Here is a 72089-nt window from a genome sequence, read left to right as displayed (position 1 = left end):
GGATATCCAACGATCAAGACCTATGATCAGTTCAAATATCACCACGATCAATTTTGTACTAAAAAGTGGTACCAAAGTCTAAAAACCCCATAAATAATCTAACACAAACAAATTAATAAAAGCATAACACGAATGCAGCTAAATCAAACTTCAAAGGGGTCCCACAAACATGCCACTTGTATAATATCAATCACAAAATTGTGTGATTATTCTGTCAAACAAAACTATACAAAAACCCAAAAAAATCGTCCTTCCTTGAAACAAAAATCAAGAATTTGAGTCAGTTAAATAAAAAAAATGAGTAGTACATAGTTGAAAAGCTTTAATAGGTTGTGTGGAAAGTGGAGCCCAATTTTGTTGCAATTTTGGTAATGCTAAGTTTGTTTCTAGCACAATATAGGTATGACACGTGTCCAGCAATCAAAACAAAAAATAGTTAAAAGTTGGAACTATCGTGAATTATTTATATTCCTATTATGCCCCTCACCTTCTACCTCAAGTCCTCAACCCACCAATCCAGCCACCACTTTTTTTTTTTCTCTATATTTTTGTTGCTTAGTCAATGGAACTATCGAGCATAACAAAATGACCCCAATTATAAGCCCATTTACCCAAGATAAAATAAGATCATTACTAGCAAATTGGTGGTAAAAGAAGACCAACTCCACCACTCCAATCCCACTTCTTTGGCGTAGAGTAGAGTATGGTAGCCCTGATAACTTTGTAAAAACTCAACTAGATTTCTCTAACCTTATCCTTACATTATCAATTATTTATTTCCTACTCTCACATATATATATATTCATGCAATATTTAGAGCACCTAAAATTGTTCTACTCCTAAATTACCAAGACTAAATAGAATCCAATTAATCAAACACAAAGAAACAATGGTGAGAGTAATATTATGTTGAGAATTTATACTACTAGATAATACTATTAATTGATCTTATACTAATATTAATTAAAGTAATTAAATATAAATGAATCAAATGTAGAGAAAGCTAGAGAGAGATTGAAATCCACTTTTAATTTAAGAACATGCTAGCATAGAATTGTATAGAAAACCCTAGTCTAGATATTCTCACACAAGGTTAAAATATAAAGACTAGACCTTTAATGATCCCTAATTACTTTATATCATCTCTAGTCATAAACTAATTAGTATTAGAGAAAGTTTGTTCTCATTATCATGGCAAACTCACTATTGTCTAGTTTAGGTTAAACTCTTCTTATCTCTAAGTCAAGAAAAACTTAAACTTAAAATCCTAAACAACAAATCAAGTCCTCTCAAAGTTTCATTCAAACTCCTCTAATGGGAGTTTAGCTTTGATTCATGGGACTATCATGAATAAAAAAAGAATGAAAAGAATACATAATAAAAAAAGAAACAATTGAATTAAATAACAATAATAAATTGAAGTTATTTTAATAGAGATTTTATGGAGGCTACAATTATAAACCCTAATTACTTAAACTACACTAAACTAAAAATAGAGAGAGAGAGAGAGAGAGAGAGAGAGCTAAATTATTCTAACTAATGGAAACGAGAGAGAGAGAGAGTTTAAGGTTTTTATTCTCTTATATAATGATACAAAATCGTGCATGGGTTTTTAGGTTAGATTATGGGCCCATAAATCAAGTTCATAATCCAATTGGTTGAATCCAAGACTTCCAATTCTGGTCTTGTTACTATAGCACAGGTTTTCACTACTTATACTGCTTTGATCGAGTCAAGGTCTGGACCATTGGAAAGAGCTTTCTGAGCCGGTCATTTTGATATAAAATAGACCCAAATCTGAGACCTGAGTCCAAAGTTATGGCATTTTGAAGTTCTGTTGACTTTAGCTTTTTAAGGGCTTTTTCTCCATTAAACTTGAGATTTCTTTATGGAACTTCTCTAGCAATCACTTTAGCTCCTTTTAACACTTAATTAGTAATGAATTGATATTTATTCAACTCCGAAGCCTGAAATACTCAAAAGCACGTAATTAGTGATAAATCTATATTATTAATAACATAATTGGCTAAATAGAAATACTATTAAAGGGTTTAAACTACAGTTTTGGGCTCTTATCAAACCACCCCCAAACAACATTTTGCTTGTCCTCAAGCGAATATGTCAAATAAAATAAGTGGCCAAAAATGTATTTTTAACTAGTCTCATTTCGCTGAGTGCGACTGCATTGACCATATGCAATAAGGCCTTAAACCACTAAGAATTCCCTAGTGGACGAATTATAGCATCGTGAGAGTTTTCTAAAGAAGGTACTCACAAACTTTATTTATACTACAACGACTAAGAAATAAAAGTAATTGTTCCTTAATTTTATCTCAGAATCTATATATCTCACTAGTATTTAAACAAGGATGATCATTCTAAAATTTAAACTAATACATGCATAATAATCAAATTATCTTAAGATAAACAACTATATAATGAACTATGATATGAAATGCAATGGCAGGTCCGTTTCTGAAATTTTTGAGTAGCGTGCCTAAGTAGGTTCTCACAAGGAATGTGTCAAAACACATAACACTCTTATTTTTCTACTCAAGTTTTGCTAACTCCAAAGGTGGGCACATGTTTTCTCACAATCTCAATGACAATCCAAGGAAGCCGAGGGGTCGATCAAACACATCTACCACTTACTATCACACCAACCTATTCCTAATTGAGCTAAAGGTCTTTATTAGGTGATACGGGGTGTAGGTGTTGGTTAAAAAAGGAAGAAAATGGATATTCAAAAAGACAAGTCTGAGAAAATAGGGTCTTCATATTATGTAACTAGAGAAAACCTTATTCTTTTGTTTCTACACTTTGTTTCCATCCTTAGCCTTTTTATTTTGGCTTTTTGACTCCTTTTATTCTATTTTTGGATTTTTAATTTTATTTCTATTTTTATTTTTCTTTTCTTTGGATGGAAACTTTCTTTTCTTTTTCTTTTCTGAAGCAACTAACTAATTTTTGTTTACACAATTAAGTTTTTCTCTTCTTTTTTCTTCACTCATCCTATTTCTCAGACTTATCCAGATAGGTAGGCTGATTTTATTTTTTTTATTTTGTTTGATTGGGTAAAGGATTTTTGGTTTGTGAAAAGGCTAATGAAAGGCTCAGTGGGGCGACTAGCAGATAATAAATTTTTTATAAGTGTGAATTTCTGGCTATATCGATCCAAATAGGGCCTAAATTCTCACTTAGGATATAGTGTGGTGATCAAGCAAGTGGATGTGTAATTTCTCTACTCAAAATTTACTTCTCATTTATGTCATCACTCAGATATTTCACTCTTATGAGGCTTTTAGGCTAGATGCTCACGGGATATGTATTAAGTACTCTAACCTAGGTCTCTGAACAATACTACTAAGTACAATCAAAGATGCTCATGCAAGATGTTCATAAAAAGATGCAATGACTATTATCTATATATTAATCTAAGTTTCAAAAATGAAATCTTAATTCAAGTACTACGTGAGATTTCTAAACTAATATCATCATGGAGAAGGGAACAATACCATTATCACTAAGTGCCTAGTATAAACAATATTTTTTTATTTTTAATATTTTATAAAGAAAAGTGTGTAATTTACATCCTAAAAGTGCCTAATTTTTTTCAAATGTTTCTATCCCACCCCCAAACAATCGAACACTTTGTCTTTAAAGTGTAAAGAGATAAGGAAAGAATTTACCATAGAAACGTGGCAAAATTGGCGACTGTGAATGTGAAATATTGTAAAGATGATATGATAACATGAAGCACAATTAAACTGTTACATACTAACTAAATTGGAGTAAACATGACAGACAATGGATGGCAAAACGTTTTGAAATGAAATACCAAAATACGCCACCCCCAAACAAAATTGGAAAACTCTTTGTAAGTTTGAAAATTTTTATTTGGCCTATACTCCATAAAGGTCGTATTGTACAAAAACTTGGGTCTTTTAAAGTCAGATTCCCTAGACTTACTAATATATGTTTATGTTTTTATTTTATTTAGTTTTTATATGTTTAATTTTTAGAAAAACAAAATTACGAAGAAGAAATAAAAAGGAAACTCACTCCATAGAGAAATACTACTCAAATAACAAGAAAAAGTGCAAGAGATGAATGTGTGAGTCACATGAAATGTGGACTAAGGATCCGACAGTTATAACCACTCACTCCAAAAGGAGGGTCCGGTTACCTTAATAGTGCATTCCCATAACATAAGATTGGAATGGAGTACACCGAAGAATAAAATGAGTCTTTTATAGTCGATACTTCGAGATTTTTATCTAATATATATGTATTAAAATGCAGTTTACCATATATCAATAACCGAAAAAGTTGTGGGTCTTTCCATAAATAATTAACATGGAATGCACACCCAAACAGAATCAAACACCAAGACTTTCTACTATGCAACTTAGTTGAATGAGAGGGTGTCCAAGTGAATGATCGTGAGAAAATGAATGGTTGTGGAAAATACTTAGAATGTGAATAAGTGTTAGAAGAAAAGGGTCAGAAGAATGATTGGATTTTATGAGGGATTAACTTCAAAGTGGATGGTGGTGGTGGTGCTCTAGGTAGTTTTTTAGAGGGTGGATCATCACAGACTCTTAGAAACTCATAGAATTTCTCATCTAGCTTGGTCACATCCACATAATTATAGTATTCATCTGCATCTTTGAAAAAGTCATCAATCTCGTCCAAGGAGTCGAAATTGTGATCTTTGTCTTCTTCCATAAGAGGGGTATATATCTACTAGTGTGGGGACGAAAGCGTCGGCCACACTAATGTGAGATACAAAACTGTCAATGGACTTCACTTCTCCTTCTACAGGAAAACCTAGTTGTCTCTGCTTTTGTCTAAACATGTTAACTTCCACAGAAAGATTTCCAAAAGAAAGAGTCATTGAACCATCCCGACAATTGATTTGGGCATTGGTGGTTGCCAAGAAAGAACACCCTAAGATGATGGGAATAGAATCATGAACAGCTTCTGTGTCGAGAATAACGAAGTCAACGGGGTAGTAAAAATCCTGAACTTTAATGAGAATGTTTTCAACTACGCCTTTGGGATACTTAATAGAACGATCGGCTAACTGCAAAGTCATTTTGGTTGGTTGAAGTTTTGTTAGACCTAGTTGTTTATATAAATAAAAAGGGGTAAGTTAACACTTCGCCCTAGGTCTACTAAAGTAGTTGTTATAAAGGTATCACCTAAGGTGCATTGTATAGTAGGGCGACCGTGGTCCTTGTACTTAACAATTCCATTATGTTCGGATAAAGAGGATATTGTTCAGTTAAAGAGGCTTAAAGAAGGTATGTTGATTTTCCTCTTCTTGGTGCACAACTCTTTTAGAAACTTAAGCGTGTCTAGGTAGACTTTTTATAACATCTAGAAAAGGGAGGTTTATAGTTAGATTTTTAAACACTTCCCTAATCTTATCAAAATTCTCATCCTTTTTAGACCTGACTAGTCTCCGGGGATACGGGTGGTTTATCTCTATATGTAGCATAAGGTTCAAAAGTATTATTAGTCTTTTCTTTATCTTTAGTGTTTTCCATCTAGGTGTCCATATTGGAATCTTTTACAGTGTAGGGTCATCAATTTCTATGGTGGTATTTAGTAAGGTTGTACCTCTTGGTTGTGGTTGGACTGAACTTTTACAGTTGTAGGTCTTTAGTTTCTATGACAATTATTCAAGATGGTTTCATTTTCAGCTTCCGTTCTTGGGCGATCTGTGGAGCATAGTCACTTTGTTATCAACTACTCTACCGAACGAAGGGTAGTAACCGCATGTAGGTCCTCTTGGTTTATATCATCATTACAATGAATCTTTGTTTATTTTGAAGGCGATGTTTGTCGACTTAGGATTAGGCAATCACGTAACCTAGAAACACTTTTGTTTGGTTATTATTTTGGTTAGGAGACATGTCAATAACCTTTTGGCACAAAGACTGCATCATTTTCATCATATTAGAGTTTTGATCATCCGATCTTTCATCAAGTTAGAGTTTTGTTGCATAATTTGATTTTGTTTTTCCAACAAGGTCACTACTACTTTGTCCGTAGATGTTTAGACCGGAATTAAAGGCTTATTGAGCGTTCATGTCTTGATGTTGATAGTTATGGGTCATGGGGCACTAAACTTCTATTACGTCACCTAAGTTTCCTTGTCCTTGATATGGAGTTAAGCGGTTAAAGTTTGATAGTTGTGGTGGTGGTTGTGCATAGACAAGAGGGCAATAGAAGTCGGAATGCTCAAGACTAAAAACAGACATTACAACGAGTAAAGTTAATGTTCATGGAGTGGGTTGTTGTTGAACATAGAGGGCATCTACCTTTTTAGTGAGGGCATCGATAAAAAGTTTTAAGCTCGGGATAAAGGTTAACCTCAAAAAGAAGAAGGAGTGGGCCCGGGAAGAGTCGTTACCTCCCCAATTGTTGTTCCTCTTAGATTGATCTTTTAAGAATTTATAAGCCTCCAAGGCTCCTTTACTAAGAAAAACTACCCCCGATCATGATATCTAGAACCTCCTTATGACGATGTAAAACCCTTGAAAAGGCACCGAACAAAGCGTGTCTTTCGCAAGATTATGATCGCGGGCATTCAATTAGAATATCAATGAAGCGATTTGAGACCTCTCAAGAGGATTCATAAGTATTCAGCGAAAGAAATGAATCTTTTAAAGCATTTCATCCGCTCCGATGATGGGTAAAATTGTTCCATGAACAATTGAACAAGATTAGCTATGAGTCCACGAGTTTGGCGTTTAGGCGATTAACCAAGATATCGTCTTGTCGACTAGGTGAATGGAAACACCCTAAGTTTAACTTGATCCGGACTTACGCTAGGATGATGGAATGTAGTGAGAACTTTTTCTATCCTAATGCGTGTGTTGATAAGGCTTCTAAGTGGTCTAAACCATGGAAAACCGGTAACAAGTTAAATATATTAGGAGAATTGAAAATCCCCACTAGGCTGCAAGAACAATGCATGACTTAGGGCCATCGTTTAGTGCTTTATAAAAATCGAGAGAGGAGTCTCGGTTCTTTAGCCATTGATCTTGGTGTAGTGTGTTAAATTCTAGATAGGCGTGTGGTATTGCATTTACCAAAAAACAAGCCTCGATTATACTAGAATTAAAACTTCTCAGTGAAAAAAAATGAGGAGTGGAAGAAGGATTACCTGAATGCCTCCTTGTTACACTCAGAATAGCGTCTTGTATACCTGATCTCGGTGTATTTAAGAAGTTGGAAAACACTAAATAACTTAAGCGAAGAAAGTTGGAAACTAACTTTGTAAAAAATCGGGCTACCTCGAGAGAGCTGTCGCTTTTTGAATCGGAGCTAATAAAGGCGTCGCGGCGCTCTTTTTGACTTCGATGTCCAATGTTTAGAGCACGGGCCGAAATAAATAGAAGTAGAAGGCGGGCGTGCTCTTGCCTAACTTCGATATCGATACTTTGAGGCGGGTGTGCTCGATGATAGGGTTAATAGGACGCAGTTAAGCCCTCTAAAAATTTGAAAGTTTTTCAGTAGTTTGCTAAGGCGATGAAAATCGCTGATAACTATAAAATGAGTAGTTTACTTAAAATGAGCGATGAATCTAACGTAAGTAAACTAAACTTATCCTTTTCGTTGGTTGATTATCAAAACTACACTCTCAATGCGAATTGCACTAAAATGGATGAAGTTCGTTTCACTCCTAGTTCCACTAGCATGGATTGTTTTCTAAGTCTAACTAGTCGCTCTTAAGTCAATAAAGAGAGCTTTACTAAATATTATACTACGATACTTTAATTAAGATGATTACTAGAATTTAACATGAATATTCATGAAAAAGATGTATAAACTATCACAGACGTATTATCTAAAGTTTCTTAAAACAAATCCTAATTCGGATACTAATGTGAGATTTCTAGACAATTTTCATCATTGAAAGGAAACAAGACTTTGTCACTAAGTACAATTATTAATATGAAAATAAAAACTATATATAGGCTACAAGATGCCTAATTTTTGCTATAGGTTTAAAGCACCCCAAACGTAATGATGCTTTTTAGTCCTCGGAAGGATCAATAATTAAATAGAGAAAGTATTCGAGAACCGTGGAGCAAAATTAGGGCTAGATTGCCGGAACGTAGAGGTTGGAGATCATAATATATTATTCGAAAAGAACAAGAAAATGTTCAATAGCACACTAAACATAGCACACCATATAATAAACCACAAAGATACCTTAAACATGAAAAACAATAGCACACCAAACAAAAGGTTTAGCTATAGATATATTTACAATGGCAAACTCAAGTTTACCATCCAAATAGACGGAAGGTCCTGGCGCCTCTTTAAGGAAATGCATTTCCTTAGCATCACGCCAATAGATAATAGTCTCCGCCAAATTTCTGCCCATTCTTTGTCTCCGGATTCCTCAAATTGGTCTTCATCTTTTCATCCTTTGGGTAACATCGAACATGCCCGTATCGGCGGACGCCTTCCATCGATTTTAAACCTTAATGAGCTTAATGATTACGTTTCTTTGGGCACATGGAATCCACCTTGACCCAGTCATGAAAAGTAGCTGCAAACCGTGGGAAAATGTGTCTTCATGATTCGCAAGCGGTGATCGTAAAAGTATATACTTATCCCGAAGCGCGAAGCTCGCTTCAGCCGGAGACAACACAACCTAAAATGTTAAATAAAGCATGACCCTGAAGCTAGTGCATCTGAATACGACGCAGCCTCATTGGCGTAGAGAAATGCCAATCTCCCATAATGTTCAGAGTACAAATAACATTGCAAATTCCTATGTTCATGGTCATGCTTGCTAATGGAATGGTGATGTTGCCATGGTACATGGCCATCTCCTTCTCGCTTGATCTCAAGACCATCACCATAAGAGTCGCTTTTAAATGCTTGCCACTGAAAAGAATCGGTAAGAATTATGATAGATGTAATGCCAAGACGCAAAGAGGTTCGTGGATATGGAAGGTCCAAAGTTAGAGCAAGTTGTTGTTCAAAAGATATGAGGTGTGTCACCAACCTCGGATTGTGGAACTGGCTTAAGTAGAAACCATGCGCATGGTTGAATGCTGGTGTGTCATCCATATTAGCATAAAAGTATGCAACCAAACTAGGAGAATAAGTTTGGTCAGGGTTGAAGAATTAGGGAAGACCACCCAATGTTTGTGATGTAATCATGGAAGAGATGGCCATAGGCATTGGAATCCATCATAGATTGAAAAAGGATTGCTCAGAATTAGTTTGGGAGGTACCATGGATGATGAAGATGCAATGTTTGATGAAGATGCCATGGTGGATGAAGTAAAGAAATGGGTAACGATATCGCTGAATGGAAAAATGAGTATGTAAGAAAATAGACCTCCTCAGAAGCACATGTTAAAATTATATTAGTCACAACGGAAATGATGACAATCCTACTAAGCATTTCATACAAAATAAAACAAAAGATAAGATAAAATATATAGTACGACGGAAAACGTAATAACATATATGATTATATACTTATTGACTTAGTAATATCATGGATTCCGATATTGATCTAGGAGATGCATATTTTGCACCGCATCAATTTTAGGTCATCTATTTGTCAGTCGAAGAAGATCCTCAATGTCCCCTTGGCCGCAGAGAGTACAGTTTGATTTTCCATTAGAGAGAGCATGATTTTGCAAGAATTGAGAATGATTTTCCAAGATCTCTTCCCTGTTCAACATCATGCTGTTTGACGATCTTGGAAATCCTCAAGAGTTGTGGGATGATGATATTCTCGACGAGCATGTAGTTCCCTCAAACCCCGATGAAGAAGTTTAATGCCTTCCATGGGATTAATAATATTCAAAGATGGCATTTTCATCAAATAAATTCGTCGAATTTGAGCTTGAGGTGTTCTCATCATCTATCGAGTATCGGGGTCCAAAACCAACGGAGTAATCTGTTTGAAGTACCTTTATATATGCTCTTTGAAGGGGTGTCTCTCGAGATATTATCGATAACCCCAACGATCATAATCGGGGCGTGAACCAAAGTGGGTAGAACTGCCGACCTTCTTGTTTTCTTTAGTGATTACGTTCCCAGGTGTTGGATCGACAAAAATCATCTCTTTGAGTTTGCAAAATCCAAAGTAGGTGAAGTTGAGGCTTTGTGACTTCAGGTTTGGTGTGATGTACCTACCACATTATGTCCCAACCATTGGAGCACAACACGTTGATTCTCGTTTCAAAGAGAGTTGAAGAACCATGTGATGTGTATGTTCGACGTCGCCATGAGATACGGTAGCTCGCAATAAAGTTTTTATGAATCGAATGATGACTCTTGAACAAGGGACTCCCTGGTTTTTGGGATTTGAAGTATGTCGGAGATCATTTCCTTATTCAATTCCAATCGTTGTCCATAGGCATTGAAGTAGAATTTTCCATCTTCATAACCGCTAAATTGGTAGAACATCAAAACCAATTCCTGAATAACTAGTCTGCTGAATGATATAGAAGAGGCGCCCATCCCTCGACGATGATTTCAAGTGTCAAAATAAGGAGAAAACCGCCTTCTTCGAAAAGTTTTAGGTAGTCTTTCTCTCTCAAGTATTTTTTCTTGGTTGAGCCATTCTTTGAGGGAAGGATAGTGAAAATTGTATGAATAAGAATGGCTTAAAAAGAGATTTATAGGCAATCTATGAGGCTATACCAACTGAGTCCAAGTGTATTTAATGACCCATGTGGATTATGAAAGATCATAGGGGATCCACAAGAAGTCTTTGTCATGTCGATATCCAAATACAATTAATGAGATGGTTTAATGTTTAGAAAATACGAGGAAAGTTTCAGGGGTAGTTAAACTTACACGTAATTTCAGAAATGATGATCATAACTCAAGAATAGAATATGGATAGAATAATCGAAATGCATGTGTGACAAGTGTTATGTGTACCTTGTAGCGTCGCGATTTTCTCTCAACACTATGTGTATCCATTAATTATTTCCGATTGAGTCCGATGGCCTTTCTTTGTTATGGTTTGTTTATTTATTTACTTATTATTATTTTTTATTATTTTTTATTTTTTATTTATATATATATTTTTTTTTTATTTTTTTTTTTTTATTTTTTTTTGTTATATATATATATATATATTTTTATTAGAGAGGAAAAGACAACTAATATACACAACTAATTAATATTTAAACTTTCCATTTAATAATGAACCCGCACAAATGTGTGAGAATTATTTAACACACCATACTAATATACAAAATGAAAAACAGAAAAAGGGAGGGTTACATAGATCTAGATGTTCTTGATCAAGTTATGCATGAGTGACAAGAGAATAATGATAAACAACCGTTATCACGCATTAATGTGATAGCCCATTATTCGTTGCTCCTTTTCCCATCGCTTCTAGTTTATTCATTATTGTCAAGAAATTGAAAATTTGTGAAGAAGAAGTTTGTTAAGATTGAGAGAAGGGAATGAGTGAAAGAGGAAAGGAGAGTTGTATTTATAACTTGGTTTCAACCGTTGGGCATGTGACCGTTTGGATCATCCGTTGGGTTCGACCATTGGTTGGGCTTGTGAGAGTAGGCCCAATGAATCAAGGAGCAAACTCATATTTTTGAAAGTACTATATTCGCGATAACATAAATAATTTCTCATTTAAACCGTTCGGAGATACAAAATTATGAGAAATCAACCGATATATAATAATTTAGCACTAAAAATAAAAATGCAATGCATTAGGGAAAAAATGACATAGTCATTTTAAACCAAAGAAAATAAACAAATTTATGGGAATCCTCGGGTTAGCGTAAGATGAACCCGGTTTTACGCCTTCGCCAAAATTAACTTCAGCTTGAGTTGAGTTGGCGGGGAATGTGGCCTATAGATCAGAAAGTAAATCGATCTTGAATTGCCGCCGATTAGCCATCATCATTCTCGAATTGGCCTTGGCGATTTCTCATTTTTCCGGAATTCATTCCGGGAAGTAATCATCTCTTCCCCGGCGAAGAAACATCCTCGCAAGATACTAGAATTCATGTTCCTCAAGGCATCCATAGGAGTATTGATTCGCGATGGTATCTTCATTAAAAAAACGGTGGTGAAGGCGGAGGAGGAGGTACGTTATCATGCTCAATGTCATCTCTAGCTACTGGGTCCCAATGGTCTAAAACACAAGTCTCAAAAATTCCAAAATTCTCGAAAAGACCTTTGTTTCAATGAAAGGAGTAGCAGACCGAACCTTAAGTTAAGCATAAGTCGAAAGTAACAAGTACAAGAAGAGGAGTGACCTATTTGACGACGGGTAGAAGAATATGGCCCGTGAAGTGGACCATACAGAAAGTGTGCTTCCTCTCCGTAGGATCCACAGCGAGTGCAAGAAAGTCTTGTTCACGCCGACGCCTTTGAAGTTCCAATGACGTTGCGCCAACCATTGAGTGACGGCTAATTGGTTACGCCCCGAGCGAATGCTAATACACGCAGCTCGAGCGTTGTTGTACTCCCCCGAGAAGCGTGTCAAACATCAAATCCCTCGTGGTCGGATACACCGACAATAACAAGTGGTCGGGCTATCGAGTTAATCGGAATCTGCGGTATTCAAATCAACTCCAGCTGTGTGAGTTCACGCTCCATCCCATCCCCGTAATCCAAAAATTCACACCGAAACCTCCATTATTATAAAATTTCAACACCAATTCTTCGGAATATTGAGCTGGGATTCGATGCAATAGATATTCCCACTCTCTACTTTCAATTTCCTCATCAAAAAATGGGTGAAACATCCCGGAATTATAGAGATTTGTGAAATTTCTCGATCGTAATTCGTCTTTTGTCTTTGTCATATAGCAAAGATAATTTAAATTTTGATGGTGCAAATAGCAAGAGGAGGTGGAGGAGGTGGTCTTTGGAGGAAGGGGTTGAGGTTGGTGGAGTTTGGCCCGCGTGCGCGGGTCGAATTCACTGCTGGTATGCCGCGCGCGCGAGTGGATGGTGAGGGGACCAAGATCCGTTTTTTGTGGAAGAAGAAGTGAGGGGGGTGGACGCGTGGGTGCCCCGCGCGTGGGCTTTGTACCCGGATCTTGGGTTTTTGGGTCGGGTCAAAATTTTGGCCCAAGTACAAATGAATTACAGAAATTCCTCTTATGTCCGAAAAGTTCGAATTTCAAACGTGGAAATTCGATTCGTTTAAACTCCGAATTTAACGGATGAGATATCGAAACGATCAATATTAAAAATGCCATCCACTAGAATATGAAAAATCACATTCAAACATCAATTTTTTTTTTTTTTTTTTTTTTTTTTTTCAACCAAACTTTGGTTTTTATTTATTTATCCTTTATATACAAATGTACAAGTCGAGAAGAACGCGGTCAACAACACCGAAATCCAAATAAAACAACACATCACAAACAAATTTTAACTCGGGCAACTTTCATGTCGGCTCGGTGAACCCAATCCAGCCGACATCGTGGCTTATCCTTTATGTTTTGGGGGCCTAGGGTTTAGGACGGTACCATCCTTGACCAATGTGCAATGGTCTAATAATAATATTACCCTTAGTACATATGGTATAGCCTCAAACCGCCCCGAAACAGTCACATAGAAAACTGAACGGGGTTGGCCTGGGGGAATCCATTGCCCGTACGAACTATGAAATGTCCGATGGTGCATATCACGATTCTCTTTGGGCACCATGCTGGGTGCTAATAAAACAAAACGTGTATATACATGTTGAGTCTTTTAACGTCAGATTCTCAAGACGAATGTGAGTCTTTTAACGTCAGATCCTCAAGACGAATGTGAGTCTTTTAACGTCAGATTCTCAAGACGAATCCCAACCTGTGGGAGCAACGGGACGACGACGAAGTTTATCCTGTTGAGCTGGTGTCAGACAATAATATACCTTATACCGGCTCATCTCGGATAAAAGATCAAGACCTGGACAGAAAGGAGTTTGACAGTTCATACACCACCCCATCCTTTTCGCTCGTCGCTTTCGAGCAAAAGTACTACGACCATTACCAATTCGAGATGGGTGAGATTTGGACCAAATGATGAGTTGGAGTTCGCGAGGAAGAGAATAGAAAAGGGAGGAGAAAGAAGGAGTTGAAAATTTTGGTACCCATTGTTTTCCTGGAGGCACGTTTGCTCGATTATCAGAAGACATTTATACTCAGTTCTGAAGTAGAGTTTTCATGGACTAAGGTTCCGGCACTTGCAACCACACACTCTAAGGAATTTTAGAAAAGAAAATAGAAGAGGGCCCGGCTACCCTAATGGCATACTTTTCTGTTTAAATTTATGGAAAGAAGTACACCAAATAATCTATTAGTCTCAGGTAGATTTGGATCATGGAGAAGAGTCTCTTCGACATCCGGAGAGCTTAACTCATGATAATGTTTAAGGCTGCTGGCCATTTACTTGGAATTCGCTACCATCATTTTACGTTTTTACAGAGATAGCCCCATAAGGGGGTGACAGAGACGATGAAAGGACCCGGACCATCGAAGTTTTTAATTTTCTTGGAAAATGTGTAATCTTGAGTTGTACATCAAAACTTTTTGACCGACTTTGAACTCTTTTTTTAATATGTGCTTGTCATGCACTCTTTTCATGTTGGCTTTATAGGATTTCGAGAGATCATAGGCATCACTCGAATTTCCTCAAGCTCATTTAACTCGCAATTTTCTTTTCACCGCCACGTTAGTGTTATAATTGAGGCTTTTGATGGCCCATAGAGCACGGTGCTCAAGTTCAACCGGCAGATGACAAGGTTTTCCAAAAACGAGGTGATACGGAGACATCCCTATAGGTGTCTTAAAAGTCGCTCAGATGCCCACAAGGCATCGATAATCGTAGAGACCGATCCTTTTTCTAGATGGATTGACAGCTTTTTTCCAAAATGGATTTTATTTCTCGATTAGAGACTTTACTTGACCAATTGGTTTGAGGATGATAATGGAGTTGCCACTTTGTGGCGTGACTCCATATTTCTTTACTAATGATTCAAAAATTTTATTGCGAAATGTTTTCCCCGTCACTAATTATAGCTTTTGGAACACCAAATCGAGAAAATATTTTCTTTTACAAACAAAACGACCGCTTTTATGATCGTTAGCACGACATTATGCCAATGCCTCAATCCATTTTGACACATAGTCAACTGCTACAAGTATGTATAGGAAGCCATGAGAATTTGGAAATTGACCCATGAAGTCGATGCCCCATACATCAAAGATTTCCACAATTAGAATGGGATTTAAGGGCATCATATTACGTTGAGTAATGCGACCTAACTGCTGGCAAGGGATTGCATGCTTTGCAATGCTCATGTGCATCTCTAAACAGTGTTGGCCAATAAAACCACATTGTAGAACCTTGGCCGCAGTTTTCTTACCACTAAAATGACCACCACAAGATTGTTCATGGCAGAAGGATAACACATCGTTGTGTTCCCAGTCGGGAATGCAACGGCGGATTAGTTGGTCTGAACAATACTTGAAGAGGTAGGGATCATCCCAGAAATAGAATTTCACAGTGGATAAAAACTTTTTCCGGTCATTACGAGACCAAGATAAAGGAACTTCCTCGGTAACTAAGTAATTTACTATGTCAAAGATACCGCGGGGACGAAAAATAGAGTACAAGTGTTCATCCGAAAGGAATCACAGATAGGTTCAGTATCAGTATCAACATCACTGACAAGTCTTGATAAATGGTCTGCAACCACATTTTCGCTACCTTTTTTATCTCTAATTTCGAGAGTAAACTCTTGCAAAAGGAGAATCCATCGGATCAACCTTTGTTTTGCATCTTTTTTCGCTAATAGATAACGGCGCGCGATGGTCGGTGTAGACAATAGTTGGAGAACCCACTAGGTAAGGACTAAACTTATCTAACGATATACAACGGCGAGAAACTCTTTTCGGTGGTAGTATAGTTACATTGAGCTTCATTAAGGGTTTTACTCGCGATAGTAAATGACAACGGCTTATCTTCTCGGCCTTACTTGTTCTAGTACAGCTCCTATAGCATAAGTCGCCGCCGCGTCACACATTAATTCAAAAGGTTTAGACCAATCGGGTGGTTGAATTATGGGAGGTAGTTAATGCGGTTTTAATACCTCAAAGGCTTGTTTGCAATCGAAATGAAATCAAAAACCGCATCTTTAAGCGGGGAGATTGGTTAAAGGTCTAGCAACCTTTGAGAAATCTTGAATAAATCTCCTATAGAAACCCCGCGTGTCCTAAGAATGCGAATGTCTCGAATCGTTTTTGGTATAGGAAGTGAAGCAATTTTTTCTATCTTAGCTTTGTGGACTTCGATTCCGGCCCTTTGAAACGATATGTCCTAAAACTATTCCTTTAGTAACCATGAAATGGCATTTTTCCCAATTAAGAACAAGGTTTTTCTCTTCACAACGTGTAAAGACCTTTTCAAGATTTGATAGACAAACTATCGAAAAGAATCTCCATAAATTGAGAAGTCGTCCATGAATACTTCCATAAACCGCTCAACCATATCATCGAAAATATGAAGCATGCAGGCGTTGAAAAGTACCAGTGCATTGCAAAGGCCAAAAGGCATTCGCCTATATGCAAATGTACCAAATGGACAGTGAACGTTGTCTTTTCTTGATCGCCAGGTCTATGACTATCCGAAAATAACCGAATAACCATCAAGAAAGCAAGTAATAGGCATGACCGGCTAAACGTTCGAGCATCTGATCGATGAATGGAAGTGGAAAATGATCCTTACGAGTGACGGCATTAAGTTTGCGATAGTCAATGCATATTCGCCATTTTACTGGGATACGAGCGGAAATGCATTCATCTTTATCATTTCGCACAACTGTAATGCCAGATTTCTTTGGAACTACGTGTACAGGACTCACCCAAACACTATCAGAGATAGGGTAAATAATACCCGCATCTAGTAATTTTAACACCTCCTCTCGGACCACATCTTTCATGGTAGGGTTTAGGCGACGCTGTGGTTCACGCGACGTCCTAGCATTTTCTTCCAGGTGTATGCGATGGGTGCACACATTAGGTTCAATGCCTTTAATGTCATCGAGGGACCATCCAATAGCAGAACGATGTTGTTGAATGACATTAATTAAACGAGCTTCCTGATCGTCAGTCAATTGTGAAGAAATAATAACTGGGTGACGACCATCAAAGATCAAGTCATGCGACGATTTTAATTCGGGAAGGAAGAGGTTTTAATTTAGGGGGGGAGTGGGTATTAAAGATTCTTGAGGAAGGTCATCATCCATGTAGTAAACAGATTGATGATCATCCAAGTTACTTGACATCACCGCTGTAGGGTCAAATAATGGTAATCGACTCTAATAACTCATTTACTTCTTGTGTATAATCATCATCCTCAAACTCGAGTCGCTAAAGGAAAGAAATTGGTACACTTCATCTTCGTGAAAAGAGTTTGTAAAATACTCTTTGCGGAATCTTCATCAACCCCGTTAACCTCACCATCAATGTCGCTCGAAGTTGTTTCATCAACTTGAACACATTCACCTCGACCGAAAGATTTTCGAAGGACATGGTCATGGAACCATCTCGACAGTTAATAAGAGCATTAGCAAGATGGCGAGGAACGGACGCCCTAAGATGATAGGAATGGAATCACATGCAACTTCAGATCCAAAATAACAAAGTCTACGGGATAGAAGAAATCTTGGACTTTACAAGGACGTTTTCCACAATTCCTTTTGGATACTTTATGGAACGATCGGCTAACCGTGTAGAGTCATGGTGGTAGGTTTGAGCTCATGAAGTCCTAGTTGTTTAAATAAATAATATGGAAGTAAGTTCACACTAGCTCCTAGGTCTAATAAGAGCCAAAGAGCCGCGGTATTTGTCACCTAAGGTGCATGGAACCGCTGGTCTACCGTGGTCCTTGTATTTTACTATACCATTTGGTTCGGTAATGGAGGAAACCGCTCGCTGAGGAACGCTTTGTTGAGGAACGTTAGTTCTTCTTTTTGTGGTGCACATATCTTTTAGAAATTTTGCATGTTTTGGTAATAATTTTAAGGCATCGAGAAAAGGTAAGTTTATTGTTAAATTTTGAAAAGTCTCTCAAATTTCAAAGCAAAATTGTCATCGTTTATTCTTTGCTGCCGCGGGAAACGGTGCCTTAGGGCTGAATTTGGCAAAGGGGTCTACTTGCTTGTTTCCTACATTCGGAGGTGTTGACTTTGTTGAATCTGGGGAATCTTCCGTAGGTTCATTCTTAGAAATAGATTCCTTGGAACCCTCCCCTTCTTTTGGTTGATCATCCGCATAACGATCGATTGTCGACAGTTTTTCCAGATCGTAGAGTCGCGGATTGCATGGACCTCACCTTGGGTGGGGGTGTTTGTACCAGGGCATTGGTCAGTTCAAAGGTCGTGGTTTGCCGGTTTAGGGTTTGGAACTGCTTGTGCAGGAAACACGCCTTTCTGACTCTTTTCTTGCGCCAATTGCTGAAGTGATTGTTGGATAGACGTTAAAATTTGAGACTGTTGGTTCATGTAAGCCAGGAAAGTCTCATTTGTCCTATCTCGTAATGGTTGGCAGCAGTTAGGCAACGCGTAGTAGTTCTCGATTATTGCTTAGAAGTTGTTGATTATAGTTGGGATTTGGATTAATTTGGAAAGGCAACGGTTGGTCCGATAATTAGCATTAGAATTATTTTGAAATTGACCTTGTTGGTATTGTTGATTATTTCCTTGGCGGTATGGAATAAAATTATTGGTAGGTCTAACGGGTTGATTAGCTTAAACCGGGGAGGAGCCCCCATTTGTTGGTTATTTTGACGCCAGTTTTAAATTCGGATGTTGTCTCCACGGTGCATTGGGAATGTTGAATGCACATGCCTCCTCCGCTTGTTGAGTAGGGAAACATATAACAAGGGACAATATGCATCGGGATGATTAGGACTAAGACAAAGGACACAAGGAGCGGTGTCAACGCTCATGACCGGTTTTGGTAGTTGATCGCTTACTTGAACCGCAAGGGCATCTACTTTTTAGTTAGGGATTCTATCAAATTTTTATTTCGTGATCGGGTTTTACCTCAAAAAATAGATGTGGCTTTTGTAACAAAGATCCTTTGATGATCTAGATGGCTCGCTGTTACCCCAAGTGTGTACCTTTTTTTCGCTTGTGTTTTTCAAGAAAAGTATAAGCTTTCAAGAGCTCCTTTGTCCATGAAGCAACCTCCGCTCATTATATCAAGAGTTTCTTTTTTTGATGATCGACGCACCATTAAAGAATGAACGAACAAGGATGACTTTTTCTAGTTGGTGGTGAGGACATTCTAACAGTAAGATCGGTAAAAACGACTCCATGCTTCCGTAAAGGATTCATGAGGATTTTGACGAAGAATTGAATTTTCTCAAGCATTTCAGCTTGTTTTCTTCGAGTGTAAAACTGAAGCATAAAAGCTTGAACTAGTTTATTCCATGTGTCTATGGATTGTGATTGTTGTCCCGCTAGCCGATTGACGCTTTTTTCCGCTAAAGTGAATGGAAACAAATCGAAGCAAAGAGTTGTTTCTTAGAGATCACTGGATGATGAAATGTTGTTGCCACTTGTTGAAGTCTACGAAGATGATTGTATGGTTTTTCGTGCTCCAAACCATGATATATTGGTAACAAACTGAAAACGTTTGGTGGGATAACGAAAATCACCGACAATGTCCTCAAGTTTGATGCAGAAGAAGGTCCTTCTGAATGCAAAGATAGAAGTCCGAGAGGGGCTTCTCTCGGCTGTGGTGGAGGATCGTCGGCCATAATGAATGAAGTTGAAGGCTAACGAAGGATTGTGATGAAGGTAATTAGAAGAAGAACAATTTTTATTTGAGAACTTACGCAATTGTTTATCGATTTTTTTGACGATAGGTATGTTCAATTTCTTTAGTGGAACCGGACCTTTAATCTCATGCAAGCATAAAATTAGATCTAACTTACAGAAGGAATTATGAGGACTCGAATTTTATTATTATCTTAAGCATTAGGGTTGAACAACATATGCCTAAGCTGCTGCTAACGTAGCAGTGAAGCTAGGAATACGTGTGCATAAACCAACAGCCAGGTCACAAGATAGATATGAGGGAGGATTTCCGTGCAAGCACGGTTCTAATTAAGTAACCTCAATCTTTCAAGTTTCCTAGACACCATTGGAATATGATTAAGATTTATGGAATTAAAATTTATGCAAAGGTGGTATTAAATTAATTTTAATTTAATTTAATTTAATTTAATTTAATTTTTAATTTTTAATTTTTAATTTTTTTTTTTTTTTTTAAGATTTATGCAAGGGTTAAAATACAAACATACAAATACGATCTACTCATACAATACTAGGTGCAAAGAGCATGTGAAGGTAATTCTACTCATACGATAGCTATACCTAATAGGCAAGCTTGTGTCATCGATAAATATTTCCATAATGATAGGCAAATATACATCAAGAATAATGATATGTAACGCTAATTTGTAAATCGATATTACGTAAATGTATATCAACAAGAAACAGCTTAATTTGAATCACTCATACGTATCTAAATACATTAGCATACCTAATACAAGAGATACATAATGCAGAATAGATGACAAAACTAAACATGCAAAGTTTTATACCTAAACTAAAAAATTTACTTTTGTATTGCATAATAAATCGATTTCGACAATACTCATTGAGATTTCTGAATGTCCTATAGAGAGCAGCTTTACCCGTAGTAGGGTTTAGAAACAACTTACCCAACTAAGATTTTAACTCTCGTTGGAATGTTCTCCTCTTTCTTGACAAAATCGACATATTAGACAATACCGTGTACGTATACGTAGAGAAATATCAAACATTTAACAAGCAACATTTATACGTAGAAAGACATATACCCATGCAATATAGTACCATTAATATGTAAATATACATTCATATGCAATTCATGTCCGTGTAATCGTATATAAATATTTACCGGTATACGAACTTGATTCATGCATAATTCTAGGCTAAAACTTAAATAATAATCCATAAATTTTTCCTAATACTATATACATGGCATACATGCAGAAAAACATAATAATAATAAAAAAAAATAAATTACAATAATATGAAAATGGAACTCAGAAGCTTCCCGCGTTTTTTTGAAATTCAAAACAAAAGTTTCAATTGCCGACGCTGATTAATCTCAAAGGATTATCGAATATTTCGTGTACATGAGGATCAGATATTTAGGCCCGAAATGGATCAAGGTAGATCTGGAGATCTTTGGTGGTTGAACAGAGCAAAAACTGAAGAAATTCACCGCTGGGACGCTGGTCCCACTACAAGACGCGGACTCCACACCAAGACGCTTGTCCAAGAATTCAGAATACTTTCAAATTTTCTCTAAGTCTTATAATCTTCTGTAGTTTTGTTTCCCAGTCCTAACTTTTGGGTACTGTAGAAGTGGAACGAAAAATTTTTTGGCTTACGTGTCAATCGTGAAAAAAAAATACCAAAAAAAAATAAAAAAAAACATAAACGAACGAAAAAATGAAAGGAATGAAGAGAATGGGGTTCCCCTTGATGCAACTTCCGATCTTTAGCACACGTTCTATGGCTTTAGAACAGCAGCGGCGCCATTTGATATATGCTTGGAGAACACTACTTAGAGTTTTGAACTCTCTAAATTGGTGCAAAAGCAATCAAGGTTCCTTACTCACGATCTTCGTTTCGTAGAGTTGGAATAAAGATTCGAACTAAACTAAAGCTTAGAACAACTAAAATTTGGAATTTACAATAAGGGAACTAAAGAGTAAGGAGTAATTATTAATGCTAGATTTTTCCTTCCTATTAATAAAAACATTAAAATGAAAACATGCACTTAATACCGAAATGGAAATTTGAAAGAGAAATTGGAGAGTTAATCCTCCTCATGTGAACTACCATTAGTGTTGATTTGAAATAGGTTTTGATTCTTCCTAAACTCATAGACAAGTCCCTAACGGAAAAATAGATTTGATCCCTAGCATGCATGGCTCACTAAAAAGAGCTCATACATGCTAGCAAGTGAAACCAAACAATGACTTATCTCTAAGCTCATTGCTTGATTTCTAACTAAACTCTACACCAACTACCATTTTGGGGTAGGATGTAGAGTTAGTTGTTCTTCCTAAACCTACCAAACCAACAATTGGTTGACCTCACACGAAGTTAGACTAACTCCCCAAAGGGAAGTTAGCTCATGATCCTTGGGACAAGGATTTATGAACTAAGAAAACACAAAAGAGAAAGAGAAAGAGAAAGAAGAAAATCCACAACCAAACTCACTTATATTATTTCTTAGAAGAACAAGTGTTCCTCCATTAAAACTATTATGTTTTTTTTTAATAAAAACAAAAACTTACTTCTCCTTTTCACTAAGGAACTAAAATAATGTCATGTGAGGAAAATAAGTCAAGGGAGTAATTGGAGTGTCCCCACATTTGTCTAATTTCTTCTCCATTTGAGAGAAATCTCATTTCCTCCCACGTGAATTATCAAACCACATTGATTCATTTTATCTACCACATTAAAACAAAGTGACACCTTGCATTTTTTTCACTATTAACACCTAATCTAATTTATTACATGCAAGGTGTTAACTTTGCACCAATAATTTGTTATCTTTGTCTTGACATGCTCCATGATTGATGACTCATCCAATCTTGTGGCCCCAAGATAGTGGGTCCATGTGCAGATCCAATGGCGTCCGGTATTTTGGGCAGCTTTTACAACTTCCCGCCTATCGCGTAGAGTTCATCGCCCTGATTGTCTGAGCAACTCTCTTGTCGCATTCGGAGTCCTGGTTCGAGAGGTAGGAGCTTTGGAAGTTTGATACTTCTACGTGGATTTGGGAGAATTCATATATACGCCGTTCCTCGTGGCTTTATTGTAGGTTTAACCAATATTTCCATGTTTACTGCAAATACCTGCAAAAGTATGAAAACATATTTATTTCATGATTATTAAACACATAATGAACCAAATTTATATGTCTCAATGGGGTTTCATAATACACGTTTGGGTGCTTATCAATACCCTAAAAACTTCCTTGATGAGACAGCGAAAGCATATTTCGCAGGGTTGAGTTTCATACAATACTCTCGGAAAACGTCAAATGCACGTTTCAAGTGGGAGAGATAATCTCCCCGTTTCAGGCTCTTGATAAAGAAATCGTCTACATACACCTCCACAATGTCACCTATCAATCTTTCAAACATTTTGTTCACCAAACGCTGGTACGTGGCCCCCGCATTTTTCAATCCGGACGACATGACCTGATAATAGTACAGGCCATCCTCAGTTGTGAAACTTGCATGCTTGTTATCTTCATCATTCAATAGGATATGGTTGTATCCAGATGATCCATCTGTGAAAGATAACAGTTCATGTCCATCCATCGCATCTACCAACTTGTCAATCCGCGGTAGAGGGTAACTGTCTTTTGGACATGCGTGGTTTAGGTCGGTGAAGTCAATACATATTCTCCATGACCCATTCTTCTTATGTACTGGGATATTATTAGAAATCTAGGTGGGGAAATTGATCTCCCTGACAAAATTAGTTGCCTTTAATTTTTCAACTTCGGCTTTTATTGCTTTGGATCTGTCGGCACCTATCCTTCTCGGTTTCTGATTGATCATTAATGCATCACTACGGACATTGAGTCGGTGGCATGCCACATGTGGGTTAATTCCTGACATTTCTTCAAAGGAAGTGAATTAGAGCCTGACGCTCTTCAGAACTGAACAAGATACCGATGAAAGTGGTTTTTAGCAAGCTGCCTCCCACAATTTCCACTTCCTCTCATGGCTCCAGTGAGGGGGGACCCTCCTTCTCTCTTGGGACTAGGTTCGGGAGAGGTGGATCCAACTGTATTTGCTATTTGGCGGGTTGCCCCACCTATATTGGTTTAAAAGGGAGTGGGGACTACTTTGTCACCAGTGCATAGCTTGCTTTGGCAGCCACCTGATCCCCTCTGATTGTCATAGTTGTCCCATTATATGGAAACTTCAGACATTGGTGATATGTGCTGGGAACAGCTCAGAGTTTGTGCAGCCAAGTCCTACCCAAGATCATGTGATAGGGTGTGTTAGCTTATACCATAACAAAATTTATGATGAGAGTTACCGAACCAGTAGCAACGGGTAGCTGGATCTCCCCAACTGTTAGAGCTTTATCCCCGCTAAATCCATATAGGTTGGAGTTGGTGGCGACCATCTCAGAATCAGGAATTTGCAGCTTTTTGAATGAGTCGTAGTATAACACATCTCCTGAGCTGCCTGGATCAACCAATATGTAATGCAAATCATAATCTCCAAAAGGAAGTGTCAGAACAAGTGCATCCTCATGTAGGCTCTGGATGTTACGACAGTTAGCCTCAGTGAAGAAGATAAGCGGATCTTTGTGGGGTACCGTGTTGACCTGTGCACCCATAGTCAGTTCGTTGTTCATGATCATCATTTGCTTGGCGATGCGCATCTGATATCGCGCACCTTTTTCAGTGATTTGCCCACTTCGGTTGCTTGCCTTTCCAGAAATCATATTTATCTAGAGGCGGCCATTGAGCGGTCCAGTTCCTGGGGGATCCTAAACTGACATGCTGATCTCCTCAAGCTGTACTGCGTTCGCCTGTTCATGTGCTACAAACTGCTTCAAATACCCCCTTCCATTCAGATCTTGTAGTTCATTTTTCAGAGTCCTGCAGGCTCTGGTGCTGTGACTCTTACTCTTATGGAACTTGTAGTAGGTCCTTTGGTCTCTAGTACCCAGGGAGCCTGGCTTAAACAGAGCTGGCCATTTGAGGTAACTCTGATTCTTGATCGAGTCCAGAACCTCATCAGGCATTTTGTTCAAAGGGGCAAAATTTATGTCCATCAAGGGAAGAGCCTCTTTAGCTCCTTCCACACGTGGCTTATTCTGTGGTTTTCCATTTGCACTACTGGTTACATTCTAGTACTGTCCTCTAGGCATCCGTCCCTTTGATAGGGATTCAGCCTTTTGGCGGCCACGATGACGGTCTCTCTTCAGTTTTTGAGGGGAAGAGTTCCCTTCTCGAGGGGGCCACAGGAGTTGTCTGACTAGCCTTTTTTGCTTCCTGACATCTGTTCAGGACATCCTCCTCCCACTCTACATGAGTCTCAACCCTGTCTAGGAGTTCCTCTAAATCACGAGGTGGTTTCCTGGGGAAGGGATCCGAATAAGGCGTTGTTTTCATCCAACCCTTGTTTAAAAGCTATTATGGCAGTCTATTCGTCGCAAGACTCTATCTGGATTGAAATTTCCATGAATCGTTGCATGTAAGACCTCAAAGCTTCTCCTTCCTTTTTCTTAATGTTGAACAATGCGTCAATCCGCTTTGGTTGGTGCTTGTTGCATGAGTACCAGTCTATGAAGGTCCTAAACATTTCTTCTGAGGACCTGATCTGCCACTCAGGTAACCTGTGGTACCACTAGAGCGTAGATCCAGACAGGGAAGCTTTGAACTCTTAACACATGACGTGGTCATACCTTTCATATTGTCCCATAGTTGCTCGATATCTGAACACGTGATCCACCGGATCAAACTTGCCATTGAAGACACTAAACTTCGGTTGCCGGTAACCGCGGGGGTAAGGCTTTCTCATTATTTTAGATGTGAAAGGAAATCTGCCTACCCCCATTATGGCGGATTGAACAAGGGAGTCTTGCATTTTTCTCCCTTGCCTGTCATCTAATGCATCTGACGGATCAGGTCATTCTTCTCAGTTTCCCATGCAGTTTCCTTGGTGGAATGCTTCTTGGTCTAAAGCTCTTTTCCTGTGCCAAGGGTCAACGTCACGATCCTGATCAGTTGACTCTGGTTAGGATGTTGTATCTGAGTCCTCATCTGAGTTGTTATATTCCGACTCAGATGTCTCTGGCTATCATTGATTATACAAATCTAAGTATCATTGATACTCTCTCTTTGTTGGAATGTATTGAGAAATTTCATTTTCTGATGATACAAGTCTAAGTATCATTGATACTCTCTCTTTCTTGGAGTGTATCGAAAATTTCATTTTCTGATGATACAAGTCTAAGTATCACTGATACTCTCTCTTTGTTGGAGTGTATCAAAAAAATTCATTTTCTGATGATACATATCTAAGTATCATTGATACTCTCTCTGCCATAGTCAGCATAATCCCCACCCCATAAGTCTCTTGGAAATACTCATAGTTATATAGGTATATATTATCAAACATATAACCCCATGAGTTTCGGAGGGCAGGCATATGCATCCCAACAACAAAGACTACCAAAAACTTACTGAAATCCATTGTTATATCATCAATGGTGACAGAGAACACTTGTTCCCCATCCGATTGATAAAAGAACTTACAATGATCATAGAAATAAGCAGTAAGTTTAGGAGAATAAGAGTCATTGGCACTTACCATTAGATTCTGCCATCCTGACTACACAATCCTATCGCAGAACCAGTATCCATACGTGTTACTATCGAGCAATTCATCAAAGGATTGCTCCAATATGATTGGAAGTGATTTCATAGCAAACAAACACACTCTTGAACTCCTGGAAGTAACCTTGGAAGACCTTAGAAAAATTAAAAACTGGAGGTCTTGTTAAGGTAAGGGCGCGGGCGCACTAGGAATAGCCTATGGAAAGGCGCGGGAGTGCTCAACTCTGACTCTGCATTCCAATAACTTGGGCGCGTGTGTGTTTTATGTATAGGCAAAAAGGGAGTGCAGGCATGCTCCTAGTGTTGTTGCTGGTGTGAAGTAAAAGTGAAAGGTGCGAGTGAAAGGTGTGAGTGAGAGGTTTAAAGCATCCCATGTATTTATAGAGCTCTAGTTTCTTAAACCAAGGTCCTCAAGGTTCCCTAATGGATACGGAAAGCGATGGAATAAAAAAAAGCTTCTAAAACCAAAATAGAAATAGGCTCCAAAATCAAACCTATAGCTTTTAGGCTGAAATTAAAAATAGCAATCATCAAAATTTCTAATCCTTGAGGTTGCCAAACCAAGAGTAGCCAATTCTAGCTACACCCTATTAGCAACATGCTCACACAACCCATATTCTCAAACCCTTGCAATATTAAATTCCAAATATAGGTGGATAGGGTAAAATACAATGCTAAACAAATAATGACACCCCCAAACAAGTCGGGAAGGTGGGATTCATGAAAAATAGATAGCATGCTTGGACAAAATTTATACTAACTTGAAATTTACATAATAACCAAATACAAAATCCAATATTAACTACTTAACTAAACAACTTGGAATCAAATTCTACTAAAAACAGGAAAATTTCCTAAAACAACAATAATCCAATCAATAACTAGCCACGAGATGCGGAAGGGCTAGAGTCATCTGTCCTGCGTCTACGACGCTCATGCCTGCCATAGTCAGCAGAAGAAGAACCCTCATGAGGTGGCAGGCGCCGTAGAACTTCTACTTGAAATGTGCATTGTTGCTCCATAAAAACATCCATGGCTTCCTAACGCGCATTATTACTCTAGACGAGAGTCTCCATGTTAGCCTGGAAGTTTGCTTGGCTACGGACAATAGTACCTTGCCTAGTCTGGATAGCCTCAAAGAGGTCATTCAGAGAACGTTGGCCTGTAAAAATCATCTCATACTCGTTATGGAGAGTTCCCAAGCCATGATGAAGTAATGAGACGAGGGCTATATCCGTAGTAGCCCTTTCCGAAGCGTCTGCATCAAAACATGATGTGTCTTCCTCATCTTCCTCCTCCGATACCATCTCAGCACCCAAAACCTCAGGCAAATGCCACTCCCTATGATTACACTCCCGATAAATACGTGCATTTTCATGCAACTTCAACATCATTTTACTAGTCTTCGGAACACATCCCCAATACATCATAATCTTCGTAATCAAAGTAGGGAAGGCAGCGGTATTTTTACCAACCGATCTAATCTCACTTATCAAAAAGTAAAGGATACAAAACTCATACCTCTTGTCACTTATTTCCAGAGAATGTGCAGACAATTCGAATTGATGTCACTTATTTTCGTGGTGGCAATAATATTCCTACCAACCCACTGAGCCACAGCCAGCTGGTTCCGTCTCAGAGACGTCTGACGAACACAATGCGAGTTCGGATTGGAAACTCCTTCCAAGACAGTCTCCGTTATCAAATAAACGATTGCACCAAACTAAGATTCCTACATCGTGAGTATGATTGGTCTTTGCCCAATGCCCGTAATCTCAGACAACACTGCTGTAGTCAATTCCCTCCGACTACCATTCACCCTTACAAAAATCCAACGACCCTCAATCTCCCTCTTCTTATAAAAATCATACACCAAATCAGTGTGATAAAAGTCCTATGTAGTATACCACAACTTTTCCCACCTCCTAATCTGCATTTCGGTATCAAAAAAGGGTGAAAATTGTGTTGGGTTAAAAGCTTGTTCCGGAAGAATCTTTGGGGTTTGAGGAGCCATTGAGTTTTGGATTTGGAAATTGGGGTGAATTCAAGGTGGGGGATAGTGAATGAATCACTCAATCGAGATATGAATAGGGTTTGTGTGGAGGTTAAGGCGCGGGCACGCTAAAGTTGGTCTAGAAATGAGGGTGTGCACGCTCAAGGTTTTCTGGGTTCAGGCTTGTTCTTGAGTATGGAGGCGAGAAAGAGAAAAACAAATCGTGGGGGTTTTAAAAGGGGGTCACGTGCGGGGCACGTGACCACATAGGGTTTAAGCCGTTTGGGCCCAAGCCCAAAACAAATCCTGTAATGCCCATCCTGTCCTATGCCTCGTAAAACTTAAAACTAAAATTTCCGATTCGTTAACAGTCCGATTTTTGTGAATGAGTTATGAAAACGATCAGCAAAGAATGTACAATCCAATGATCTATAAAAAAACACTCAAATCTAACCGTGGTTAACATATAAGAAGATGGAAAATGCCTCGAAATGCATGAATGACATAAGTTATATGATCAAAAGAAATCTAAATTCAGAGATAGTGTCAACTCGAATCAAAATACGACTAAACGGCATAAACAACAAGAATAGAAAGTTGAGCACTCAAGAATGGAAAGACCAAACACCCCACCCCCAAACAAATTTTTGAAAACAATGTTTAGAAAAATTTGTTTTAAACATGGGTCTTTTAAAGTCAGATTCCCGAGACTTGTTAGATTACTATTTATAGGGTTTTAATATTTTTTTATTTTTTATTTTTTATTTTTTGTTATTATGAATAAGGTTTAATATAAAGGAAAACGATAAAGCAATAAAAACATAAATCACTCCATAGAGAGACATGACTCAAAACCTGAGAAAACATGCAAGAGTGGAAAGCATGAATTATGTTAAACGTGGACTTAGGATCCGATACTTACAGCCACAAACTCCAAGGGGAGGGCCCAATTACCTTAATGGTGCACTTACCAATATATGGAAATGAGAGGAAGTACACCAAACATCAAAGGTCAGTCCTCATAAACAGGGTCATGTAAAAGGACATCCTCCACATCTAGGGATATTAACTTGTGAAAATGTTTTAAACGTTCTCCATTAACTTGAAAGGTATTGTTGTCCTTGGGATGTACCAAGGTGATTGCCCTATAAGGGGTGACTTCAGTAACCAGAAAAGAACCAGACCAACGGGTTTTTAATTTTTCTGGGAAAACATGCAAATGGGAGTTGTAAAGCAAAACCTTTTGACCAACTACAAATTTTTTACGCAAAATCTATTTATCATGAACACGTTTTATGTTAGCTTTATAATCCTTCGCGAGATCATAAGAATCGCTACGGATTTCTTCAAGCTCATTTAATTGCAATTTGCGTTTGACACCCGCCTCATCAAAATTGAAGTTCAGGCTTTTTATAGCCCACATAGCATAATGCTCCAATTCAATGGGCAAGTGACATGGTTTTCCAAACACAAGTCTAAAGGGAGACATTCCTATAGGAGTTTTGAAAGTTGTCTGATATGCCCATAAGGCATCTGTTAGATGCTTAGACCAATCTTTCCGATCAGGATTTACTGTCGTTTCTAATATTTTTTTAATTTCCCTATTAGAAACTTCTACTTGGCCACTAGTTTGTGGATGATAGGTGTTTGTCACCTTATGGGTAACTCCGTACTTCTTAACTAAATAAGCAACAACTCTGTTGCAAAAGTGTGTTCCGCCATCACTGATGATGGATTTAGGGATGCCAAACCAATAGAAAATGTATTCCTTAACAAAAAAAACGCAATTGTCTTATGGTCATTGGTACGGCAAGCCATGGCCTCTATCTATTTGGAAACGTAGTCCACGGCAACAAGAATATAAATAAAACCGTGGGAAACAGGAAAAAAACCCATGAAATCAATGCCCCATACATAAAAAAATTCCACTACCAGAATGGGATTTAAAGGCATCATATTATGTTTAGTGATACGCCCAAGTTGTTGGCAATGAACACACGTCTTGCAATGAACTTGGGCATCTTTAAAAAGGGTAGGCCAATAAAAACCACATTGAAGAACTTTAGCTGCCGTTTTCATACCACTAAAATGGCCACCACACTCTTTGTCATGGTAGAAGGATAAAACTTCATTATATTCCCACTGGGGAATACAACGACAAATAATCTAATCCGCACAATACTTAAAAAGGTAGGACTCATCCCAGTAGTATAACTTAACTCTGGCCAAAAAAATTTTACATTCATTTCTTGACCAAACATCAGGAGTAATATCATAAGCTAAAAAATTCACAATGTCGGCATACCAATGTGCAGAAAAAATATAATAAAGATGTTCATCAGGAAAAGAATCAGGTATGGACTTAGAATCACTATCACTGTCGTTTGTTAGTCTAAATAAGTTATCGGCAACTACATTTTTGACCCCTCGTTTATCCTTAATTTCTAGGGTAAACTCTTGTAGGAGAAGAATCCATCAGATCAATCTTTGTTTAGCATCCTTCTTGGCTAAAAGGTACCTAAGAGCTACATGGTTCGTGTAGACTAAGGTCTTTGTACCAACCAAATAAGGACAGAACTTATCTAAAGCATAAACCACAGCTAAAAATTCTTTTTCCATAGTAGTACAATTTCTTTGAGCATCGTTTAATGTCTTACTAGCATAATAAATAACAGTGGACTTATCATCTAGTTTCTGGCCTAACACAGCACCAACAGCATAATCGCTAGCATCACACTTAAGTTCGAAAGGTTTAGACCAATCGGGAGGCTATATAATCGGTGCAGATGTTAAAGTAGCTTTTAATGTTTCAAAAGCCTATTTGCAGTCATAATTGAAATAAGATATTGCATCTTTTAAAAGAAGATTAGTTAAAGGCCTAGCTAATTTAGAAAAAATCTTGATAAAACACCTATAGAAATCTGCATGGCCTAAAAAGGCTCTAATGTCACATATAGTCCGTGGTATAGGTAGAGACACTATTTTATCTAATTTGGCCTTATCTACTTCTATGCCATCACTAGATGTAATATGACCTAGAAATATTCCTTTCTTTACCATAAAATGACATTTCTCCCAATTTAAAACCAAATTCTTGTCCTCACACCGTGTTAACACATTAGAAAGGTTAGACAGACAATCACTGAAAGACTTTCCATAAATAGAAAAATTATCCATGAAAACTTTCATAAAGTGCTCCACCATATCACTAAGTATATGAAGCATACACCGCTGGAAGGTACCAGAAGCATTACAAAGGCCAAAAGGCATCTGTTTATAAGCATATGTTCCAAAAGGACATGTGAAGGTAGTCTTGTCTTGGTTGTCAGGATCAATAATGATTTGAAAATAGCCAGAGTAGCCATCTAGAAAACAATAATAAGCATGACCGGCTAAACGTTCGAGCATCTGATCTATAAAAGGTAAAGGAAAGTGATTCTTTCGTGTCATGGCGTTTAAGCGTCTGTAGTCAATACTATGACAATTTGATAATTATAAAAGCTTGTTTTTACTATATCTTAACTAATTATGCTATGAATAAGTAAAAACATGGATTTACTCTAGGTGTTTATCAAAGTTCTACTCTCGATTATCTTATAATAAAAGGGAGTCAGAATTCGTTCTACTCCTAGTTTCTTAGACATAACAGTTTCACTAAATTAACAATTCTATAATATCAATGAGATCATTTGATTAAATTATACTAATATGGTGAAAATAGCTAATTACGATATGCTAATTAGCTAGCTAATTACTCCCTTTATACTATGGCAATTTGATTATAAGATGTGAATGAGAAGAGAGGTATTAGAAGGATTTTATTCCACCTTGATTAAAACTTAATAGGCTAGCATAGATTTGTTATAATCCTAATCTTTATGTTTTCACATAAAGGTTGGGTCTTTTTAATTCCTAATTATTCATGGCAATCTCTACCAACTAATAATTAGCATGTGAGGGAATTTAAACCCATTCTCATGGTGAATTAACTACCTTCTAGAGTGGAATAGATTACTACAACTTATTCTACACAAACACATCAAGTCTTCATCAAGGCTTTATCAAACCCCTCTAATGGAGTTTAGCTATGAATTATGAGACTATCATAATTAAAAAGAAGAATAAGAAGAATAAGACATAATTGAAGCAATATAAATAACTTGACTTTATTAATGGTGGTTAGGCTAATAAAACAATAACTAGGTTTTAACTAAAGAAGAAAACTAATTTATTATCTAATGGGAGAGAGCTAGAGTTTTGCCTTAGTCCTCTTTTTTATAGAAGAGGGCAAGGTTTACAATTTCGTGCATGGGCTTTGGAGCTATGTTTTGGGCCATTAAACCAAGCCCAAAACCCAATTACATAAGTCCAAAAAGGGTTTCTCTACTAAAAATTACTGCAACAGCCTTTTCGTCTAGTTTTACTCCTCTGATTGGATCAAGGACTAGACCATTAGAAATCGCTTTCCGAGCCTGTCGTTTTGACATGTAGTAAGTCTAATTCCAAAGTCTGAGCCTAAAGATACGGCTTGCGGAAGTTCTATTGACTTTTCTGCTCTATTTCTGCCCGCGTTGACTTTGACTTTTCAGCTTTGATTGGGTTTTAAAAAGACTTTTTCTCCTTGAAACTTGGGCTTTAACCAGAGAACTTCTTAGCAGCCAACCTTTGCTCCTTTATTTTGCAAAAGTGGCATATTTCTTTACATATTTGACTCCAATACCTGAAATACACAAAAACACATAAACAGTACTAACTCTTATTTATTATATACATAAGTGGTCTAAATATAATATTATTAAAAGGTTAAAACTACAATTTTAGGCTTTTATCAGAAGGGATGAGATGATTATGAGTTAAGGGTTGAACCGCCTGGCGGCTACCTACGTATCTCCTTGTTTATTTTGGAGAATCAAACCCTATTTTGCGTAGTTCCTAAGAGCGAATCCTTATGGTTTATATAGAAAGAGCTACGAGAGTCCTAGGGTTAGGACTGACCTCACTGCTTGTGAGTTCCCTTCCATCTTTGGACTCCGCCTTCCTATTAGGATTCCTCTCCTTAGGGAAGTCTGAATCTAGACCATATCTTATGAGAGGTAAGTTTCCTTGTTGATCATAATGTCCCAACGTGTATGGGAAGATTACACATAAAAGGTAACTCCTAAGATATGTCATCACGATTCCTTCCTTATCATCAGAGATTGACATCTTCAATCTCTTTCTATTCAGGAAATATCTACATCAGTTCCTAATGACTTGGAGAATTATTATACTTAGAGGCGGTTAGCCACGTGCCTAGCACATGTCCACTAAACACTCGTGCTAAGCACGAGATCACTTATCAACAGAACTGATCTGATGGTCCTCGTCTAATTCTGGACATCTATAGTCTTAGGTTATTTCCCATACATGTGTCATTTATTCAATGACGGAAAATCCCCTTCACAGACGTGTTGATATCAGGCACATAAAGCCCTGATATCGAAAGAAATGTTGGTATTAGGCATATCGCCAAAAGTCCTGGTATCAGAAACAGTGGCAGATACCAGCATATAAAGCCTTGATATCGACAAAAATATTGATATCAGGCATATCGTCAAAAGTTCTAGTATCAAAAACAGTGGCAGATATCAGGCACATAAAGACCTGATATCAATAGAGATGTTGGTATTAAGCATATCATCAAAAGCACTGGGGTCAAAATCTGATACAGAGCCTGGGCACAAAATGTTCTGATATTAGATATATCATCAAAGGCTTTGGTATCAAAAAAATTCAAATGTTTAAGGTATGTGTTTCAAATTTTTTTAAGTATCAGTGATGATCCTTTTGTTTATGGGTATCATAAATTTTTCATTATCAAAGTTATATTTTCTAAGTATCACTGATATTAGGTTTTGGTTGCACTGGCAAAAATTTGAAATTTATAAGCATAGATAGCAAGTTAATAAACAATTTATTCTTCATTTTCATATTCAAAAAGTTAAACAGAACAGTGGAAACTGAATAATCGAAAGAAAGCATCAGTCGTCATCTTCATTTTCATCTTCATCTTCATCGTCATGCTCATCATCACCATCATCACAATCAGTAGAGGATCCATCATTTCCTTTTTCATAGCAATATGGGTTTTGAAGCCACTCATCTTCGTATTCTTCTTCTTCGTCGTCTTCTTCTTTTTCTTTCTTCTTCTTTTTCTTCTTCTTCTTTTTCTACTACTTCTTTTTCTTCCTCTTCATCATTGGAATACTCAGTGGTTGGGCAATCCGGCCAATGAGGCCATTCCGAAAGGACCATAAAAACAGCAAGAGTAGTAAGAAAATAGGAAAGGAGAGACATTTTTCTGTTGGTTTTGTCGTTTTCAGTAAAAAGTTTGTAAGACGCAAGTTAGATTTATGTTTTTTGATAACCTTTTTATACAAGTAAGAGATGGTAATGGTGTTTAGCAAGAAAACGAGAAAATTTAAAGGTGATTAGCAAGAAAACGAGGGGATTTAATGGGATCAGTTGAAAAAGTAATTTTTTGGTTATCTGTGCCAGGAACGGTTTAAAAGTGTTAATTCATTTAATGGTAAGTAAGAAAAATTTAATGGGTTTTTATTTCAATGTATGTTGGAGTTTGAGTTCATTTATTAAGGATAATATGAGTCTTTAAGTTTCAAAACAGTGGGTAAGTATTATAAGTTTTATTATCAAATGTTTAAGTAGAATTGATACTCTCTCTTTATTGGAGGGTATCGAAAAATTTCATTTTCTGATGATACAAGTATAAATATCATTGATATGCTCTCTTTGTTGGAGTGTATCAAAAAAATTATTTTCTGATGATACAAGTCTAAGTATCATTGATACACTCTCTTTGTTGGAGTGTATCAAAAATTTCATTTTTTGATGATACAAGTGTAAGTATCATTGATACTTTCTCTTTGTTGGAGTGTATTGAAAATTTCATTTTCTGATGATACAAATCTAAGTATCATTGATACTCTCTTTTTGTTGGAGTGTATTGAAAAATTTCATTTTCTGATGATACAAGTCTGAGCATCATTGATACTCTCTCTTTCTTGGAGTGTATCGAAAATTTCATTTTCGGATGATACAAGTCTAAGTATCATTGATACTCTCTCTTTGTTGGAGTGTATCAAAAAAATTCATTTTCTGATGATACATATCTAAGTATCATTGATACTCTCTCTATTTAAGGGTATCAAAAATTTCATTTTTTCAAAATTATATATTATAAGTATCATTGATACTCTCTCTTTGTTGGAGGTTATCGAAAATTTCAATTTTTCAAAAGATATATATTTTAAGTATCAATTATGCTCTCTCTATTGGAGGGTATAAAAAATTTTAGTTTTCAAAAGTTTTATGGAAAGATATTGGCGGTATAGAGTCTCGAAGGGTTATATACTCAAATCCCAATGATATTCAGAAATATAAGAGACAGTAAGTAATAAAGATTGAGGAAGAAGCCAATTGTATCAGTATTACAAAACAAGGAACAAAAGTTTAATTGTTAAAGGGAGGAATATTAAGGAGATTATCCACATCAGCTAAATCAGCATAAATGGATTGGGCAGCATCAGCAGAAACACGAGAATCTAATATAGCTACTTGGTCAGGATTAGGAGTCACAGTTGGAATTTCTTCTTCATGAGCATCATCAGAAATAAGACAGTGTTCTACAAGGACAACATGAGGAACATATTGTTTGAAAGCTTCCAGCCGATCACCTAGGAGGTTTAAAGTTGAAGCGACCTGGTTATATTCATTGTCAGAGGCTTCCTAATACTTAGCCTTTTCTTTAGCAAAGTCATCAGTAGTTTGCTTTAGGATCTCAGCATGTTTAGTGGTTTTCTACTGTACAGTCTTTTCAGCATTTTCAGACCGAATTTCCAGCCGATCTACTTCGTTATTTAGCTGATCGACTTCTTTTTTCAACCGATTCATCTCTCGATTCAATCTATCAACTTCATGCTGCTGATAATCAACTGTTTTTTTAAGACGACCAAGATCACAGTTTTGTTTGTAGTGCATTTCAAACTAAGCCAGGGTGGCCACTTTAGCCTATAGAAACAAGGGGAATAGATAAGCAAATAGAAAGAGATGAAACCATTATAAAATGATAAAAGAGAAAGTAAGAATACCTTTTCCATATGCTCACAAATTAAAGTCAGGTGTTCAGCGGTGGTTATATCACACATGGCAATTTTATCATTAGAAAGAACACAATTGGTAGACAGTAACACCCAAATCCTCACTGGCATTATCAACAAAAAGCGAGGCGGTCAAGGGGATATCACTTCCATCAATCAAATGGAAAACAAGTTTGAAGAGGTGACTAGTATCGACAAAGGGAATAGATTCAAGACTTTGACCAGCATCAAGACAATTTTCACCCCAGACAATTTTTCTTTTCTTAGAACTAGAATGAGTATGGGTATCTTGTGAAGGAGCAGGAGGATGCTCTTTGGAAGGAGCAGTATGCTTATCTTTGGAAGAAGCAGTATGAGTATCTGGGGGAGGGGTAGAGGACTTATCCTTTGGAGCATTAGCCGACACGGTATCGGCAGCCTTCTTTTTTCTCTTATCAGCTAATTGGCGATCAACATTTGGGTTTAGCACCACTCGAGGTGCCATATCTGTATACAACAAAATGTGCTAGTCAAATATATCTTGCAAAAATGGATATTGATAAAAGTCAATAACTTATTTTTTTAATTTGTGGAAATAGATCTGGAGTCATTTTAAGGTTGTTATTTAAGTGAATCAATATAGCCTTGGGGAAGAATAGGAGGTAGTTCATGCAAAGCGAATGAGGATAAAAGGAAAGAAGGATCATCTAGAGGATTTTCTGAAGGAGATTGAGGTGGAAGTGGCGACTGACCCATTTTATGAAGAGCCCTACTTTTGAGAACATAGAGAGGGGCGTGATAATTATTGATGTCTAGAAGAGGAACATCATCTTTGGGATTGCCTTCTTTATAATCCCCAGTCTTGGCATCGATTTCTTCATCAGTTCCTTCCAAAAGTTGGAGTACTCTTTTCGAGTTCCCATGAGCCTTATCGAAGTGAGGAAGTAGAACTGAAAAGATACAGACAGGTTTGGGTCAGATTGGGATTCTGATATATAGATATCGAAAATAAACATAAAGGATGGTATACCTGAAGAATTGAAAACTTGATGTTTCAGAGGAGGAATGGCTTCAGTATCAGCACTTTCCCAATCACCCAAAACTATGATAGGGTACAATGTCCATTCCTTATCGCTTTTACAATTTTTTCGGAGGATACCCTTAATTTCTCTCTTTGACTATTTTTTGGAATAAAAGTATCCAATGTGTTTCTCACAGAATTTATAGTGCATAAGGATGTTGGATAATTTGATTCTATAAGTTTCATATTTGTCTGAGGAGAGGTGGCTATTGTAATAGTTACAGACAAACATCAACCTCCATAAATTACCCATACCCTGACCTGGGGAAATTTTCAGATGGTTTAAAACTTCTCGATCGAGATTTGTCAGAGGAAATCTCAACCCTGCGACGATTTGTCCAACAGTGACAATGATACCTTGCTTAGTACCGCTCTGACATTTGGTATGTCTCCTAGTACCAGCATAGTGTTGAAGATAAAGGGAATAGTATTCGATAGGCGGCCTGGATTAAAGCTAGATTGGGCCGTTTGATAAAAAAAGGGGATAAGACCATGTTTCCATCGACTAGTATTTTCAACAATATCGCGCTCAGATTCGGAAGCACTAGTTTCAAAAGGATGACAAGGAATTCCTTCCACAACATAATCTAATTCCCAGGAGGTCTGAGGTCGATATGTCGTAGTGGAAGCAGAGGCAAAGTTATGGCTATCGGTTCTATCGTCAGAATGAGTATCTTCACTATTCATACTATCATCAGAAAGGGTGTCTTCACTCGCTATCAAGATGACTATAAACAAAGAAGTGACGACAAAGGTATTTTTAGTATCGTCAGTTTAATAGGCATATCATATAGTCAATAATACATTTTTGCATATCATAAATATCAATATAAGGGTTTTTCAATCGATACATCCGATACGTAAAACAATATACCAGCAGGTTATACGTTCATATCATATTAGGTATGTAAAGATGCAAACTTTTAAGCATTTTGAAGAATGATATAGTGTTTTCTGCTATTATGTAACAAGAACATACACCGATTTATAGTTTTCAAGTTTCAAAAATCTTCAAATCCATAAACTGATGGTTTTTATGTTCTTCAGAAATTATATAATAATGTGGGTTTTAGAGTAACAAATAAAGTGCATGAAGTAAAGAATGTACCTTACTACTTGCAAAAGATTGGTCAATCTTCTGCTGGGAAAACGAACGGAGGTTTGCAAAGATGAAGACGAAAAAGTATATTTTTGGTTTTTGTTAGGTAGTGTATAGAAGAAGTTGGAAAGATGAGGGAAAGAAAATCGGGTTATTCAAACTTTTATATTTAAAATTTGGACCGGGTTGGTATCCAAGCCCAGATATGAAAATAAGTGTTTCTGATATGACCGCTTCTCGAAAAGTTGAAATTTGAAGTGAAATTTCAAAATTTCGAGAGGGGGCGATGTAGTGGGCAAATATCGTGCCTTTAGATATTTTATCTGATATTTGAAAACTCGACATATCGACATAAGGGTCAATATCTCGGTATATTTCGTGGTTATTTCAAATATTTGCAAATATTGAGCAGGAAAAGAAGGAGAAAGACAATGGACACGTGTCAGGAGTTGATTGGGTCAAAGCTAATTGAAGACACTATATAAAGACTAGATGAGTAGAAAAAAGATTCATTCGATCATTCCCACAAAAATTGTTAGAAAATAAAAGAGAGAAACAGAGCAATTGTAAACTTACATCATTGATAAATAAAAAGCTTTGTTTCACTTCAATTCAACCTTATTCAAACCATAGTACAAAATATCAGGATATAGGTATTTATCGATACTCAATTTCTGGATATGTATCGTGGATATATCCCTCTCTTTGGGGATATTTGACATTGTTTCACATGTAAATATCGTGGATATATCTAAAATATCGACAAATATCGTAAATATTGTAGATATTTCTTGATATATCATGATACATTATTTATATTTATTTAAAATATAATGGTAAATATTAAATAAAATTGTTATATACACAAAATATCGCTAAATATCTCCAAATATCCTCAAATATCTCAAATATCACAAATATCGCAAATATCGTCAAAATATCGTAGACATTTGCAGTCGTATATATCTCTTAACATATCGTGATATTTATATATCTTTTTCTGAAATATGGATAGATATCCCCAAATATCGCGATATATCGGGATATTTTGTACTATGATTCAAATTACATTTCTATCACTCATCTTCAGTTACAAACAATAATTCGTGTGATCTGAGATCAATCATCCAAAGATTGTTCTTAGACATCGCATTTTTGTATATATAGAATTACACAATCGTACTGTGTTTTTTAATTGGATACATAGAGTACTGTGTACATTAGGTTGAAATGTTAGATCAGGGAAATAGCCGGACAAGAATTGAAAGTTGGAGATTATCGAAAAAAAAAAAAAAAAAATCGAAAGTTAGAAACAATTAGGACTTTTTTAATGAACCCGGTTTGACCAACAACCCATTTTAACTCATGTGGTGCCCAAGCCCAAATAAAATCAAACATTTCTAGACCAAAGCCCAACAAGCACTCACTTGGGCCCAGCCCACCCACATCTCCAAATCCATTATAAATAAACAATCAACAAATATTCAAACCTCACATCTCAAGGAGTAACTCTAGAGGACAAATCGAGGGGGGGTGGGGGGGAAGTAACTCTAGAGGACACCCTTTTTTTTAATCACTGACAAGGACCAGGTAGATGAAAGGTCAAGTATACCCTTGATGTGAAATTAAAAATTGCTCGAGTAGATGAAATATCAAGTATACCCCTACTAGGAAATAATTAACGGCCCGGCCCAATCGAAACAACTCGGTGTATATAGTATGAACAATCACCGTTTATACATTAACATGAGCTATGAACACTCATTGTTCATACCAATTTGAGGTATGAACAATCAATGTCCATACCTCAACATAATGTATGATCAGTAAAAACATATATTGGACTATGAACAACCATTGTTTATACCTCAACATGAGTTATGAACAATCATTGTTTATATCTATTTGGGGTATGAACAATCAATGTTCATACCTCAACATAATATATGATCAATAAGAACTTTTATTGGAGTATAAACAATCATTGTTCATACCTATTTGGGGTCATTGTTCATACATCAACATGAGCTATGAACAATCATTGTTCATACCTATTTGGGGTATGAACAATCAATGTTCATACCTCAATATAATGTATGATCAATAAGGATACTTATTGGAGTATGAACAATGATTGTTCATACCTATTTCGGGTATGAACAATAATTGTTCTTATTGTTGATACCTATTTGGGGTATAAACAATCAATGTTCATACCTTAACATAATATATGATCAGTAATAAAACATATTGGAGTATAAACAATCATTGTTTATACCTCACCATGAGTTATGAACAATCATTGTTCATACATCAATATATTGTATAAGGTATGTTCACCTATTTGGGTATAAACAATCATTGTTCATACATCAGCATAAGGTATGAATACTCATTGTTCATAGCAAAACAACAGAAAGGGTAAAATCGAAAAATATTTATTTCAAATCTAGGTCATTCTCACCATGAGTTATGAACAATCATTGTTCATACATCAATATATTGTATAAGGTATGTTCACCTATTTGGGTATAAACAATCATTGTTCATACATCAGCATAAGGTATGAATACTCATTGTTCATAGCAAAACGACAAAAAGGGTAAAATCAAAAAATATTTATTTCAAATCTGGGTCATTTGTCATTGAGGGTTATTTTGACTCGAAAATTGGTTTTCCGGGTTATTTTCACCCAAAATTTGTCCTTGCGTGATTATAAAAAAAAACTATGTCCTCTAGAGTTGTTTTGAATCAAAATTGGGCTTTGGGACCAATTTCTTGAAAAGAACAAGAGTGGATCTGATGTTAACGATGGGTCTATTATTGACAGACCCCATTTTGTGGTGGGCAGACCCGGCCCAATTTGGGGTCTGTAATTGTGTTGGGCGCAACCAAGAGTGTTGGGCAGATCCGATCACCAAGGCTCGATAAAGAAAAAACCCCCGGAAATAACCGGTTACACATTTTCTAGTTACCTTCTTTACGTTACATCCTTCGTCTCCGTCTCCGTCTCTTATAGACTTCGTTAGCTTATAGACATTTGAGTTGTAAATACCATAGTCCGTAAGTTATTTTATGTCATGAAATTCAATCATTATTGTGTTCTGTACTTAAATCTGTTTTTACTGAAATTCTGATTCGCATCTCACTTTATGCAGTGACGAAGGCAAGGTTAGGAAAGTTTTGAAAGCAGAGCCCCTTCCAGATGGATCTATCCATTTCTTTAATCTAAGTAATCCTCTTAATTTCTTACATTCGATAATGGCTTGAGATATTTGCTTGAGGTTCATTTATTATAATTGGTTCTTCCATAATACTGTGAACTCTAATTGTATGCTCTCCTGTGCTTTATTTCTTTTCTTGAAGGTGTACAAAACAAACTTCTGAATGTGGATGAAAGCATATATATCCCTGTCTCCAAAGCAGAGTTCACTGTACTAGTCTGGGCTTTTAACGTAAGCATGCATCTCCATCAATCCCATTAGTTTCTGTAATTCTAGAGTAGTATTATATTTCCTTGGTTACTCGGATGCCAGAGAAGCAAGTTTCACTATAATCCCTTGGTTAATGCAATGGTAGAGAAGCAAATTGGATTACTGTTAAAAAATTGAGGAAGATCTCAAAAACAGAATTGAGGGTTAGTTTGTGTTTGTTTTTTACTTAGACATTCTCTTCATATCCTAGATGTTGTTTGCTTCAGTTGGTGAAAAATCTGTGTCATCAATGATCAAAACATCCTATTGGAGGATATTACTTTATGAAATAGTTCCTTTTAAAACTAATCTCTCAAATGCTAGCTACTGCTTAGATGATTCAATGTTTCTGGTATTAAGGTACTTGGCCTTATTAAATTGGTAATCCATCTTAAGTTGATAGTGTTTTTAGCCTAATCCTTCTCACGGGGATTTGTTTTGGTGTCATCACCTTGACTGTTAGTATCTGTTTTTGGTGACAATATGATAAGTGGTAAGCGACTAGCTGTCGTGCTTCCTTGTGAAAATTTGGTGCTAAGTTTATGCTTGCGTAGTTGACATAGATACTAGTTCTAATAGTCTGTTTTCTAAAATGTAAATATAGATACTATTTTTAATGGTCTGTTTTCTAAATTGTACATAATTTTTGAAGTTATTTTTTTTGTTTTTCGTTTGTATTGTATTAATATTGATTTCAAGAAATTAGAGGTTAACTGATTTCTTTGGAGACCTTTTGAACTCATTTCTTTCTAATGTCTGCAGTATATTTTACCATTCCTTCTGGGCTGGCATGCTTTTGCAAATTCAATTAATCCAGAGGATTCAAGCCGTTTCAACAACTCCCAATCTAGGGCTGACCTTGAATGGAGCCGGTAGCGCCATGGTTCCCTGCTGAACGAGAGAAGATGATTACTTAAAGTTCTAGTACTGTATGTTACTAAGTGCAGACTACTTCCAAAGGCTTTACATTTGCCTTTGCTGGAAATCCTCCCAAGAAATTTTGCAACAAAATTTGACTTAGGAAAGGTGTTTGGAACCATCTGGGACTTTGTAGCTGTGTATTGCATTTTTTTTTTGGATTGGCAAGCCTGTTAAATGAGATCAGCTTTCGTATTCAGTAAGTTTTTTTTTCAGATTTAATTAAGATCAGTTTATAATAGATGATCTTTAATATTTATGCGATTAAGTCATGTAGACTAAACAAATAATACAGGAGATGCAATTTGAAGACCCAGCCAGTATAATTGATATAAACCTACATCATACATAGATATGTGTCAAATGCATTCCAAAATTTTATAGAGCAACAAGCCAACAACATGGTAAAGTTCTCAAAACAAAAAACACAATTCAAGAATGTTCTGCAAGAAAAAATACGATATATTCATAAATTACATCAAAGAAACAAGGCTCTTAACATGAGCACACTGACCCGTATTTTGCGTTCACAACACTCACCTTCCATTGTCTTGCTTTTAAGTTATAACCAAATATCTCCTTATATGATGCATAGACTATTACTTCACCATTATTAAAAATCCCAACAACATCATACCAACAAAAAGGAGGGGGACTTCCAACATATTTGTGGACGTACTCCGGCAAACTGTCGATTCTAAATGTTCTTTCCCACTTCCCAGTGTTTTATATCCTTCAGAACCCATACATCTAATGGAAATTCATTAATGTCATCCCCTTCCTCATGCCCTTGTACAATGGATAGAAACCCACCTAGTTCTATGAGTTGAATGGCTCCTACAGTTGGGAATTTAAGCACTTGAACCTTTCCACTGCATACATTAAAGGACACTATATCTATTATTGAACCATGGTTCACGTACAAGATACCATCAACAGAAATACGTTCACCTTATGTCCTCGAGGATTTCTTCTCATCTCCGTATCATCTTTGGCTTCACTTCCTATTGCAACTTCTTCATTTTGAATATTTTCCCTCATTTGGTCATCTTCCATTCCTCTCTCTTCTTCATTTTTTTTTTTTATCAGAAAGCAGGGTTTTTAAGAGGTCCCTTACCCCTATATTATTAAAATGAAATCATAAGCTTAGTTTCCATTACATTCTCTCGCATACTCTTTCCCTATAGCATCTTCATATACTATTTTTTTTACATCCTCCACAAAAGAACTAGGAATTAAAACAATATATCTGCCAGCTGGGATATTAGCAGATATTGCATCTGCTAGCCTATTACATTCCCTAAAAACATGTATAATAGAAAATTGCTCCAGTTCCGTTATCATTTTCCTTATGTTTCTCATCATATGTGTTGCTTCCCACGGGTATTCACTTTTGTTAAAAAATGATACCACGTTCTGTGAGTCAGTTTGTACTTTCAGTCTGCGCAAACCTTTCTCCTTAGCTAGTTTGATGCCTTGCTGGACTCCTTGGAGCTCTATCAGTGCTATATTTTTGTATTCTGAGCTGCCATGGGCAGCACTGATCACCTCACCTTGATCATTTCTAATCACCGCACCCCATCCGCCTTCACTATTCTTCAGCGTCCCATCTGAGTTTAGGTTGTATATTCCAGTCATTGCCCTCTCCCACTTACATCTGACGTATCTGATTTTCTTCTCTTGTACTTCAATATTCCACAAGTTCATAAACCTTTCTCTGTCAGGTCCTCCTTCCATCTGCAGATTTATCGAAATAAGCTTCGTTCTCACATCCTTAATAACCAGTTTGACAACTTGAGCTGCTATTAACCACGTGTTATTGAAAATTCTATTATTCCTCTCTCTCCACACCCAATAGTGATAGCCTGTAAACAACAGCCTCAGCGCATCTTGTTTGAGTCCTCTTCCTGCAGTAGCTTTCACCACCCATTGTATCTCCTCCTTCCAAGTACCTGGTCGTGTTCTTGCATAGCCCCCCTGTGTCAGCAGCTCTGCCCATACATATTGTCCATACACGCAATCAAAGAACAGGTGGTTCTCGTTCTCCGTTTCTCGGCAGCATAGCACACATGTTTCGTCTGTAACTGTTTTCCATTCCTTGAGCTTTTGTCTCGTCTTCATTCCCTCCGTTAATGCCATCCATGTGATAAAAGAATGTTTTGGAATCCGATGTGTAAACCATACAATGTTGTGCCATTCCACCGGGACTTTCGTATCTCGTACACTCTCATATGTTTCCTTCATCTTGTAGTCTCCTGATAAAGTCGGTGTCCATACTATCTTATCATGTCCCTCTGCCACTTTAACATCTTCTAGCATCTCTGTTATAATACCTGGTAGATGAATATAGTTCGGTACCCTCCACTCCCCATTCTCTATCAGTTCTGACACCTTTGCATTCATATTGCAAGTTGATCTGTACCGACGCTCCTGTGGAAAATATTCTTTTAGAATTCCAACTGGATGCCATGGGTCCATCCAGAAGCTTGTTTCATTTCCTTCTCCAATTAAGTGCATAGCAAAGAATGACGCATCCTTCCTGAGCTTTAAGATGTTTCGCCACACCCACGAGCAATCACTGGGGATCTTTATGTGCCAGAAGTTCCTCCCTCTGATAAGATTTTTCTTCACCCATTTCACCCACAAACTGTCTTTATCACTTACAATGTGCCAGAGATGCTTCATTGTAGCTGCTTGATTGACCCTTGCCAAATCGCTGATTTCCAATCCTCCTTCATCATAAGGATAGCATATCTGTTCCCATCCAATGAGTGAATGAGAAAATGAACAATCTGTCCCATTCCATAAAAAGTTCCTGCATATTCTGTTCACTTCCTCAATAGTTTTGAGTGGTATAATGAATGATGAAAACCAATACACACTCAGACTATTCAGAACTGACTTATTAAGCTGCACCCTACCTGCATAGGATAAGAAGCATCCTTTCCAACTCTGTACTCTATTAGTCAGCCTAGTAATGAGTGGTGTACAATCAGTCGATTTCAGTCTTGTAGTAATAAGCGGCAATCCAAGGTACTTGACTGGGAGCTTGCCTTCTCTCATGTGTTCATTAAATGGTTCATCTTCGTGTTCTAAAAAACTCGGGTCTTCCATTTTACTATTTCAAAGTTCCTCCACTTAGGGTATAGTTTATGGATTAGGGATTAGGAATGAGGGAAAAGAAGAAGAAAAAGACTAAACAGGTGGCTCCAGATTACTTGTATTTAGTTGGGGGGTGCCCAACACAAATTATGATTTTTTTGGTCAATAGCAAATTTGTAAAATAATTTTTTTTTTGGGGTCCGTATTACACAAAATGGGTTGTGCCCATAGCGAATACCTTAATGATTCTGATTGTTTGAAAGTAACAGCCGGGTCTACCGAAACAAAGCTTCGTCATTGTGTTCGTCTTCCTGCAAAGGTTTGTTCTATTAATGACACGTGTTCTTAAATTTGTTCACTCATTTTGTTCACCTATGTTTTGAAAGTGTGTAGGATGGTGAGGTAGAAGTGGAAGCATATAAGCAAGGGACGACAAAGATAGAGCTGTGCAACAAATGGAGGAGACAGGGGAGTGTCACTATGGAGAGCTATGCCAGTTTGCCCATGGAGTTGATGAGTTGCGCCCTGTGATACGTCACCCAAGGTACAAGACTGAGGTTTGCCGCATGATCACCTCTGGTCAATGCCGGCTCTGAGGGGTAGGCAGCATAGGCGGCTAGGGCCCCCACGAAATAGCCCACTAAAAAAGCCCCCACTTGGTATGACCAATGCAACACTAGGTCCAATTTTGTGTAAAATGCCTCTACCCGGAGTCAAACTTGGGCTGAAATGAACAAAGTGTAAAGTTCTAACCAGTAGATCACTCACATTTTGATGTTGAGAGAACTTTGATTTTTCACTAGATATTTTGAGTTTTACAAAAGCCCGATTTTAAAAATTCGCCTAGGGCCCCCACAATCTCAGAGCCGGCCCTGTCTCTGGTGATCCCTACCCTTATGGTCATCGCTGTCATTTCCGCCACTCTCTTCATCCCAGTCAAGAGAAGGAGGCTATTCTCTGATTCTTCAAGCAACTTAACAGTGGACTGATGAGTAATGGAAGTAGAGCTTAACAAGTAGCTTATGCATGAACTTAATAATCATAAGTGTAGGGGCGGCTCTGTGGGTAGCCAAGATAGGCGGACAGCTAGAGCCCCAATGTTTTTGCTCATAACTAGGGCCCTAAATTCAGTGATGACTATTACTACACGTTTTATGCTTTCTCACTATCGACTAAGAAAACCACTAGTTTGCTCAAAAGACAGAAAGCGTACTACATAATGGCATTTTCTTCTTCTCCAACCTATTAATTCACCTCATTTTAATCAACTCTCTATATAGGTATTTTGTAGGATCTCAAAGGTAGGGGGGCTTCACATTAAGTGCTCGGCTAGGGCCCTTAAGAACTCAGGGCCACCCCTGCCTAAGTGAACCTAGTTACAACTTAGCAGACTGTGCCATGTTCTCTATGCCCATATGCTAGTATTCTAGGTGTACAAATAATTGGGACTAGGCAATCTATGTTTCTTCTTTCATCTGGAAGCTCATTGCCCAACCAAATAGCTGACTCTACTCTCAACAATCCCCAGCTCTTCTCACAGTAAATGAACATATACTTTGTGAGATTCTGGTTCCATGGAGATGTAGTCATATCCAACTTTTATCATGTTACATATTAGATGGATCTGGGATCAGCTGCAGATTTGAACATAGTCAAGCAGGTCAGATCATGTGTTCAGTGTTCCCGCTATCAGATTTCAGAACTCAGATGCTTGTAATGAGATCTTCTTTACTAAGAAACAAATGAGCTGTAACACTTTACTAGTTTCATATGGAAATTACAACTAATCGGTATTGTATCCTGCTAAAAAGTACGCAACGAAATTATGATGAGACAAATTGCTTATGCATGAGCCAATTGTAATGAGATCAGAAATTCTTTTTATTTTTTTGCACGAGCCAATTAGTTGATAAAGAGAGAGACGCCAATATCTAACAGCTTTTGGCCTTGACATAAAACTGACCTGGAGGAGTATCCTAGTAGCCAGGGACGGAGCCAGGAATATGGGTTAGGAGGGGCAAGGGAAATGAGGGCAAAGCCTTATAGATTTAGGAATTTTTGTGGTGATTGTAGTGTAATTTCTTAGTTTTTAGAAATGTTAACCCCCCCCCCGGTCGTCTCCGTCCTTGCTAGTGGCAAACCTTACAGCCCCTGCCTGTTGAGCTTGCTTAGTTGCTTAATAGTTAATACAAACGAAAGTAAGAAAAAAAAATGTGTTCTAATTGCATAAAACCAAAAATCCAAACAACTTGTGTCCAGTAAAAGCAGAGCATGGAATTTCATTTTATTTAAAATGATTGTGCACCAAAGAATATATAGAATTAAGAATAATCCATCACTCGTACACCGAGGGTTAAGTCACACTCTATAACCCTTGAGGATCCAGTACACCAAAACCCTATATGAATAGACACAACGGTCTTCCAATTGGGAGCATACAAAAATGAATTCCATAAATCTTTCAGGGAGTAGTCGTCCTTTAAACTCTACAAGTGTTCACCGGCTGCATGGCATATCAAACCAGAGTTGTCAAAACAGTATCTGCCATTTTGTTGCTGTGTGTAACACATATCCAAATGTTTGTCTCGTATAAAGCAGAAGTTGTTAGTGAAATCCTTAGATTCAGATCAAGTTTGCAGATCACAATATTATCTCCTTGATGATCAAGAGAACCAGCATTACAAAACACATAATCACTAGAATCGTGGCACACCATACCATGCCACCTTTTCTTTGGGTTCTTTCTGCCTGAAAATAGATACACCAGATGTGAACATGGATAAATTAGTAACAAGTAAAAATGTAGATGCAAATGTGTAGCATAACGAGAAGAGAAAAAGGACCTTCTCCAATTGTTTAAAGCCCTGCTCAACGGAAGTAGCAACATTCTGAACGTTGTAGTCAATCCGATCAACAATAGTTCCCTGGCTCCAAAACGGAAAATAATTAGCCCAATGGATCTAAGAGGACCTTTTCTAGCAGGCAAAAGGTATAGATTCACACCTGGTCTATCACAAGAACTGAAAGATCCTTCATAATTTGGGCAAGCTCATTCACTGATTCTACAACCTATAAACAGATATTAGGTGGATTAATCCAAAGCACTTTGTATGTCTTTGATCAAAGAAAGATGGAAGTAAGAGTACATTTATATAATCACCTGATTGATTTCTTTCTCCCTCTCCACAGTGAATGCCTCACTTTTCTTTAACTTTGACATTTGATGCTCATTAAAGCCCTGACGTGATTGAGTTTAATTAACTTATTTTAAATTCACCACTTAAAAATGAATGTCGGATCTTTAAATCCTTAATCAGGATATAGGCAACTGTACAGGTGAATACTGTAGTGATCAAATGATGAAGTACACAAATAAACCACCAGAAGGAAGTGGAACATACCAAATCGCTGAAGTCGTCAACCTCCAATTGAGATCTGTTTTCATTCAGATTCATCTCCAAGTCAACCCCATCTTGACCCTATATCACAAAGTCTTCTTAAACCAAAATGTCATACTGACTTTAAATTAGCAAAGGTTATAATCTATGTAACAGCAATACTACATATATATTCAAAACAATCTGCATGGGAGACAGATCCATAACTGGGTCGATATGATGCAGCAGGACATTTAAATGGCATATATATATATATATATATATATATATATATATATATATATATATATATTCAGTGTCAGATACCGAGTCAGTGTAACTTTGGTTATTATTGTAAATTTCCTTCAATGCGCATATCACCTAGTCACAATTTATTACAACTGTAGCCAACCATTCTGATAGAAAAGCCACACTGACTTTATTCACATAATTATAAAAAATGAGTTAAAAGTCCAAGTCCACCTCTTTTTGCTGTCGGAGACGCTTCAAATACATTGATTGTTTCTTCCGAAGGTCCACTGAAAGATTCTGAAGGTCGGTAGCAAGAGAACGCTGTAGGAAAGACATAAATTGGTGTCATTAAAGAATTGAGCAAGAGAACATGCAGTTACAGTTGACGAGTCAAAGTTAGCCGAATATTGACAAATCAATCGTTAACTGAAATGAGTAATATATTGGTCATACAATTGATAGATCTGCCAGGCTTTAGATTTTGATCAATTAGTTGAGATAATGAAACTTGCTATACGTGTCAATTAATGATATATTAACATGGTTGATCAGTATTTACAAAATTCTGCACAATACCATATCACGCTAGATCAATATATGAATTGATTAATTTGGTTCTACTGACTAAGTCATTTGATTTAATAAATTAAAATTAAAAATAGGGGGAAACAAAAAGGTCTTAATAGATGGAAAGGTAAACTAATTCAGATCGCCAACTCATTGTTTAAATAAACAATTTTTGAACGCCGAGGTCAATAGATTTACATGGGTGCAACGTGGTTGTGAACTTGTGATATAATTGGCATCTATGTACCAAAGAAAACAGTCACCTAAGGGGAGTAGTGGGTGCAACTCTGAGGGTGTACAATACTCTCTCTTACGAAAATGAAAGACAAGAAACAAGTGTGCAGCATCTTTTTTCACCAGCACAATCAAAATATCCAAATTGGTTTGATCTGGAGAAGTGAGAACATGTTTTTTTGGTTCATTTGTGATTTTTCGTTGCATTAGGCAATCAAAAAACGACAACATCTAAAACTGTAAACCACTGTTACTACAGTCCATTGTTGACAAAAAAGCCCTTCTTCAGTATTGGAGACTACTCCTTTTTTAAGGACTTGTTATTATTTGGGGTAAATGTTGTATGGGTGTAACTTAGCAAATTTGGGTGCTATTTCTCTTTCCGTTATTGAAATGGTGGGTTACATGCAGCACCCCTCTCTTTAATTTATTTTCACTAAATAAGTCGCTGGTTTTCCAGAATTGGAAAATCAAAATATAGACTTCATGGAGAGTCGCAGACTTTTCAAATCAGTCCGATGATAAATCTGAAAAGTACAAACAGACCTTTCCAGAATAATATAGAAAAAGAATATATATTTTAGTGTCTAAAACATGTTCCTTACAAAGCCTTCAGTAAGGAAACCAGTATTGAAAACACGTAACAGGAGTCAGTGGCACACAGTTCACTAAGAGCACATTAACGCATGCAGAAGACACGCCAACCCATCATCAGGACTCTAAGTTGATTAGATGCAGACTGTGGCAGGTAATACCGCTAGTATATAATAAAATAGGTCTCTTTTAAAGGTTAAGACTATTTATGACTGAGATTGTTAGGGATTTACCACAGTGGTGGGGACGCCTAATATGCAGTGTTATTTCTAGGCTCTGCTATTACGATCACTTTCTTAATTATGGCAGTTAACAAATACATAGTTATATAAAAGGAAGAATACAAAGGGGAAAAGTACTGATGTGAGGAGCGATAACGTGTCTCAATTAAACCAAAGAATTTGAAAATGCTATACCTTTTGAATTATAAGATCACGGACATCAAAACTACATATATGATATCAATATATAATACACGTACAAGGATAACTATGATTACTACCACTGCAATACCTGTACGTTTTTTCGGACATTTGAATCTTCAGAAGGCCCAGCTGTGGAAAGCTTCTGTAATCTCTTTTCAGACCTTCTCAACAAATCAGTTACCTCATGTGTAAGGGCCTCAATCATATGCTGATCTTCTCTGCCATCTCCAAATGAGGGCATTAAAGCTTTGGCATGAGCCTTGCCTAACTCTGCCATTTTCGTTCGTGCCCGTTGTACGTTTGCTGCTATTTCTTCAGATACATCCACCCAAGCGGGAGGTAGACCAACTGTAAGTGCACCACCACTGCAACAGACAAAGAGTTAAGATAAATGCTTTTCAATGACAAAAAAGACTGCTGGTAGTAAATCCAAATTTAACATATTGCAAACAAGCTAATATACAATCAACGTTCACAATGGTAATTGTGATGTAATGTAATAGATGAAAATTTTATTCAGATTGGATAATGAAAATTCTGATTTTGCAAAAGCTAACGACATTGCAAATAAACACATAACTAAAGTCATGCACCATATCATAGTTGTGCTGAGAAGTGCATGGTAATGAAAGTTGCAAGCAAGAAGAGAATTAAGAAAACCTACAAAAATTAGAAGGAGAAAAACAGGAAGTCAAGAACTATGGTGAATGAGAAACAAAATATGCTTAGCCAAAGTTATAGAAAAAATATCTATTAATACAAGGGGTTAAAAGATATTAGTTAAACTCATTTCTCAGGTCAAATGCAAAAAAAAGATGTTGAAAGCAAGACATAAGACGAATGACCTCAACTCCAGCGAGAAACCACAAGACAGTGAATAGTGAACCAGGCTGTTCCATATAAGAATAGAGTTCATTCAACCGATGTAATTTCCAGTAATGGGTATTACTCATGACCTTAATACAAGCATTTGCCATTTACTATTTGCCAATGATACGAATCTTTATGGGAGATTCTTCTGAAGAAGTTGTACATATGCAATGAATTGATGCAATTGAGACAACATGTAAAGCGCCTCCTACTAAAACATGTCTCTCCCAAGGCAAATAGCAAGTAAAGAACCAGAGTGAATGCGGGTGAGAGGAAGTGAGCATTTTAAGTAATGCCTTCAAGCACCAAGGGAATACTCAAACTTTATTATTAATAGAACATTTTTCTCGTACACCCGTTCATGGGTTTAAAATGGGGTCAGTTGAGAAATACATAGACCCACGTTGCCATAATATAAGATCTGAGATCACTCCACGCCTAGGTTACATTGACACGGGTATGTGTGTCCGTATTGGACATGGATACAAATTGTCGGACACAGCAAAATTTAAAAATTTGAGGTAAATTACATACAATATTTGTCTGATATGTGTCCGACACGGATTTTTTTTCAAAATATGGCGTGTCCATGTAACCTAGCTCCACGCAATGCCGAACACAAAATTAACATGTTACATGTTAACAGAGCTGACAATTGTGTCTGGACGAACAGTACATGTTTGGAACAAGTTACGCCACAAGTCGGGGGCACGTTAAGACTTATATTTCCAGATACGGAATTTAGAGCCTTGTATGGCAATAAAATATAATATTTGTGCGGCCACTCTTCTCACTGCCAATTGGTTTTGAGTTGGATGCCCCAAATTTGACAGAGTAATAAAAAATCAATAGCTTTCATTCGAGGATGTTCTCTGTGATGACGGGATTGTCCTCACCATGGTGGAACACAATCTGATATTGCCAAACACAATAGCACAATGTCTTACGTATGAGAAAATGACATATACATATATGTATGAGTAGATGCGGTGGGTTATTATGCCCTACGCAATATTTGCATTTGTCCACTTTATACAGAGAGGAAATCAGTATGGTTAGTGAATCTCAGTATCTGTAGAACGAACTGAAATCTTGTTTTATTTTGAATAGAAATCAGAGATTGCCTCATCCCAAACATATTATTTGTTTCAGTAGTTTCATACTTATACATATACCAGTAAAAATAACTTATTATTGAAAACATAAAGCCTACAGAAGAACAAATATTGATATATGCATATGCATGTTTCCATTACATAAGATGCTCCTTTGACTAAGCCTAGTTGGCGTAGAGTCCCCATTAAGACACCTAAGAACATACGAGTAGAAGGACAATAAAAAAAAGCCACACAATCGATACTTATTCTTTTTATCCAGAAAAATTAAAAATATTCACATGAAGCAGCCAAATACATCCACAGTTAGGGAATTAGCTAGGATCTAAGAGCAAATCACCCCAACCCTCTGTACAACCAAAACAACCCAGAAACAGAAAATACAACCAAAGCTAAAAAAGACAGATCTAACACAAGACAAGCAACGAACAAAAAACCCAAAAAAAAGAAGAAGGAGAAGAAGAAGATAGCATCACAGAAAATGCCACAAGGAAAGCACCACTATCTTCCAGTGTACCACTCTCAACCCCATCTTGTCCCTTCCACCATCCTTCCAAACCATTACCTAACCCATTCATTCAACTATTGTAATACCCTTCACACTCCTCTTCACTCTCTGCTTCATCGGATCATTCGAAATCAAGCTTTCCTTCCTCCTTGTCTACCAAACTTTTAAAATCATAGCTACCCTCAGTCCCTAAACCTCCCACCTCCTCCACCATTTACTCATTAATGTCATCGACCGTTTTCAGAGTTATTCCTTTGCCTTTGTCCACATCTACCCCCACCCCCCAGTATCTTCTGATACTGTAACAGTTATTCTTGTTCCTCAAGTAGTGCGGTTGGCTTCTGTTGGAACTCGGGAACACAACAATGACATGCAACAAGAATAAGAACTGGATCAATGGCTGAGGCGCGGAACAAAGTCACTTTCTTTAAGGTTGTTCCGAGCATGTTCTTCAATACTTTCCGCCATGTGTTAATATTCTCTCAGACTCACATAAATCACTATGGATTAAATCAAGAAGTTCAGTGTTTCTAACAATACTTTTGTGAGGAGTTTTCATAATTTTAGCCTGGCTACACGAAACACAATGCTCAAACTCATCATAGCTAAGATTAGGAATTAAGCCTAATTTACTCATGCTATTGACATACTTTCTATTTATATGACAAAGCCTAGCATGCCACATCAATGTTGTAGAATAGTAACTCGTATCTTAAACCGTAGAGGTTAAGAGTTAGATTAAATCTTAAACCGTATCGTAAATCGTAAGATTTTTTTCTCCAAGTATTTTAGACTTCAAAAAATATATGTATGATTAGAAACCCATACATGAATGAAGTTTTAAAACCATGTTACTTATAAACCGTTAAAGTAGGCCCAATAAAAAAGGCCCGGTTTGTAATTGTTGCATAGTTTAAAACAATATTCCAAGTTTTTTGGCCCAAATTGTTTATAAAATGTCTGTCCAAAATAAAAAGAAACATAAAGGCCCAATTAAACATTTAAGTTATAAGCCCAAATACAAATTAAAAAAGCACACTAGGACTTAGAAAATAAAACAATCAGGAGTCTTCTTCTCCAACAGTTCTGCCTCTCTCTCTGGTTCGATCTGCTCTCGCCTCTCTCTCTCCAGTTCAAGCACTCCGACCACTCGATCTCTATGCCTCTCTCTTCTCCACTTCTGCTCTCTCAAGTGCCTCATGTGCTTATATTTTTTGAAAGTGATGGTGTTGTAAATAGGTACTGATCACTCACTTCCTTCTCATTTTTACTTCTTCCTCATCTTTTATTTAGATTTTAAACCGTAAGATTTAAGAGTTAACTCGCGATTTGCGATTTTGAGACAAATCGGATGCGATTTATTCCGGTTTTCATAATTTCCGGTTTTTCCAATGAGTCAACTCGATTTCTATGCGGTTCGAGTTAACTTGCGAGTCAACTCGCGTTTTTACCGGTTTCTACAACACTGTGCCACATATTAACAGAATTAGAAATCATATACGCTCTTCTCTTTCCTTTCTCTTTCTATTTTTAAGCAAGGGTTGGAAGCTACTCTCGTACATTCGCACGCAGGTAGTTCGAGCCTGCTTCTAGTACCAAACAGACGAGCTGAGCTTCCACGACTCCAAGCATAGAGATTACATATTGATCTCCTCCTATTGTTTGTTGGAAGCCGTCTTTGTTAAGCAAAATTCCAAAAACTACTTTTTTTTTTTCTAATTTCTGGAGTAAACATGACATCCTTAAGCGTGAGCTCGTTTCCTGAAGTGAAATTAGATCCACATCACCAATACCCAAAACTTTAAGTGTGAGAATCTCCCAAAATGACTTTCTGATTCTCGGTAGGAGTGTAGTTCTTCAACCATTTCTTGTTGTTACAGACGTGCCTAGAAGCATCTGTATCAATCCACCACCCTTCAGATTCCACTAAATAATTAAATTCTGTAATCATAGCCACAAGTGGTTCTTAGGTCACGTTTGCCTGTGCATAACGCTTATGTTTCCGGCAAGTCTGAGCATAACGCCCAACCTTATTACAGTTATAACAGATCACCTCTTCAGGGTCCAGAAACTACTTTGAAGGGTGTCTATTATTGTTTCCATTTCTTGAATTCTGGTACTGGTTTTGTGGACCTTGGTGATATTGGTTCAGTACTTCGGTTTCTTTCTCCCTTTGGTAATCTTTTTGGTAGGCTTTAGATTTGTAGTACTTCTAGTCTTTTGTTGATTGACAACATTCACTTTAGCAGAAAAATCATTAATTTCTTCTTTTGATCCTGAATTCTGGATTCCTCTTCAATCCAAAACCTAACAATAAGACTTTCCATGGAAAATCTTTGGATTTATGCCTAAGACTCTAAGAGTGTTCCTGAAATCCTTCCATGAGAGTGGTAGCTTATCAATCACTACTACTACCTGAAATTGCTCATCTATTTTCATACACTCACTAAGAATTTCATGAACAATCTTCTGGATATTATGGCATTGTGATATAACTGAATAATCATCTACCATTTGAAATTTTAAATAACGGCTTACTGCGTATTTTTTCGCTCTTGCTTCCTCGGTGTCATATTTTTCCTGAAGAGATTTACACACGTCTACTGTTGTTGGAAGTTCAGAGACAAATCATATGGCTCGGTCAGTAAGACCATTCAAGATGTAATTCTTGCAGTTGAAATCATCAATTTTCCATCATTCCACTTCGTAAGATTTTCCCGGCTCCAATTGCTCTGAATTTATCGGATTGGGTTTCTTCAATACGAAAGCAACCTTCATCAAAGTAAGATAGAAAAGCCATTTTTGCTTTCCATCGTTTAAAGTGCTGACCCTCGAATTTGAATGGACGATTCTGATTATTATCATTGAAAGATCCCGCCTTTGGGGAAGATTGACTGTCCATAGCAACGACAGACAACAACAACCTTAAAATTGTTGGAACTTGGCAACACAACAATGACCTTCAACAAGAATAAGAACTGGATTGACAGCTGAGGCGCAGAACAAAGTAGCTTTCTTTAAGGTTGTTTCACGCCTGTTCTTCAAAGTGTAGCAACAAAACACGCAACCCCCAGGATACAACAGCCAAGAAGAAGAGATTTCGAAGTTTGGACTGCACTTAAACAAAGAAACTAACTAGACACTATGACCGATCATTATGCCCAGGAAGAAAACTACTTAAACTTCATTGATTTGGTGTAAATAAAACCATCCATTTATTGAGAAAATTTTACACGTTAAAGAGACGTTGGGGAGGATGAAAACGCACGAACAGTTTTTATCTTTCATTCAATTGAATAAAGATCTTAAATGATGAAAACATACAAAGAAGGATATTGTCAAAACATAAATGAAACATATGAAAATAGTTATTAAATACTCCAACAGCTTGTTCACATGTTTGGTTTTTCACTTCCTCATAACCTCTTCCACCTCCTCCTTACGTGCACCCTTTCCTTCATAATACTTATCGGTCCACCTTCCTCTGGCATTTGAAACTACTCATAGAAATTGCATGTCATCGGGAGTTATAAGCATATACTGGAATAGATCAAGGTTGTGCCGCATTGCAACAAAAGATGATCACTCAATAAAATTTAAGATAAAAACTGCTATATACAGAGACCGGATCAATCGACTGTTGGACTGTTGGGTTTAACCCAACTCGTCTACTCATACGACCATAACCATACCACGTTCCCTACACATTAAGACAAATCTCAAAAAGGTCAAGTCTACCTCCCTAAGGCGCAATCATCATCCTCTTAAAAGAACATATACGGATTAATCAAAACTAGATTAAAGTGTGGCTACAACATAGGGAAAACACCGCACAAAGGCCTGATACTAATATAACAAAACATCTTCCCAAAACCAAAATCTTTCAGCAGTGCCTAAACTAAATCACCCAATTAGTCTTAACAACAACATTTAAGTATCCAAAGCTCCCAACAACTCATTGCAATCTTCCCTCACCTTTGTACTAGTAAGTATCCAGTACCCGCTTTCAGATATCACAACCTTTTAAGATCCTTTGGGGACATAAGAAGTTTAGCTATTCTTTTTATTAGAAGTTTCCTACTGTCCTATATTTCCAAATGTGAAACCTTTTGACAAATGGCGTTCATATCGTGTGAATGGGTATTGAGGTTGCACAATTAAATTGAAAGAAATAGCATTGAAATTAGGATCTAAAAAAATGAAGTGATGGGTAAAGTGAAAGTAAAAGACGTACTTGGAAGAGCTTCCAGGATCTTCGGTACTAAGTGGAACATAAGATCTCTTCTGAGGAAATATCGAAGACATTTCAATCACCGGTCCACCAGCAGCACCAGAAGGAGATGCAAAAGAAGAAGAAGAAGGAGATGAGATCACAGTTGGTACACGTACACTCTTTAATGCATCTCTGTACTTTCTATACAGATGCGTCCGATTTCTCGTCGCCATTATGTACAATTACTCCAAATCACGAATGGGTTTTTTTTTTTTTTTTTTTTTCTTTTGTTATAACGAAACGGAACGAATTTTCCAGTATGCCGGGAAGGAAGATTGAAGGGGCAGGCACCAAACTACTGAGTCGTCTACGACTCATTTTTGTTTAGTAAACAACTCCTAAATGAGTTGCATGTGTACTACGCAAACTAAAAGACAAAAAGTAGTTTAGAATTGTAGTCTAGTGGGCTGAGCGATGGGTCGGGCCCAATATATAATCCATGCCACGTGTGAGTTGCTTGTCAGCCATTCAAATATTTGTGGACGGCACGCGTGATCATTTCTCTTCTTGTTTTTTTCCCGCCATCTATAAACTATATTTTCTCGATATTGCTCTCTCTTTTCTCTCGCTCTCGCTTGTAAGCCTGGTCAGTTTCTCTCTCTTCATCAACAAGTTTTTATTAAGTTTCTTAATAGTTTTTTGGTGGTCTACAGTTTAATTAGACAATTATACAATTGTTTTTAATTTTGACTGAAAATTTGAAGCCCTTATCTTCACAGTTACATCCACTAGTAATCTAGTTCTAAAAAAATTTGGATGCTGTATTAGATTAATCTTTTAACCAATATACACGCGGGAATTGCCACTATGCAGGTGACAAAATCGAACTTAAGGGTGACACAAATCTTATCTGAGTGCCCTTGGGCGGGGCTTGGCTGCAGTGCCCTCGAGACAAACTTTCCTATTTTTGGTTGTTGAGGCCCTGAGAAAAGCATTATCATATACCGGGCCATTTGCCTGTGACTGGGTGAGTCTGGCCCTAGGTGTTTGCCTAAGCCCAAATAAGCATAGAAACCCAGGCTGTCCTAGAGCTAGGAGCTCCACTAGCTCCTATCACCTACCTCGCTTCTGACTGCATTATTCAGGTAGTATATATTATTCAAGAAATAAGTCAAAAGGGCCACTTTCCAATTTTAATCATAGTCTAGGACAGCTAGATTTTGAAACCATTGATAAGGACATTTTTTGGCTTATAACTACTAGAAAAACTATATTTCACGTTTTAATTATTAATAATGACAGACTTGACTTTTTTATTTTTTACTCTTTTCAATTTTACTCTTCTATGTTTGGTATCCACAAACGTCTGTGCATACCAAGCATACCAAGAGTTAGTATACTGGTGCCCCTGGTGGTATACACTGACACTTGTACATACCATTTTCTTTGTGATGTTTGGTATGCACAGACGTCTGTGTATACCTCGCATACCAAGAGGTGGTATGCATAGACACTTGTGCATACCATTTTCTTTGTGATGCTTGGTATGCGTCTGTGCATACCAAGCATACCAAGAGGTGGTATGCACTAACACTTGTGCATACCATTTTCTTTGTGATGTTTGGTATGCACATACGTCTGTGCATATCTCACATACCAAGAGGTGGTATGCATTGACACTTGTGCATACTATTTTTTTTGTGATGCTTGGTATGCACAGACGTCTGTGCATACCTAAGGTGGTATGCACCGACACCTGTGCACACCAAGGTACTATTGTCTTTTTCAGACAAAAGTCAACTATTGTCCTTGAGAGTGTTTTTGAAATGAGGGTGGGTTTTTTGGTTCGTTATTTTGGAATTTTGTCCTTTTCAGTTTTGTCCCCTATATTATTTTAGGACTCCATTATTTGGTTTTGCCGAAATAAAATGTGAATCATAATAAGTACTCTACACTTACTACTGAATATGATTTTAGTGAATCGAGTGTTAATCTTTGAACAACATTCGTTTCCTTCTGGGTGCTTTTCTTTAATCGGAACCCAGATGTTTCAACTTATGTTTGATTGTTTGTCGGCTGCGACTTTCTTAACTTCGAATCAAGTTGTCTCTACTTTCCATCATTAATATTGGTTGTTGACCTCTCATTCTTTCTAAGAAGTGAAAAAGGACAAGTACACGATTAGTCTCACTCTATTTGAGGATATCCTCATATTAGACATGGCATGACCATGGATACCACAACAGAGTTATTGATTCCCTTTATTACCTAACTTGTATCTCAATTCAGTACTTTCATTAATTGATGTTCTTAATTGGTAGCCAAGTAACCCCAAATTATTACTTTTGTTGGCACTGTCACTTAAATGTGAATTCCTGCAACTTGTGATGTAGACAAATATGGAACAATAAGTTTGTTGTCTCTCCTTGTGGATTGTGTGTGATTCTTCCTTTTCTATCATGTGAAGGGAACATTATCATGTTGTGACCATGTTGACAATACAACTACCAAAAGTAATCAATAAGTGTTGCACACGTGAGCAAGTTTCTATCTTACAGCAGGTATCTCCTTCCAGCGTCCCCCCACACATAACTTTTTTGGAAAATACTGAAGTATCCAACAGTCATGTGAGAAAACACAGTAAGCAAAGACTAGTTACTTCCTTTAGCTCTTGCAAGTGTTTTAGCCAGTTCAACAACTCTAAACTATCAAGGATAACAAACCAAAGTTCTTCAAAGAGATTTCTGGTAAGCAATCTATTTTATTAGGATTCATTTGCTGATTGTTTTCACTATGTATATATGTATTTGAAGTGTCACTTGTATTGTTACAGTGCCTGTCACTCATCTCCGATTCATCAGATTATGAGTTTCGTTCATCTCGCAATATAACTATCAGCCTTTTTAGACGGTACAGGGATGTCGTTGATCGTGGAGGAGGTGACAATCTCAAAGTATATTTAGTATTTTATGTTCATGTTTTTGTAATGGCTTGAAACAACCATTTCTATTCTTCTTTACTAATTCACGGTTTTCATGCCGTATCAGGAATTCATCAGTGCTGGGGTAAATGCATATGCACTTGGCTGTACTGATGAGGGACTGAGGAAAGAACTCATTGATATGAAAGACTCTGGTCTGGATATAGCAGGTACTGAAATTTATGGTGGAAGAACCAGTTTGAAGTCCAAGATACTCTCTAAAGAGGTCAGCATCTTCTTAAGCTGTTATTCACATTCTTTTGAAGGAGTAGTCATATTATATTGTTCGTGGAAGAAAAAATATGGGAGAACATTGATTGAACAAATAAAATTGACTAAATATAGCTCTTCAAAGTCGGAAGATTCAGGTATGTTCCTTAAGAAATGAACACTCCGGTCTCTACTTTTTCTGAGTGTGCCTATCCTGTTGCAGTCTCCTATAGATTACAAAATGCATCACAACTTTCAATTGCTCTTATAGAACTCGCCTTTAAGATAGTAGTTAGCGTCCTCTTCAACGATCATAGGTCAAAGTATCAAATCCGCAAGGCATATGCCTCTCTATTGTTTTTAGATGATCCCCCCATGACTGTCGTTGGTCTTGTAGCAATCAGCACTTTGGTAAAAGAAATTGTAGATAGACCCAAAGAGACTAATTGGTCTATAATCTTCATGATCTTCAGCTTGTTTGGGGTTCTCATTACTCCAGGTTATGTTTCATTATGATCACTTGCTAAATTTTGTGAAGCTGCCAATACCACATTTACAGTTTTCTAGTTTTACCCCCCAAGACTTAGGCCAATTAGCTTTACCCTTCCTCCCCCCCCCCCCAAGACCACAACACATCCAAGTCAACTGAGTTTGACCGTGATGTCTTTGGTCAAGACAAATGAAAAGACTCTAATGCCCTTTTTTAGGTATAATTACATAAATACCATGTGATTTTGGCAAAGACAAAATTCAAATTCAAATCATCTAGGACACATGTCATGATCTTGTGAACTCTATTCGACGGCTACCACTAATCCTTATCAAATGACATCCACACCCTTAACATTATGAAATTACACCACTACCATCACTGTAATATTATCTTCTCCAAGCGCCCACTACCACATAAAAAGACTTTATTACCCTTTTACGGTTGGTTTTCTCCTAGCATACATGTAGCTTTTAACAACTGTGAGGGTAATTATGTAATTCACAATGTTAAGGGTGTGGATGTCATTTGATAAGAATTGGTGGTAGCCATCGGATAGAGTTCACAAGATCATGACATGTGTCCTAGATGATTTGAATTTGAATTTTGTCTTTGCCACACACAGTATTTATGTAATTATACCTAGAAAAAGGCATTAGAGTCTTTTTATTTGTCTTGACAAAAAACATCACGGTCAAACTCAGTTGACTTTGATGTGTTATAGTCTTGGGGGGATAAACCTCTAGATGAAATAACTGGAAGGTAAAGCTAATTGGCCTAAGTTCTGGGAGGGTAAACCTCTAGATGAAAGAACTTAGGGGGGGTTAAAGCTAATTGGCCTAAGTTATGGGGGGTAAAACTAAAAAACTATTAAAATGGCAAAGAGCAATGAAAAAAGATAACAGTCAAGCATGGTTGACTTGGATGTGGTGTGGTCTTGGGGGGTAAACCTCTAAATGAAAAAACTAGGGGGGTAAAGCTAATTGGTCTAAGTTCTAGGGGGATAAAGCTAGAAAATTGCCACATTTGAACAATAAAACATAAATGTTTGACATGGCTGTGTTGGAGATGCCCTAATGTCATATACAAAACAGAAATGAATGACTTAACTTCGTATATAGTTGCACCAGATACTTAATACTGTTGCGACGTCCATGCCTGAATTTCAGTCAACTTAGTACAGGAGATATTCTATTGGTCCTTCAAATCTACATGATATTCACTTCGCGCTGCAAAAAGTCATGTTTATAATTTTATATATATACTAATACAAAGAGTCATTTTTTATTTGCTCTTGTCTAAAAGGTATGAATGACAGATGGCTCATTCCAAAACAATTTTTGTTTGTGCATCATTGTTTTGCTTTCTTCTAAGCTATGACAATCATTGGTAGATAGTCATTAATAGTTGAGTCCACATACTAATCACTGAATGGATCAATGTCAAAAGGTAAAACCGACTTTTTCCATTTCATAATGCAGGTTGATGAGTGCATTTTGTGGCTGAGCATAATATTTATCACCATCTTGTGTACACCACAACCAACTATCGTCAGATGGTCGTCTACTTCTCCAGTCTCAAATGGACTCATGCTTCAGTGGAAAGGATTTTGTGCTCTCATAGCTAATGCATACTATATTAAAGGAATGGCATGGTGAGGGCATAACCTTGGGTTTGATTCACTGGTTATTTTCTTTTATTAATTCTTTTGTATACGTCTAAGGATATAAACTTAATTGTACACTTTCTAAGGTAAACAGAAAAAAGAAATGTTGTAGTAAATTGGAGAAAAATCTTGTTGTATATTGTGTATTGGACATATGTACTAGATAACAAAGTACTACTTAGGTCCTTATAATCTTCCTAGAGGTCAATCTCTATAAATTTGAAATCAACTCATAGGTGATCTTCATGCATATCGAACATTTGCCAAATTATTTGTTGGTATAATTATTGAGTACACAGCTTTGAGGTTCTTCAACCATACCTTGACATTAACATGGGTTGTGAGTATCCCAAAAAATATGTAACCTTAATATACTTGTCAATGTATGTATTTAGCGTGTAACCATGTGCAACCTAGGTACCTCATAACGGGTGTGGTGCCTGTGATAAAATGCAATTTTTGTCAAAAGTAAAGCGCTTCTATTATATATGTTGTTATGAAAGAAAAATGAAGATAAAAGTTTAGAAGTTGAACGACATCAATTGTTTTTTTACTTCTTGAAACACTACTGATCACGCTTTTTACAAAATGAGTCTATAAGGCTTAGTCATTTCAGGTATTCATATGATTCAATCTTCTCTCCATCCATCCCTCTTTGTGTGCTACTTGAAATATTATCGATTTGGACTTCATTTGTGTTCCTCTTACTGAACTTATTCTTGAGTTGTTGGATCTCATAGAATGAATTTACTTGTATCTGCCCTAGGCTTCCAGTGAAGACTCTTCAACTAGAACAAATGGCAGTGGTGGGACATGCCGAGGAGCCATCCATCGTTGCTAGTCGGATGTTGTTAGTGTTTAGCACTCTAGAGGTTGGTGACAGATTTTCTTTTTTTAATTTGTATTGCATGATGCATTTTAGTTTGCATGTCCATTCGCAAAAAATGGACAGGAGGTATTAACACTTGGACACATAAGACCTTCCAAGTTGTCCTATTACAATTAATCTCACTCCGATTTATCAGGCATCGACATGCATATCAAACTGCAATCCTAAGATGTATATTATAGATATACCCTCTTGGCTCTATTTTTTGAGCATTCACAAAGTCTCCAATATTTACAAAACTCTTTGACTAATTACGAAAAAGCAGGAGACTATATAGAAAAATTTGGAGTACTCACAGAGACTCCAATTTTTTCTAAACTCTATTACTAATTACGAAAAAAAAAATATGATATAAAGAAAGAAACAATCCTATCTAGAGTTTCACATATTCTCCAACTTTTCCTATACATTATAGCTAATTATGAAAAAATATGAGACAAAAAACTAAATTGCTAAAAATAATAGTTTCTACCGAAAACGATTTTCCTAGAACCCTTACGCCACAAAGAATAGTTTCCACACTAATCTTAGGTGAAGTTTAACATAACAAATTTTCTTTTTAGAAAAAGACAATGATATAACGAAGGAAAAAATGAATTGAGTTGTCTGAACATTTACTTTCTACATTTGTTAACCACAGTACATGTGACTGGGACAAAAAAGGAAAAATAAAAGTCAACTAATCATAAAATAAGTAACAACATACACCCAAAACTAAGTGGACAACAAATAAAATTATATTTTATGCACTAAACAAATAAAGTTAGATAGAGTTAATGCATCATTCACTTTGGAATTTAAACATTTAATCATCGTTAAGGATTTCAAAAACCACAGAAATTATGACATATTCCAATTAAATTTCTGAATTTATAAATTTTTTTTCAACACTATAATGTATATATATACCAAACCAAAACAAATTACAGTAAAAAATTAAATTATACAAAAAATAACATCACGAAGCATATAATAGAAAATTTTGCATTCATTCTAATGCAAGCTCACATGTATAGAAAAAATAAAAAAATAATGGCAAACCAATACTGACAAATATTTTAAAATATATATAATACTACATGAAACTAAGCTCAAAGAACAATTAAGGGGAACCGAAAACTGGATGCAAATGCATCGAACTAACCTCAAATAATATTTAACGGAAAATCGGAAACTTGATGCAAATGCAAACATCAAACTAATCTTAAAAAGTAATTAATGGGAAATTGGACTATGGATACAACTGCATTAAACTAACCTTAAAGAATAATTAACGTGAAATCAAAACTTGGATGCAAATACGTCGAATTAACATAAAAAAATAATTGTCGGGAAATCGAAAACTGGTTGGAAATGCATTGAACTAACCCTCAATGATTAAATTAATAGGAAATTGGAAACTGGATGCAACTGCATTGAACTAACAAAAAAAAAAAAATTAACAATAAATTGGGAACAGTATGCAAATACGTAGAACAAATTTTAAATAATAATTAATGAGAAATCAGAAACCGGATGCAACTGCATTGAACTAATCTCAAAAAATAAACTGGATGCAAATGCATTTAACTAACCTCAAGAAATAATTAATAAAAAATCAGAAACTGTATGCAAATTCATTAAACTAATCTCAAACAATAATTAATGGGAATCAGAAACTAGATGCAAATGCAACATTATCGAATAATAAACGAGAAATCAAAAAATGGATGCAAATGCATTAAAATAATCTCAAAAAATAATTAACGGAAAATCAGAACTTGGATGCAAATGCATTGAACTAACCTCGAAGAACAATTAATATGAAATTGGAAATTGGATGCAAATGCATTGAGCTAACCGCATTGAATTAACCTCAAAAAATAAATAACGGAAAATTGAAAACTAGATGTAACTGCATTGAACTAACATCAAAAAATAAATAACAGAATTGAAAATCAGAAACTGGATGCAAATGTATTAAACTAATCTCAAAATATAGTTGTGTTATATGTTGTGGGAATGTCTCGATAAATATAGTTTTGCATTTAAAATAATGTTTATCTTATCTATTTTCGTATGATTGGGAACACCTTGCTATTCAAGTAGCTTCAATATGAACTTCACCTTATTAAGCAATCTCACAAAATTTCAATCAAATAAACTTCTATTATTAAACAACAAAATGAAGTTGAAGGGTTTTATCAAGGGTGAGTTCTTTTTTTTAATGGATAGTGGGTTTTCACATTATAAGAAATTTGGATGAGTGATCAATATAATATTCATATATAATAGTTATGCACATATAGTTGCAAATATTTTTCAGAATAATTAATATAACATCACACGTTCGTAGATAATCTTTGAAGATCCCACATAGTGAGTCATGTATAATTTAAAAAATAATTAATGGGAAATCAAGAACTAGATAAGTTTTTATGATCCCACATAGTAAATCAAACATAATTTATTTTTATGTCCTGTTTGAAGTTGATATTACACACCACATTGGATAATTAAAAGGAAACTGGAAACTGGATTCAAATACATTAAACTGAGCTCAAAAAGTAATTAACAGGAAATCAGAAACTTTATGCAAATACAATAAACCAGACTAAAAAAGTAATTAACTAAAAATCGGAAACTACATTAAACTTACATCAGAGAATAACTAAAGAGAAATTAGAAATTGGATGCAAATCCTTAAAAAATATTTAATGGGAAATTGGAAACGGTATGCAAATATATCAAACAAACTTCAAATAATAATTAACGGAAAATCAAAAATTAGATGCAAATGCATTGAACTAATCTCAAAAAATAATTAATAGAAAATAAAAAACCGAATGCAACTGCATTGAACTAACCTCATAGAATAATTGGCGGAAAATCAGAAACTAGATGCAAATGTATTGAAATAACCTCAAAGAATAGTTAACAAAAAATTAGAAACCGGATGTAATTGCATCAAACTAACCTCAAAGCATAAATAATCAAAAACTAGATGCATATACTAACCTCAAAGAGTTATTAACGGGAAGTCAGAAACTGTATGCAAATGCAATGAACTAATCTCAAAGACCAATTAACGAAACATTGAAAAATGGATGCAACTGCACTGAACTAATCTCAATGAATAATTAATAGGAAATCATAAATTTGATGCAACTACATTGAACTAACCTCAAAAAATAATTAACTGGAAATCGAAAACTTGATGCAAATGCATTGAACTAACCTCAAAGAACAATTAACTAGAAATCAAAAATTGGATGCAACTACATTGAGCTAACCTCAAAGAATAATTAACGGAAAATCAGAAATTGGATGCAACTGCATTAAACTAACTAAAATTAGAGATTAACTAATGGTAAATCAGAAATTGGATGCAATATCTTGAGGAATATTTAACGGGAAATCAGAAACTTGATACAAATATATTGAAATAACCTCAAATAATAGTTAACTATAAATCAGAAATCAGATATAACTGGTCGAACTAACTTCAAAGCATAAATAACCAAAAATTTGAAACTAGATGCAAATGCATTGAACATCGAACTAACCTCTAAAAATAATTAACAGAAAATCAGAAACTGGATGTAGATGTATTGAACTAATCTGAAAGAGTAATTAATGAGAAATTGGGACCTGGATGGAAATGTAATGAACTAATCTAAAAAACTAATTAACGAAACATCGAAAACTGGATGCAACTGCACTAAATTAACCTTAATGAATAACTAACGAGAAATTATAAACTTGATGCAACTGCACTGAATTAACCTCAAAGAATAATTAACGGGAAATCGAAAATTTGATGCAGCTGCATTGAACTAACTTCAAAGAATAATTAATGGGAAATCAAAAACTAGATGCAATAACTACATTGAACTAACATCAATGAATAATTAACAAAAAAACGGAAACATGATGCAAATGCATTGAACTAACCTCGAAACATAGTTGTATTATTTGTAGGGGGAATATAATGTCTCAACAAGTATAGTTTTGCATTTTAAATAATATTTATCATAATTCTTTTATTATGATTGAGAGTGTCTTGCTGTTCAAATAGTTTCAATATCATCTTCACCACATTGAGCATTCTCATAAAACTTCAATTATTAAACCTAACAACTAAAAGAAGTCGATAGGTTTTATCAAGGTTTGGTGTTTTCTCTTTATTGAGAGTGGTGTAAGAAATTTAAATGAGTGATTAATATAATTTTCATATATATCTCATAGCTCTACATAATTGCTAATATTTTTTTAGAATAATTTAATATAACGGCACACATTCGTTGGACAAGTTCGAAAACTAATACATATATACACAAACATGTACACACGGACATCAAATCGTTAATCGTGCATTTGTAAACCTATGATGAACCAATATGTCGTTATAGTCAAAATATTGGAATTTGATGCCTGTGTCGACAAGTTCCATTGTTCTACGGAAACTAAATGTGCCAACGAAATGTTGACAGGGTAGATACCAAATCACTATATTTAAACGTCAGTCCCTGAAAAATTGGCAGATAACTGCAAAACCACAATACTTCTCAGGGGGAACTATGTAAAAAATCTTAGAAACTAACTTAAAACTAACTTAGTTTAAAGGAATTTCTGTGATAGTGGCATGTGTTCTACAATAGCCTATGCTAAAGTAGCATTGTACTCTTCCTATTGGTCGAGGCCCCTCTCCCTCTGGTCGAGAGCTAAACCCTGGGAGTGAAAGAAATTTAATGACCTAGCAAGTGATTGAAGTTTTCCAATTGTTATATTTTGACTTGTGCGGTTAGTGTCAGAACATTATTGTTGTAATCCAGTCACCGTGACCCAATTTATTGGAGCTAACCATGCCTAACTTTCCCCATCCGACTCTGTTATGATTTGTATCATCGTTCTTGTGTACTAGCCCATCCTTTTCATACTATCAAGAAACAACAACTCACTCGGCTCACGTTGAAGACGAGTAATTTAATCCAAGTACAGTGGATGTTGATTATGTGTGATTGTGTCTCATAAATTCCTAGCGTGATATATGTTCATTTTGTGGTGATTGACTTGAATTGAACGAAGTGGCAGGACTGTTAGAACTTGCATAAATCAACCCTATGTATACTAATCAACAAACCCAGCCATGTGCCCCATGTCTCTGCATTGTTATTTATGTTTACCTTTCTCTTTCTTCTTCTGAATTTTATGAATTTTTATGCATGCCTATAATGTATGAGAATTGAGAAATCAACCTTATTACTGTCTTGACATCTGCAGGTGGTCAGTCCACAATGGCCAAAAGTGTAGTATGCTATCTCGGAAACAATGAATGTATATTCCATTTTTACACTTCGTATACAAGTAATGGACATAAACAGAAGACTGGGAAATTGAATGCACCACTAGAATTTGTGTAAAATATTCATGGAAGTGAGACGGAAACATAAATAGTATTGTATAAGGAAATAAACGCCATTCAATTTCTCACTGCAATCAGGCGGAAGCTATGCAATCCAGTGGGGAGTGGTTTCTGCAGACCCTACCAGTTTATTAAAAAGGTGTTATGGGTTTCTCGCTTTCTCTTTCTCTTTCTCCAGTAGGAGAATCATGAATCCAATCAAATAAGTGTCTTGTTCATAACCCAAAGCATCCGCAACCAATTTCCTTCCTAAACCGCATGTTCAATAACCCAAGATAAAGTCGTTGCTATTACTGTTCCACTTGATGATGATCCTGATGAGTTGGTATGATCCAAGTCGTTTTGAGGAAATCTTACTTACAAGGTTCTATCAAGCTGTTAAAGTTTCGCGGCTGATGGTTGGCTGAAGCAAATTCACATGTTCATACTAAATCGTCAGCTAGATGGGAACGGCATAATGGTTGTATCTTGTAGCTCTTTATGTGAAGTTCCTTATTGCTCTTTACGTGCAGTTCCTTGTTGCTCAGTCACTCTGAAAGTCTGGATCATATTTCTGAATGGCTTATTTGCTCGTGAAGTCTAAAATTCGATCTTTACCGTTTTCTAAAGGAGGTTGCCGTTAAATGAGGGTATATGAGAATGGCTTAATGTTTTATGAAATAGGCATCAACAATAATTTTCGGATCCATGATATTCAGCTGTCAAATCTGTAATATTTATGCAGCGGCTATTATCACTGTACTCATTATGTTAGATTCTATAAAGAATAGAATACACATGAAGAGCAAGACCACTCTATGATGCCTTGTAATAACCAAGCAATGATTTTAACACACCAAATACCACCACGTTCAATATTTCTAAGTACTCCAGTTGGCATATAATCCTTCTTGCTACTTCGACAAAAGCCAAACACCTTCATATGCTCCAAATAATCACGTCCAACCCTTTCATTGAGAAATAAGACCTGTCACCATTAGAGAACTCCTGAACATCACCAATTCACCATCTACCTCAATCACACATTCCAGTTTCCTTCTTCATTCCTCGATCAGTCATCAGTCTCCTTACGACTTCTCCCAACATTCCATTATCAGCATAGATATTTGACATTAGAACTTTAACCTCACTGTAAGGGGGATTTCCCATCAATAACTAAATGACACGTGGACGGGAAATGACCTGGAACTATAAATAGTCTAAATGAGACAAGAACCATCGGATTAGTTCTGGGAATAAGTAATTGTGAGGGAGTAATATACACTTGCAGTAAATATTAAGCTTGTGTCCAACACAACAAGACGACCACACTCATCCAAACGTCCAAGTCGCTTATGATCAGCTCATACAAGTCAAGCGACCTCATCAGCACCAGAATGCTCACATCAGCTAGCACCACAACGGCTAGTAACGTATGGCCTGACTGTCACCTTAAAGAACGGAGCTTCAGATGCGCACACCATTACTCCACTGCAGGACGCCTTCATGGCTCATTAAATGTCATCAAGTACAAAACTTGACCTGACGCGGGAGAGAAGGAAGTACAGACATCTTTGCCTATATAAAGAAGAGGAGGAACTACGTCTGACCTGATTCAAGTTTCCCCCCTCCCCAGAGAGAGAACTTGATACGTAGGCAGTTCGTCCATACGAACTCGGTCAAACCCAATCAACTAATCCATCTCCCCCAAATTACCCACTCCAGTAAGGTTAGACGAAATATAACATTTACATTGACGCCGTCTGTGGATCGAATTACTTGAAAATTCGTCTACTCAAAATTTCCATTTCTTCCAACCATCTTCCTAGAATCCCTAATTTTCAAGCCCACGAAGCATGAAAAGCCTCCAAAATCAACTGAAGATTATGGTTACCCAGATGGAAGCCATGAACGGTAGCATCACCCAGCTCCGATAGGAGAACGCCGCTCTCAAAACCCAGGTCGAGTCCCAAAACCCAAACGGAATTACCGCTAAGGACGGGATTAATGTGGTCAACCAGCAGATCAACAGCCTCTCCCA

General features: G+C 36.7%; 2 protein-coding genes and 2 long non-coding RNA genes across 6 annotated transcripts; 3 read left to right on the top strand and 1 right to left on the bottom strand.

Moving 5' to 3' along the window:
• Positions 1-41635: 41635 nt before the first annotated feature.
• LOC147504476 (uncharacterized) lies at positions 41636-42216 on the top strand. The gene is made up of 3 exons (XR_015193052.1): positions 41636-41845; positions 41941-42014; positions 42149-42216. It is a non-coding gene; the product is annotated as an uncharacterized LOC147504476 (long non-coding RNA).
• Positions 42217-43127: 911 nt separating this feature from the next.
• Positions 43128-48060, top strand: LOC147504475 (uncharacterized). The gene is made up of 3 exons (XR_015193053.1): positions 43128-43372; positions 46545-46594; positions 46669-48060. It is a non-coding gene; the product is annotated as an uncharacterized LOC147504475 (long non-coding RNA).
• A 469-nt stretch (positions 48061-48529) lies between these two features.
• Positions 48530-58792, bottom strand: LOC147504474 (tlg2p-like protein a). Its single transcript, XM_086557345.1, has 8 exons — positions 58452-58792; positions 51813-52089; positions 50136-50225; positions 49677-49754; positions 49436-49513; positions 49279-49344; positions 49119-49199; positions 48530-49023 (listed from the first exon to the last, which is right to left on the bottom strand). The coding sequence occupies exons 1-8, from the start codon at positions 58661-58663 to the stop codon at positions 48916-48918; spliced, it is 990 nt and encodes a 329-aa protein (XP_086413471.1). The 5' UTR covers positions 58664-58792; the 3' UTR covers positions 48530-48915.
• Positions 58793-58946: 154 nt separating this feature from the next.
• LOC147504473 (orotidine 5'-phosphate decarboxylase) lies at positions 58947-70857 on the top strand. Of its 3 annotated transcripts, none has more exons than XM_086557346.1 (7): positions 58947-59076; positions 60898-61177; positions 61264-61383; positions 61478-61636; positions 63592-63764; positions 64543-64648; positions 69928-70857. In XM_086557346.1, exons 2-7 carry the CDS (start codon positions 60920-60922, stop codon positions 69955-69957), a joined length of 846 nt encoding a protein of 281 aa, XP_086413472.1. In that variant the 5' UTR covers positions 58947-59076; positions 60898-60919; the 3' UTR covers positions 69958-70857. The 3 variants fall into 3 exon arrangements, with proteins under 3 accessions (XP_086413472.1, XP_086413473.1, XP_086413474.1); XM_086557347.1 differs by lacking the exon at positions 58947-59076 and adding an exon at positions 59301-59575; XM_086557348.1 differs by lacking the exon at positions 58947-59076 and having other exon boundaries at positions 61264-61369.
• The last annotated feature ends 1232 nt before the right edge of the window (positions 70858-72089 follow it).

Source organism: Coptis chinensis, chromosome 4 (genome assembly GCF_015680905.1).
Source record: "Coptis chinensis isolate HL-2020 chromosome 4, ASM1568090v1, whole genome shotgun sequence".
Classification (NCBI taxonomy): domain Eukaryota; kingdom Viridiplantae; phylum Streptophyta; class Magnoliopsida; order Ranunculales; family Ranunculaceae; genus Coptis; species Coptis chinensis.
This window is presented reverse-complemented; position numbering and strand designations above follow the sequence as displayed.

Coding starts and splice junctions, on each gene's coding strand:
- LOC147504474 (XM_086557345.1), bottom strand. CDS start 58,663: ATGGCGACGAGAAATCGGACGCATCTGTATAGAAAGTACAGAGATGCA. Junction 49,755..50,135: donor GTCTCCGACAGCAAAAAGAG/GTGGACTTGGAC, acceptor TTTGTGATATAG/GGTCAAGATGGGGTTGACTT. Junction 49,024..49,118: donor GCTTTAAACAATTGGAGAAG/GTCCTTTTTCTC, acceptor ATCTATTTTCAG/GCAGAAAGAACCCAAAGAAA.
- LOC147504473 (XM_086557346.1), top strand. CDS start 60,920: ATGTTGACAATACAACTACCAAAAGTAATCAATAAGTGTTGCACACGT. Junction 61,637..63,591: donor CCAAGATACTCTCTAAAGAG/GTCAGCATCTTC, acceptor TTCATAATGCAG/GTTGATGAGTGCATTTTGTG. Junction 63,765..64,542: donor TATATTAAAGGAATGGCATG/GTGAGGGCATAA, acceptor TATCTGCCCTAG/GCTTCCAGTGAAGACTCTTC.